Source organism: Prionailurus viverrinus, chromosome D2, assembly GCF_022837055.1.
Source record: "Prionailurus viverrinus isolate Anna chromosome D2, UM_Priviv_1.0, whole genome shotgun sequence".
In the NCBI taxonomy this organism is placed as follows: Eukaryota; Metazoa; Chordata; class Mammalia; order Carnivora; family Felidae; genus Prionailurus; species Prionailurus viverrinus.
Genome location: NC_062571.1, coordinates 44,022,133 through 44,094,221, shown reverse-complemented (window position 1 = coordinate 44,094,221; position 72,089 = coordinate 44,022,133).

Genomic DNA, 72,089 nt, shown 5'->3' with positions numbered 1-72,089 from the left:
ATTTTTCCTTACCTCAAATTTTGAAAACTGTTTTCTGCATGCCTGCTAAGCTTTCCCCATTACTGGGGGGAAATCTCAGGATGGGGTTTCCACAAAAGAAGAAAGCCCATATCAAAAAGAGATGGCTGGAAACCTTTGCTAAATTAACTGTGTCTTTCAATCTCTTCCAGGCCAATCTCGAACACCAAGAAGGAAGGATTTCTCTTGGAAAGATCTTCCATTCCCTGTAGGATGCCTGTGGATCTTGTACAAGAGCCCAGAAGGAGTGCCCCATCCCAGCTGCACGTAATGTGAACCCTCAATGGCAGCTGGAGGGCAGGTTCCAATACTAATAGGCCTATGCCTGAAACTTGTATGCATCTTTCTTTTTTCTGCCTCACACTCCCAGACATGTGCACCATGTCCAGATAGGCAGCCTGATCTGTACTATTGAGTAGCTAATAACTCTTTCACTGTATGATTTTACATTTGACACCAAAGCACTGGCATCTGCTAACCTCAATTAAAATCAGAAGCTCCTTTCTCTTGCTCTCTTTCACCTACACAAGGACAGGTTCATTTCCATATTGGAACTTTTTTGTCTCTCTCTCTGCTCAAAGACTTCCAACATGAGGAAAATAAGATAGAAGGTACTGGAAGGTAAAGCTTTCAACTAAAAAATATTTCCACCTGCCACTGAGAAAAGTGTTCTATGATGCTTGTGGGGTGGCCACATATGTCCCTGGCAGAATTTCTGAAGTCACATGACCTTAGAAACTTTTCCCCAGCATCCATACTTACTCTCATTTGCCATGGCCATTTGTGGTATGGTGGTAATGAAATAAAGAAAGAAGTCATCTTGGCTATCAGAAAGTAGGGTGTAGTAGTGGTAGTTTAAGCCTATCAGCATGGGCAAGCAAGCTCAGGGATGTGCCAGGCTTCGCTGCAACAATAGGAATTAAATTCTTTGTCAAAATGCAGTAAGATTTCCATTCTCCTCCCAATTCTCCCCCCTTACCATCACTGTAACAACTCACATCTCATAATAAGCAATCAGCACCCCCCGTGTCTCAATCTACTTACTGCACCACCAATCAGTGTGTGAATGGCCCAGGTGCCTCTGGAGGTTTCCTAAGATTTCAACTTGTGTTTTTATCCCCAAAGATCAGCACACTTTTATTTGCAAAGACTGCCTGAGCAGAGAAAGGGAGAGAAAAGCTAAAACATTTGGTGTGGGTGGTGTGGTGGGGGAGAGAACCTAATCTGATGTGACCTAATCTGGTGTGATACTTACAGGCTTCTCCATGCAATGGCACTCAGTATTTATTTCTTCCATTTGGTTTCTATTTCTCCCCTGAGTATTATTTAAACATTGGTCTTCACTAAATTGAGCAATGTAACAGTGACTTATTTCGCAACTCAAAAAGTGATTTCATGAATTATCATATATCAAGCAGTTACATATTTTTCCCCTCTTTTTTTTTTTTTAATTTTTTTTCAACGTTTATTTATTTTTGGGACAGAGAGAGACAGAGCATGAACGGGGAAGGGGCAGAGAGAGAGGGAGACACAGGATCGGAAACAGGCTCCAGGCTCCGAGCCATCAGCCCAGAGCCCGACGCGGGGCTCGAACTCACAGACCGCGAGATCGTGACCTGGCTGAAGTCAGACGCTTAACCGACTGCGCCACCCAGGCGCCCCTGTTTTTCCCCTCTTGAACAACAGGATAAAGAAATTATGTTGGGATATTTTAGGGGGGATCATGTCCCTCTCTGTCTTTTTCTTCTTTTCCCATGCTATGTTCCTCCCCTTAAGTTAATGAATTCTGAAGGCCTCTATTGAAATACACAATGGGGGTGTTGTCACTCAAAGTTCAAAGTGAGATCATGGTGTCTCTTAGACCTTGAAGAAAGTCTTACTTATTTTAAGGCTGTTATCTTTTTCAAAAAAAGAAAGACCTGAAAAATCTTTCAAAAATCTTTTCCCTTTCATTCTAGCTACACAAGGCAATTCATTTTAATTCTGATTGTGCACTTTACTTTGCTCTCCCTTAACAAATTTTAGAAAGGTGAATGTTCAGCTCCCTTGGAGAGTCTTTGTCTGGCTCTGCAGAGCTTGGGCACCATAGCCTGACTTCTCCCCTTCTTATAAAAAGCAGCATGCCTGGGTCACTGAGGGAGAGCTGGCATAGGTAGTAAGGGCACACCAGCCCCTCTTCTAGCCAGAAGGAGTCAGTGTGAGTATTTGTCCCTAGAAAAGTGTGGGAAGTCTCCCCAAAAAAGATAAACCATGACCATAAAGTCTTCTACCTGCAAAGAAAACAATCTTCACACTAATTTTCATCTTTGCAATTGGACAAGACTATGATTTTTCTCCATGGATGCAAGTCTGGACTCAGTATAAGGAGATCATACGGGGTGATGGGGGTAAGAATGGGTGAGAGACCAAAGAACATTAAGATTAGATGAAGGGGATGAGGAGAACTGTTGGCAAACTGATTTTTGCTGTGTCTGCTCAGTTCTTCAGCAAACAACACCCTTCAGATGATGTTCTGTGTCATGATAAAAGGAGAGTCTTTGAAGTCTCAGAGTGAAGACTTGGGATCCCAGATAGAATCTGGGTGACCCGGTCCAGGATCTATCCTTTTGTCTGGAATGGGAGCTTCCTGGAAACATGTAGTTTTCATAAACCAAGTCAATACTCAGATCACAACCTCATAAAATAAAACTTTTTTTGGCCAAAGTAGTCCACTCAGGTTTAAAGGCAATCCTCACTAATTCTTCTCTGTGGTGTTTTTCCAGTTGTTATTTGTTGAGTCCTAGAGGCCAAGCCTCTGCAAACACAGTTTTAAAACTCAGAAAACAGAATGTTTTTTGGAGTAAGGCTGATCTAGCACAGGGTCAGCAAGTTGAAAACAGGTCCCAGTGTGGTTCTTGTTGAAGTGGTTTCCTTCTTTTCACATGAAACTTTCTGACTTTTCACCTTTTATCAGCCTCAGATTCCAGGCAGCTTACTTTTCAATAATCTTCACTCTGACTCTGATTTTTTACTTAAAGAAACAAAGACACCTTTCCAGAATGTCTTGTACATAAAGGAATCAGCATCCTATTTAAGAGAAAGATTAAAATGCCAGCCATGAGGCAACTGAGATCCCTAGATTTGAGTTCATGGGTGCCTCCTTCTTTTTCTTCCATTCACTCTTCTGCCCCACCCCATTCTCCTTAAGGACTCCAGTGATATGTCACTTTTACAGGTCACTTTTAAACTCTGGCCAAATATTGATACAAGTGTTCTAATACTCAACCCCTAAGCATATGAGACAGCACAGAATTTTGAAAAAGACTTGGCAAAACTAAGAAGGAAGAAGAAAATAAATAATCATGGAGAAGACAAAAGCAAAAAAAAAAGTTATTCAACTTTCATGTATTATTCAATCCTTTATTTATTCACTAAGCATTTATTGAGCACCCTCTAAGTGCCAGGAGCTGGAGATGCAAGGGTGAATGGTGAATGGTACTCCTGCCTTCGTGACACTGATGTCTCACAGCAGTTTGGATTTATATTACAGAGGTTTATGGATCTCTCATCAGCCCTTGTTCCCAGAGATCCAAATTCCTCTTCACTTCCATACTCTTTTCCAAGAAAAACAAAGTCCAGGAGGAAAATGCTATCCCATGACTCGGAACCTAATCCTAAATATCCAAGAGTTTCTAACACTGATTTGCCTCCAGCCTCTTCCTATTCAGTCCTCACCAGTTTTCACTGTGTGAGCTGCCAAATGCTGGAGCTTTACACATGGCAGGGGGTGGAGGGGTGAAGGGGGCGGGGAGGACTGTTCTACATGTCAGCTACAAATTTGGAACTCTATCATCTACTCAATGGATACTTAGAAGCAGGGCCTCTAGCAGTGAGTAAAAATGTTTAGGTTCACAAAAAGGAGGATTTGAGGTTGGAAAGAATAGGAGATAATTCAGCCTGGAGAGGAAATGAGCAAAAGTAGACTTCAAAACCAAATCTTCCTTGCTTTCACTATGTGTGTGTGCACATGTATGTGTTAAGGTAGCTAAGGCACTAATAGAGACCATATACATTTTCCTATTATATATTATAGACTGACATTATAGAGAATCCATTTAGGATTGTATGAACGATGCTTTATGGATGAAATCTGGAAAACTACTTCTGCATTGGGAGTGCCCATCTTCCGTGACCATACAGGCTACGTAAGCTTTTCTTTCTAAATATCCAAGATATTCTTGGTAATAAATGCCACGAAAAGACTGGGAACTGGGAGCTAGGAGATGACTGAACTTGGAATTTTAAGCACTGGGACAAGTAAAGAAGTAATGATTTTAGTTCACACTTGAACAAGACAATTCCTGGGGTACCAAAAAGAAGTTCTAGAGGGAAGATTGTAATGAGAAATGGCAGCTGGAGGAACTGACATTACAGAACAGGCTATGATTCCTACCACCCAAGATTTGGGGAGTGGGTGTTGTTCTTGGCCAAATTACAGCTTCCATCTAATTCCTTGAAGTCTCTGGGCAAGCAATCTCCCTTTGTACAAATATGATGAAAGTACAACGAATTTGTAATTTGAGATAATGGTAGTACCAAATGAGGCAGATTAATGAGGTATCTGCATCTTCTACAGGGTTCAGCACTACTTTCTTCATCCATTTCTCAATTATCTCTAATGAGCAACTTAAGAAGATTTATATTTTGTCACCTAATTTCAGGCCAAGAGAGCTGTATCAAGATGGTACCAGCGGCATGTGCCAGATTACTCATGGTAGCAAAGGAATGAAGATCCCCAGGGTAGACTGTGCAAGAGGAAACACTGCCTTAGAAGTCATTATTTTCATTTTATTAAGTCCATATGTTTTTCCTTTTTTTATAGTGAACATTTGCTTCTTGGGAAATAAGAAAAATTGAAAAGAGAAATTGACGAATGTCACTATCAAAGGACTGAGAAGTGAAAGAATCCACAGGCTTCACGATTGAGAGATGGCGGGAGTAACTACAGGTGTTTACTTTGGAAAGAAAAAAAATAGGAGGTCATGAGCATTATCTTTATAATGTGAAAAGTCCAGCAATGTGAAAAAAGGATTGAACTTAGTCTATGTCAACTCAGAGAACGGACCTCAGGCAAGCATTTTATTATAAAAAGCCAAGTCTAATCATCAGGGATGTTCTGTAATGGACCAGAAGAACTTCCAGGGAAGAGTTGAGGCCCCTGTTACTGGAGGAATCCACGATGATGGATGGCCTTTTGGAGGGGAATATAACAGAAGAAGAGAAGACTAGGAATAGTCCTAACTTGGAATCTATTCTGTGCTAAGACTTTTCATATCTTGTATCATTTAACACTTGCCTCAGTGAGGTGGATATTATTTTCCCAGTTTATAGATGAGGACGCTGAGGCTCAGAGAGATGAAGTCACTTGCCTAAGGTGACATGGCTAAAAGTGATAAGCCAGCTCCATTGGTCTTTTTGAAATATTTGCCTTGAGAAAGAAGAAATAGATGAGGAGTGAGTCCAGATGTTTATGCTGCTCACTAAGTCACGCTCTAAGTCAAAATGTTGAAGCCTTGTAATCATTAAGAGCTGACTCAGATTTCATGCTGACCCTGATGTTTGCTGGTTAGCAGAAATTTTTCAATTTATTTATCCCCTCTGTGCCTATTGTGCCTATCTGTTCATCTCTAAACTGGAGTAAGAGCCATACTTTTCTCATAATTTAGTTGTAAAAAACAAAATAGCACAATGACTGGCACATGATATATGCTCAACACATTTCAGCTATTATTATTATTAATATTATCAGTTGGAACTAAGAAGACTATTCCCAATACATTTGAACATCTACTATCAAATTGGAAATACCTAATCACATATCTACATCTGCTCTATTTGATCAAAATTTGTGTGTCTTCTCCTAAAGGCTCTGAAACCATGCCTTCTCACTCCACCACTACTCACTAATCAAGGACATCAGGGCCAGGAAAATTGACCCACATTTCTGGGCTGTCAACTCTGTGCTCTACCATTCCAGCTATCAAGGCTAGCCATGATGCTCCCAGCCCCATTTAGGCCCTAGTACTCTGCATAGCTCTTTTCATCTCCTTCCCATGTATGTTGGACCCCATCTTCTATGCTGTCCAATATAAGCTAAGAAGGCTCCTGAGGTAGGTTGACTACCTAGGACCATGCAATGCCTCCTGTCTGATGCCGAGCAGCTGAGGTGCATGGAAGAGTGTGGCTAGCATCTATTCCATGCTTACTCTATGCAAGGAACTGAGCTAAGTATGCTACCAAATTCATTTGGTAGAATTCTACCAATTCATTCTACCAGTATTCATTTCTCACAGCAATACTCCAAGGTAAATACTAAGAGTATCCCCAGTTATAGATGAGAAAATTCAGGTTCAGAGAGGCCAAGTAACTTAACTAAGGTTAAGTCATATAACTACTACATGATGGAGACTGTGTTTGAGTGTAACTCTGTTTGGCTCTAAAGTCCAAGCTTTAGGCCACCATGCAGTAATTGTTCTTAATTAACGTAACTGCTTAGAGTCAGGGTGGGCAACTTTTGGACACAAGGGCCATTTGGAGGGAAAAAGGAGGGGCTTATGAGAAGCATTATTTCATAATTAAAAATAAAGAAAACTTTCTTGAATCCTACAGGGGAAATACATATGTTTAGCATCATGAAAACATTTTTAGCTTAGTATGTATGAGTGGTAGAGGCTCACTTCCAGTCTGTTGTCCTGAAAGCAGATGGCCGTCGGAAGCAGTTCTCACTTGCTTGGGTCTCAGTCCCAGCCTGGGTCATGCTCAAGTTCACCATGTGCTTCTGGACACTATGACTTGGATTTCTCCCACCACACTCCAGCTGAGACCATTCCCCTCAGTCATCCCAGCTTCCTCTCCATATCCCTACACACTGCTGAGCTCTTACAATGCTTTGTGGCCAAGCATTTCCAACTTGTGACTACGTCATCCCAGTCAATACAGCTGATTTTTCTGGGAAGTTATGTGCCTGTAAATTGACTCAAGGAGAATAAACAAGAATGGAAATTTGGCCTAGTGATGCATTTTGTATCAGTCAGTGCCTCTGTATGAAACAAATAGCATATTTCAGGATACTTTGCAGATTTATTAACAAATAACCTTGGAAAAACAGACTATTTACAAATGCATCCACTGGGTTTAAAGAAACCACAAGAGATAGTGCAGTGACCCAGGTTTAGTAGCAGGGACTCTGTGGTAACAAAAGGATGAGAGGAGAAAGTAGTTCTTAGATGCAAGGTGGAAAGATCCATGTAGAAAAAACTTCTTTGAGAAGAGCAGAACCCTTCTGTTGAAGAATACAGGCAGCCTTAGTAAACCTTGCTGCAAGGTAGCTGCAAGTATTAATTTTCCCACCTTCTTTTTTCCAGCTATGACTTCCAAACCATACAGGAACAAGAGAATTGCACCTGACAACTTCCCAAGGCAGAAAATAGAGTAGAGAAGAAAGAATAATACATCTGGAAAGTAACAGAAAACAACCAGAAGACCATATGTATGAAAACAATTATGCATATAATTACACATCACAACTGCCTAGCTTATTAAGGCTTATAAAAAGTGCTGTAAGAGGTTTGAATAAAATGTTATTAGAGCAGAAGCATGCTGTCCCTTTATTAAGATCCTTCTTAGAATGTCTTCTTTCTAGAGAATTGGTTCCCCTGCAGTGCAAGAGAATTAGAGTAAGACCAGTTTCCAACTTGGCCAACCAAAAACTGACTAATATGCAGGTGAGCCAATGATACACAATGTTATGGATTGACTTATATTCCCCCAAATCCATATGTTGAAGCCCTAGGCTCCAAAGTGACTATATTTGGAGATAGGGTCTTTAGGAGGTAATTATAGCTAATGAGGTCATAAGGGTGGGACCCTAATCTGATAGGACTGGTGTCCTTATATGAAGAAGGGACACCAAATCTCTCTCTCTCTCTTTCTCCATAAGAGCACAGAGAAAAGACCATGTGAGGATATAGCAAATCAGAAATAGAGATCTCACCATTACCCAAACCTCTAACACCTTATCTTGGACTTCTAGCCTCCAGAACTGTGACAAAGAAAGTGTCTGCTGGTTAAGCCCCCCAGCCTGTGATATCTTGTTAAGGCAACCCGAGATTAACACACACGGATTCTGAGATTTGTCATTATAATTTTAAAAAATTAAGTTTATTTATTTAGTTTGAGAGAGAGAGAGAGAGAGAGAGAGAAACAAGTAGGGAAAGAGCAGAGAGAAGGAGAGACAGAATTCCAAGCGGGCTCCACACCATCAGCGCAGAGCCCGATGCAGAGCTTGAACTCACAAACGCGAGATCTGTCATTACAATTTTTGTCAGCCTTTGCCTGTTCCATTCAGCCCAGATCTGTAAGACTCTTGTCAGTGTGTTACACAGGTCCTCCATTGAAATAGCAAGTAACTTCACCCCTGATGCTCACCCCCGATTGCTTCTCTACTTTCATCCACAAACCAGAAAATGTAGAGGGCAATACCTTTCAGTCCTTGAGCACTGCACTGTCAGCAGCTGGCCAAGAAGTAGGCCATAGAAAGAATGGATTTTGTTAGTCACAGCCTAACACATTATAATGTACAGTTTCTGTGTATCTTCTTGATCACCACAATATGGCCTTTTGGCTTCTATCCTCTGAAATTATCATTTGACTCCTTTAAACATACCCTGTAGATTATAATGTTATTAAGATCATAACTTTGGAATTTATAATGTAGTCTCATGATCCACTCTCCCTACCTTGCCATGACATTACAATCTGGAAATTGGCCTCTGACTGCTGCTTTGAACATGAAAATGAGGTCTCATGACCATTCTCCTTGGACATTATAATGCAGCCTCTAGGCCAGTGTCTTAGGACATTATGTTATGGCTTTCTGGTCACCAACTTGGACATTTTAATTCAGTCTACTGGTCATGGTCCCTGAAATTTAATTTTAATAAACAGATGAATACCTGGGGTTTAATTTTGCCTATTTCTGGCTTGCTCTCCTCTCTCTGTGCTCCCCCTTCTTGTCATTCCAGCAGACCTTGTGGCACAGCCTGTGTGAATTATGATAAGCTGCAAAATCTGAGACTTGAGCATGCTGGCAAGTTTGATTATGTTTTCTACAATTCCAACAAATGAGTAGAATAACAGAGTTATCTATCTGCAGGATATAGTTAGGAAATGTATTTCCTTAAAAAAAATCAAAATGTCAGTGCAAGATAAAGCTTCTAGACTTTGTTCAATTCATCAAAATTCTCTTATTCTTTTAATTTAGAGGATGAAAATGCCAGTTGTGACCAGTGCCTCCTAGATCAATATTACACTTCAGAGCTCTATGAAGAGACGTACAGAGGCAAAATGTGACAATCCAGGGCACCTCCTTATTCTTGCACATGAGTCTCTGGTGCTGATGATCAAATCAGCAATGGCTAATAAGGAGAAGCCCATGGTGTTGCCACAAGGAGAGGACTCTACCTGGCTCCCAGGGTCTCTCCAGCCTTCACAACAACCAGGGGATGGGGAGAAAGCAGACACAACTGATCACCACTGCTCTATACCTTCAGTTAGAATTTCAGGCTTGACCGAGAAGTCTTAAAGCATAATGTCTCTGACCTTGAAGCTTCAATAAATGTCCAGGTTTTTATTTTCTAATTTCCCCATTCCAAGCATTAATTCAGGTGTCCTTGTTGAGATACAGTGGATGTCACAGAAAGGGAGCAAATCTGCATGCCCACTGCTGAAATTCAAGTATGCCTGAACATGCCATGTCATGCTCTGCTCAGGTGCTGGACTGGTTCATATAAATGGTATTTACCCTCCTTGTGAGAAAGCTATAAAAGAGCAGCTGAAGACTTGTCCTCATCCTGGGACTCTTGGACAAAAGGGATGAGACTAACCACCTTTCTCTGAACTGGAGACACTAAAGTAAACAAGAAACTACTCTCACCCCCTAACTTCCCTCCCCGGGGAGCAAGTCTTAGAAATAACAGTTTTGTCCATGATCAGTAATTTGGGGCATTTTCTTTCATAGTGTCCTCAGTATTAAAGGAAGAGATTCCAGTGTTCCAGGGATAAACTGAAAGATTGAATCAGACACTAATAATTCCTGGGTTTTCACTCTACCTTGTGGCCCAATAACAAAGCTTACCTTGTGGCCCAATAACAGAGGTGTATTCCTGGTGGAAGAGAGTATTGCTGGCCATCTCAGAAGGACAACAGACTAACCCTTGGTAACAGAGAACAAAAGGAGAGAGAGGGAGAGCAAGAGAGTAGGATGCTGTAGAAGAGCAATAAAAATCTCTCTAGGATAGCTGTGTGACATCAGCACAGAGTATGTGGAAGCCCCACCTGGAGTGAGAGACAGGGGTCTTTTCTTCTTGAACTTTAACCCAATTAGAAATGTGATATCAGGGGCCCCTGGGTGGCTCAGTCGGTTAAGCGTCCGACTTCGGCTCAGGTCATGATCTCGTAGTTCATGAGTCCGAGCCCCACGTCGGGCTCTGTGCTGACAGTTCAGAGCCCGGAGCCTGCTTCAGATTCTGTGTCTCTCCATCTCTCGGCCCCTCCCCTGCTCATGCTCTGTGTCTGTCTCTCAATAATAAATAAATGTTAAAAAAAATTTTTTTAATGTGATATCAGATCACATCAATTTATTAGTGGCACAGAATCTATTGAAGGCCCATAGCAAATAATGCTGTATAGTAAGTGACCTTGTACTGAAACACCTTCAGGACTACAGTACAGCAGGAAGATACTAATTACCTCAATTAGAAACCATAACTGTGCTAGATCACCTGTTAGAAACAGCACCGTTTGCCTTCTTCTCTGCTCTCTCCTACATCACAAGGACCGCAAGGCTGGGGGCTGCATTTCCTAACCAGCCAGGTTCTGGTTTAGATTCTGTCCGTGAGAGGCAGTCATGTGAGAGACAGAAGGTAGAAGAGAAGCTGAAGTCATATTGTTTTTGTGGCGAATACAGGAGACACCTGGGTTTCAGCTGATGGTAGAGGTGTGCCAGGGCTTTGGAATACATTTTAGCGAAACACCCACATTGGTGCTACATGCGGGTGAGGTAATTTGTGGTGGTTTCTGATTATTCTATCGTGTATTGATTTCCTAGAAGCCACTAGAAACTTTCCCTATCACTCCCCCAGTCTATCTAATGGTATAGTAATTTTCTATATGAAGTATTTCCCTGCCTGGAATCTCACAGTGCTTTCTGTTTTCCTGGCCAAAATCCCATGTGAGAAAAGGAGACTACTGGAATGAGGGTGAGGGGAATGTTCAGGAAGAAGCCGTCAAGAGGAGGAAAAAACATATTTGGGGATTTTATCAACTCTTCTGGGGACATAAATATGGAATCTTGTTGATACCCTACCTTTTCCACATATGACTTTGTGCTACTTGTCTGGGAAACTATCACTGTATTCTTGTAAAAATAATTGGTTCAACTGGTTTACATTTCTCCTCCCACCCCCTCCACCCCCCCATCCCTACTTTGTTCTTTATAGAAAGAAAGAAAGAAAGAAAGAAAGAAAGAGGAAGGAAGGAAAAAAGAAAGAAAGGGAAGGAGGGAGGGAACAAAGGAAAAAAGGAAGGAATGAAGGAGCGAAGGAGCAAAGGAACAAAGGAAGGAAGAAAACATCATTCTAGCAAAGAATCATTGTACCTTATTATCTTATAAATTAGTCCCTGCTCCTCTTTCCACCTTCACCTTTCTAAGGAATTATAATTACTTATATATCCCATCTTCATTTGGTTGTTTCCATTGATTATACTAGTTTTTTTTTTTTTTTCTGGAGGTTTCCAACTCTCTGGATCTATTGTAAATTATAGTAAACAGACAGGTATCATCCCAACATGAAGACACATAATAGGTATTCAATCAACGATTTGCTGAATTTAGATTTAATGACAGAAGTTGTTGGGAACCCCCCTCTTGACAATATTTCACATTTTACTGGCCTCTATGGCTAAATCAGCACATCAAACTAGTGTTGCCACAAAGCACTCTATAATTCTGAGCTCCATAGCTCACTCTTGATTAAAACTAAAAGCTTTGAGCTCACTGTTTCATGCAGTTTAATCTGGGTGGTTGTGAGACACAACACCTTCTACTCATCTACAATGAAGCTAATTATTCCCTCTTCTCCCAACCAGAAGAGTCTCTAGAGAAGATAACATGTCCTGAAAACATCACAACTTCACTGAGGCCTCTCTCCTCCAGAGCACATATGGAAAAGTCCAGCTGGTCCACCTTGATGGAAGTTCCTACACACTATAAAATATACCCATTTCTCTTAGTATGGAAGGAGAGCAGATTTGTCATCAGTGAGTGGTGAATAAAGTCCTGTGGCAAACATAATCCAATGTACCAAAACATCATAATGAGTCCACACTTTCCACTTGAAGAACAGGAATTTTCTCAACTATGAAGTCTCATTTTTGTAATACTTTATGAAGGAAGTGATTTAAGTAATCTCTCTCGCCTCACTTCATGATACAATGACAGAGTGGTGGACTAACTAACAAGAATCCACAACTCATTGACATTGGGATGTTTTGTCTTCTGATTATCATAATTTCCTAGAGTAATGTGTTCATAATGCTCTCCATCAGTAAAATTATTTGAGCATTTTCCCAACATGTGTATGTGTGTATTTTAACATTTATGTATATCATGCATTTCTATACTAGTATGTTATGACTATTATAAAACATACACAAAAATGTAAATTTTAAAAGGTTAAGATGAAATAAATCGTATTTTTATTTTTTTAATGTTTATTTATTTATTTTGAGAGAGAGAGAGTGCACACGTACAGGGGTGGGGCACAGAGAGAGAAGGAGAGAGAAAACCCCAAGCAGGTTCCTCACTGTCAGCAAAGAGTCTGACACGGGGTTCGATCCCACAGGGGTTGATCCCACAAACTGTGAGATGATGACCTAAGCCAAAATCAAGAGTCAGACACTTAACTGACTGAGCCACCCAGGTACCCTGAAAGAAACCATATTTTTAAATATTTTGTTTATCATGTAGGCTTTGTGCTGTCATTAGCTAATATGTAGCCAAAATATAGGCTTAGGGTAAAATTTCTCCATATCTTATCATTTTTAAAGATATTTAAGGGGTGCCTGGGTGGCTTGGTCAGTTAAGCATCTGATTCTAGGTTTTGGCTCAGGTCATGGTTTCACGGTTTGTGAGTTCAAACCCTGTAGACACTGATGGTGCAGAACCTGCTTGGGATCCTCTCTTTCCCTCTGTCTCTGCCTCTCTCACTCAAAATAAATAAACAAACTTAAAAATAATAAGTAAATATATTTAAAATAACCTCCAAGATAATTTTTGATGTTTTTGCTTTGGCTGATTCTTCTCAGATCTTATATCATCACTGCTCTTGCCTTTTAATGTTGGTAACCAAGAGCCCATTCTTCAAGCGGCAATGTCCACACTGTCATCTTATCACCGTTGTCTTTTGCTTGCATGCAAGGTACTACCTTCATCTTTACTCAACCTGCAGTTTCTTTGCAGGAATTTTTAAAGCCCTTTGTCCTTTATGGAAAGCTAGTTTGGTTAAAACTAGGTAAGTGGCAAATCCACTTAATTAGGCGCACAGAAACTGCAAAATATCACCGTATACCAAAGGTGAACAAAGGGTAAAGCTCGACTGTCAACTCTTTCCTATTTTGGAAGCCGAATAGTTCATTAGCTAAACTTGAGGTAGGATCATCTGACATGTGGACCTAGGAAAGACATCAGTGTCAGTCCATATATCAAATATTATTAAAGCTTCAGGTTTGTTTCTTGTTGATGAAATATGTAGTATAATCCATTTTGGACACCACTGGTCAAGAACACTGCTTCTTACCAGGTGGTTCGTAGACCGACAAGACAATATTGTTTTGTCTTCCACCAATGGCTGGCTTGGCTCACTGCCCCTTTCTGGCTCTTAAACAATGGCTGCATTTCCTCCATTCTTCCATGATATCCATTTTGAAATGTGTTCTGGCCTGAAAAATATGTTTGTAATGCACCTATGAGCCAGCACTCTATCTAGAAAATTTGTCTTTTCTTCTAAGTAGTATCTTTGAAAAATCCGAACCCAAAGGACTGTTTTGACTTCTGTGCTCAGAGGTCATTACTATGCGCCTTAGCAGAGTATGACAAAGAGAAGGTAAAAATGTGTCTTTGGGGTCAGCTGACCAACAGTGAGGAAACAGAGACAAGAGTACAAGATGGATGGCCAGCCTTGTTCTCAGAGCAGAGCCGGAGGGAGGGAATGCACACGCTTGATTCCAGGTTCCCTGGGACACTCAGACCCTCATGCTAACTGCCACAGAGTATCTGGAACTCCTCACAGGCCACTCTAATGAGCCAACCATAAGGACTTCACTCATTATGGCAGGTGAATAACACTCCTCTTCAGAACTCTCTCTTATAGTCACCAACCCTTCCATTTCCAGCTTCAGCTTTACATGGAGATCTTAAAGACCCAGAGAAGGTTAAGGGGAAATTGACACTGATACTTAACTCCCCTGTCTAGGGTGCTTAGAATTAACTCTGAATGCATGAGTTTCACTAACATAAAAAAGAGATTTAAAACTTTATATTAAAGTCAATGAGCAGTTAAAGAAGGTTTGTGCACATGAGCATGACATAATCAGACCTATGTTTTAGAAACAACTCTGGCAGTGGCTTTCTTGAGAGAATGCCAAATGGTTAAAGTTCATTCTCTTGAAACACCCATATTTTCTGAGTCTTGCATCCCTGAGTTTAACTAAGTACCCCTTTGAAAGTACAAGCTCTCTGGTCAGCAGTTTTAGTCTTCTGTATAGCATTTGGTTTTATCTGTTGCCCATCTGTAAGGCCTTGGAGAATCACACAGTCCTATACCATGGGCCCATATAGAGGCCCCAAGGAAAATAAGAGCTCGGGTCAAGACTCTGTGACTACATATTGAGTTCCCAGGCCTCTGGAGACTTCCCTACCACATGCCTCCTTTTATTTCCACAGGAAAGAGCCTGTGCCTGTTTTTCTACATTGACATCAGGCCTCCCAGTAATAGACTTAGAAATAGGTTCTCACAACAAATAAGGGCCTCCATGTGTGACAAGGAGGGGAAATGTGGTCAGGAAACATATTGCAGTTCCAAGAGCTTACCGTCAACAATCACAAGGGTGAAAATGAGCTGAAAAAATTTTGAAAGAGCCTGTCACTGTTATTTCAATGCATGAGTTTTGGTAGATAAAAATTCAACAGCTTGCTTGTGAAAACTCCTATCTAGATGGATATCTCTCTCAGCCATCAAAATAATCAAGGAAAGAAGAATCAAAAAGGAAGAAAGGAAGGAGAGAAGGGGAGAAAAGGAAGCATATTTTTCTGATTCCATATTATGCACCAGGTCCTGTACTGGGCACTTTCTCATATGTAATTTACTTATTCCCTACAATAACCCAGTGGAGTCAATATTCATACCTTACCAATTTTGGATAAATGTGATCATGTTAATCAAAATTGAAGAAGCTGAACATAATATGATCCAGAAAGGTAAAATTCCATTTTCCCTTTTAAGTCTTCATTGAAAAACTCTCTCCTTGCCTTATAATAGCCCAGATGATATATTCCTTCTATTTAGAAGTTGCTTCTGTTGTCTACCTCAAAATGTACCTTGATCCACTTAATGCTACAGTTCTGAAAACTGCAATCCTGAGCTACCTTCTCTCAAATAAGGCAAGACCCCCCTCTCCAGCAGTCTCTTTAGCTACACCAGGATTTCTGGGGATATGTACTTCATTTCCCACACTCGTCTACCTTGTCTTCATGGTAAGATGCATGTTTTGATCCAAGGAGTACTGACAAAGTAACCAAAACTGGAGAATGAAACACAGAAGGCTTTCTGATAGTCCACCCCCCCAGACACACACATATACACACACACACACACACACAGACATACTATTCAGGCATTACCTCCTGCTCTCCCTACACACAAATCTTAACTTCCAACTGCACTGAGCACCATGTCAGCCTTCATGCTTCCAGACTTTTCTCACAATGTTCGTGCCAGCTGAGATCCCTTACCTCATTTTTCCCTCTATCATTACAACAGCTCACACATGACTTCCCCTGGAAGCCCTCCTTAATTCCCCAGGATAGTCACACAGTACACTTCGATTGTGTTCTCACTGCATTTTTGTTGCTTTGTTCAGTAATTATTTATGTCCATGCTCATGAACAATGAGCTACTAAAGGACAGGGTACTTACTTATTTGTCTCCAGATCGTAAGGTGGCAGGACTTAGTAATATCCTCTCAATGCCTGAGGGAATGGAAAGCCACTGGGATCTCCACAGAAAGTATAGTACTGTGTACGTGAAACTGCATCCCGGGATCCAGAGCTTTTGGACACTCTCAGAGGAAGGTTTGCATTTGGTGACCTGGCTGTTGCTAAGGGAACTTCTGTCTCCCTATTATTATTCTCTGGGTAGCAATGGCAAATGGACATAAAATCCATTTCGTGGAACAGCAAACAGCAATAGGTACCTTGAGGGTCTGGTACCTCAGACCCATGACATAAATCTGACATTTTACACAACTATGTCACTGCCACAAACACCCCAACTGCCCACTTCTTTTTGAAACTCACTTCCTATTCCAAATTGTTCTCCATGATTAAGCTGACATGAAGGTTTGAATTCTAATAAATGCTCCTAAACTTAGAGAGGCCAGTAAGACTTAAAACATTTAATTTAAGAAGAAATGATGGAGAATTACCCTTTAGACTAATGACCTTCTAATAACTATGGTAAAAAAGATTAAGCAGTGCAAACTATACATAGCAGGTGGTCAATAAATTCCCATTATTCTTCTCTTATCCCCAAGAGTTTGTGGATAGTAGAAGCCATACCTGGCTGTTCTAACAGGTGTCAATGCAGTTACCACAGCGACAGCAAAAAGTTGTTGATGGAATCTTAGGAGTTCCAGAAATTTCCAGTGTACTCTCTGGAGAAGGGTATTTTCACTCCAGAGTAAGTGATTCAATTGTTTAAAAAATGAGAAGTCAATGTCGTTCACTTTATGATTTATAGCTCGTTTCACCATGAGCACATCCATCGATGGAAGCAAACCCTTGTCAGAAAGAAAAGAACCCCAGAACAATGGTTTTCTGGAAGGTTTTTATGGACACTGACATCAGGAATTGGGGTCTTTCTCTCAATCAGGTGTCCTGGCACCAGGCCCATGTGCATCCTGACTGCCCTCTGACTAGGTCATTAGGAAGGGAAAGGAGCGAACACTGAATATTCCACAGCTTGCATTGTGACAAGTGTTCCCTATTATTTCTTTAAAAACTTTAACGTTTTTATTATTTTAATTTTTGAGAGAGAGAGAGAGAGAGAGAGACAGAGAGGGGGAGGAGGAGAGGGGGAGACACAGAATCTGAAGCAGGCTCCAGGCTCCGAGCTGTCAGCACAGAGCCTGACATGGGGCTCAAACTCACAAAGCACAAGATAATGACCGAGCTGAAGTCAGACACGCAACTGACTAAGTCACCCAGGTGCCCCCTCTATGCTTTTTCTCATCCAGGAACCCACAGCTTTGGAAATAGAAGCCCCTAAGCCATGTGTGTTTTCACTCTGGCCAATCCACCGGCTCCAGCCCAAAGGTATTTTCCCTTCTTGTGAGCACTCTAAAGTTGTTTGTGGTTCTTGTTTTGTAGAAGAAGGCCACCCTCTCATTTGGACTTCGTGTAACGACGCGCTGACCTGCTCCTGCCTACACCTGAGGACTAGACAAAAGACCTCTGCGCTTATTTCTATCTCTTTGTAGTCCTGCTGTCTGCCTGTAATGGTGAGAAAGTCCTCTTGGAGGCGCTATTTGTGCAGGCCACCATCCTAAACTACCCCAGGAGCCACCACTCACACTAAAACTTCTATGAATGGTGTCCCCACTCTCTGCAGGGCTGTCACGGCAGTTCTATATTTGGGTCCCAGGACGTATAGCGATGCCTGATATTTGGACAGCACAGAGCACTAGATGCTCCTGTGCCCTCTGAAATATATCCGCCCTGAATTGTGAACAAGAATCGGGAATCAAGACTCAATAAAGACAACTGTCCCCGAGCAAGGTCTCCCTGAAAATCTCCCTCAGTTTCCTGTACCCATGTGCTCTAGAGCTATGTCATCAATCAAATCAATGTTTCCTTATTGTTATATCATACATGTCACATCATACGGATGAGGAAGAAGGCAGCATGGAGGCCTGGGAGAGGCACATGGATTGATCTTGGGAATCATCAACCCTATGGATGTTATACAAGCTGTTTTGCCTGTATGAATATATCTGAATTTTTTAAGAAAAGAAATTTCCACAGTTTTTATCAATTTCTCAGTGGGTTGTGAAACACAAAATGGTTAGTAACTAGGAGTCTAAAGGTAATTCAACTCTCATAAGCACATTTGGACATTACAACTCATCACTGTTTGGTAGTTTATGGGGATTACCAGCTGCTTTTGTCCTCACAGGTTAGGAAGCCCCAACTATTTTTTTTTTTGTCTTTCTTTTACTACACTTGAATTTCTCTTTCCCCACTTCCTGTGTCCCTCTCCAGGCTTTCTATTTATCTATGTGCAAACACAGCTGCTGGCCCAAATTATCACGCAAACGAAACATTTCATTTCTCATTCTGGGAGTATTAATGGCAATAGAGTCTGTAAGCTTATCTTGTCTGTGTCCCAGGAATGTGAGACGCCTCCAACAAGGCAGGTTTTCTTTTTAAATAAAGCAACCGCACACTTGTCATATCCTTCCCTGACAGAACGGTTTATCTTCCCCAGCCTGTGTGCCCTTCATCCTCTGGAAGGCATTTGCAGCCAGGAGAAGATGCCCACAGCAGGGCCAGCCGTTGGAGTCCATGCTTCACACTGGTCTCTTTGTCACCCTTAGTAATTTACTGCAGTTTTCTGAGTACAGTAAGTGTCTAAATGGGAAGGCAAAGCCTTTACCAAGTCTCCTCACAAATGTGCACAGAATACTCTCCTGTAATAAATTTCCCAATCTGGGGCATAAAATAGTAGTATCGATAGGTGGTTTTCTTTTTTCAATTTTTTCTGCAGTCTAATTTTTTTGTGCAGTGAGAATAGAGTAACAACTGTGGGCTACCAGTATAAACATTTCCCCATCAAGGCAGCAAAACCCACAAGTGATTAATTATGTAAAAAGGTTGATTAGTAAAGAATTACTAGCCTGACACTGTGATATTGCTGTATAGTTTTTAGGTTTGCATAAATATTTTCAGTTGTTGATCTTCATAACAACCCAATCAGGGTGGCAGAGAATAGGAAGTTAGTATCATATTATATAGGCAAAGACATCTTCAATGATGTGAAATTTACCTCCTATGCTGATAGCTAAGATTGGATTTTCTTAAATAAAATTCCAGTGTTTATTCCATGATATGGCACTGTGTCTCAAATTTAAGAGTGTACAAATTCAACATTAGTGGACCTACGATCACACTCTGACAAGAAGACTCAATTTAGTCTGCACATTTCAAAGATAAGAATGTAGGATTTGCAAGGGGCACTGGGTGGTATAATTTTAGGATAGTTATATCATCCTAACAATCATCAGAATCTTATAAGATCTTTTTCTGAAATCATGAATAATCAAAGTAGTTACACAAGTGAATCCATAGTCTCCTTTGCTTCTCTCAAAAGAACACAGAGAGGGGTCCAAGTAATATTTCACAGCGTTTCCTCTGATGACACTAGGGGACTCTGCACAGAAATCCCAGAACCCACAGCTACTCCACAGCAGCATCCACGTCAGGCTCCCAACATCCCTCCCTGAACTCAAGAGATGGCTCTCTTTACTTCCCTCCTTTAGACACCCTGCTTCCCCATTTTTTCTTGTGTCCACTGACATAGACTTTCTGACTAAACACTTCTGACTTCTCTACTAAATATCAACCCAAAGGCAACATAGAAGTAAATGGAGTGAGAAAAATAAACAAGAGAATTTTGCATTCTTTCTGGTGGCCTGTGCCACCCTGCAGGCCTGTGTACCCTGCAGATACAGGTACGTTGCAGGGACACTAAAACAAGAAAAAGAAGTATCTTTGCATGCTAATTAAAGCATTTCACTTCTCCCTCTTCTTCGACCCAAATATTCCTCAGTTCTCTATTACATATGTTATGAAATCATCTGATTCAACCAACGTTATTTAGATTGTGGTGGAAAAGAACTCTGTTTATTGAAACTAAAGTCATTTCATGGTTAATCATTCCATGTTTCATGGGTCCTTGTCCCTTCTCTATTCTAATATAAATGGCAGCACTAGTCAGTCCTCAGCACCCCTAGGACTTCAGTTCCCTCGTCTTTCTCACCCTCCAATTCCTTTGGTAATGAGTGTAAGAGAAGCTTCAACTGCCAGGACAAAGATTCTGCTGCCCTGGGTATTGATAGGCTTTAGGCTTCTGTGCAAATGCAGATGGAGAGGGAACTTGAGGGTACAGAGAGGGACAAAAAGCTACTATTCTTAGCGATTTGTAGAAAAGAACATTGAAATGGCCAAGAAACATACAAAAGATGCCCAATCTCACTGGTAATTAGAGAAATTACAATTTGAGCCACATACCACATACACACCAGCAAATCAGCAAAAATTTTGAAGTATTACAATTCCAAGTAAATGATGAAGGTGCAGAGATGTGGAGACATGAATTACACTGTGGACGGGAATGCGAACAGGTGCCACCACTTTAGAAACTACCGGGAAACGTTTAAGAAAGGTGAAAAGTTAGATACCCTACCACCTAGCAACCCAGCCAGCATATATATTCTATAGTTCATCTTAAAATGGTGTCATTAGGAGCTGTATGTAAAAATGTTCACAGCATAATAGATAAGTAAATTGTAACATATTCACATAACAAAATACCATGTAGTACTGGAAGTAAATGACAGAGCCAGGAACATCAACATGAATAAATAAGAAGTCTTAAAAACAGAGTGTTGAAGAAAACAACAAGGCAAATTGTAAAAGAATGTTTTCAGTATAATACAATTCACATGAAGTTGGAAAACATGCAAATTAATACCACATATTCTTTATGGATACCCAGATGGGTAGTAACAGCATAAAGAAATGTATGAGTGTGACAACAGCAAATCAGTATACTGAGCACATTTTGGGGGGAAGACCTCCAAATAGTGCCAACTGGTTAGGGGTATGCAGGAGCCCCAACTATGTATAAAGTTTCTCATGATTTGTTATTTTAAAACTCCCAGTGCCTTGACTGTGCGTTGGACCTGACCACATTAATCACAGCTTGTCTCCTGTCACTCAGTTGGGTTCTGGAACTTGGGTTCGTGGCCCTGCCACTGGTAGGATGGAGGTTGGAGTGGTCACTGCCAGAGGAAGCCAGGTGAAAAGGTCTATTAAGTTGGATATGTTCCGTTGGTCTGCCAAATAGAAGGTCAGCAATTCCTCTTAGAATGAAAAAGTCACGAATGGAAAAGGAAAAGAAGTCAGGACACTCAATGTCCTTCAACATCCTCTCTGGAAGCTTAGTTGCACGTCCCATTAAAGGGGAATTCACTCTGGCATAGAAACTAGTTTTCTGTGCAGATGTTTGGCTTTAATGTGCCACTTAGGCTGCAACAAGGGAGGCCACACCTAGAAGGCACAGCAGGATCCTCCTGGCTAATAGGTCCTACTCTCCATCTTAGGGGACCACAGAGTAGAAGGGGCTGTGACACTAGTTTCCAAGTCAACAATTTAGCAGTGCTTATTTCTCCACCACTACCCTTGGTAAAGAGAACTACAAATTGCATTTCTGGGGTCTTAGTGGCTCTGAAACAAGTACACATGGGCCCGGGACATGTCTCTCATCTCAAACAAGCTGCTCTTCAGCCGAGTATGAGATCCTGATCTGGAGATGAGCTACTACCCGTATAATTCAAGCAAAAGCTAGATGAAGAAAATGCACAGGAGATCACGTCAGCGAAATAGGGTGAAGGCAGAGAGGTGGGGGAAGGTTGGGGAAGCCATAGAGATACTCATCCGGCTGGTGAAACACTTGTAGAGCAAAGTGTGATCATCAAGTGGTACAAGTGGAAAGGATGGCAACAGAGCATTGGAGGACAAGATAAGGAACCCAAGTTTTGACTTACGGGCAGTGGCAAGTATGGGGTATTAAGCTGTGATTAAAAGGTACTACGATGAAATCATACGGTATTTGTCTTTTTCCGTCTGACTTATTTGACTTAGTATAACACCCTCCAGGTCCATCCATGTTGTTGCAAATAGCAAGATCTCATTTCCTTTTTTGATGGCTGAGTAATATTCCTGTGTGTGTGTGTGTGTGTGTGTGTGTGTGTGTGTGTGATTGCGTGTGTGTTCTTTATCCATTCACCTATCAAGGAGTACACTTGGGTTGTTTCTTCCATATCTTGTACATTGATAATGTCACAATAAACAGGGATGCATATGTTTTTTGGTTTTTTTTTTTGATTTGGCATAAAAACAAAGCAAATGAACAAACAAAAAAAACTCTTAAATACAGAGAACAAACTGATGGTTGTCAGAAGGAAGGTGGATGGGGGATGGGTGAAGCAAATAAAGGGGATTAAGGAGTACAAAATTCCAATTATAAAATAAGTAAGTCACAGGCTTTGGGAAAGTACAGCTTTGGGAATATTATTAATAATATTGTAATAACGTTGTATGGTGACAGATGGCAGCTACACTTATTGGGGCAAGCACTGAGTAATGTATAGAATTGATGAGTCAGTATGTTGTACATCTGAAACTAATATAATATTATATGTCAATCTAAAAAATAAAAAATAAATAAAAAGTAAAAAGGCACTACAATGAGCTAGAACTTAGAAAGATCTCCCTATGCTACATCTTTTGCTGTATTTTCCTATGCAGTTCGTTTTCCTTACTTTGCCTTAACACACCTCATTAAACATCAGCATGGAACAAGTGAGCAGGGCCTAGGAATCTGCAGGGACAGCAGTCACTTAACACCCAGCGAGCAGGTCGAGGAAGCAGCCATCAGAGTGGAAAGCAAAGTCACTTCCCTACAGAGGAAGACATCCATCTCCTCAGCCAATGAGTTGGATAAGCTTTGGGCAAATGACTTCCAACCACAGGGGGTTGCTGATCTGAAATGAAATGAGCCACCAAATCACTGGGGCTTTTATGATCCTGGCTAATTGGATAAACTCTCTTTAAAGGCTTTGGAAGATGCCAAGTAGTCTTCTGTTTTGTCACACTTTCAAAGAAGCAAGGACCTTCCAGCTGTTGAGAGTTGATCCCTGCTGCATCAAGCCATGCCATGGTATCCTAGAGAGGTGGAACATTTCCTTCCCTAGGATAAAAGAGAAACCCAAGAGAAAAAGAAAACACAAACACTGAGTCTTCTAAATATTTAACCCAAGTCTTAGTATAAAGATTCTCAAGGGCACATTCAATATCTTCTCATCTCATCTTAGGTATTGAGGAGGGCACCTGTTGGGAGGAACACTGGGTGGTGTATGGAAACCAATTTGACAATAAATTTCATATTTAAAAAAAATAATAAAAATAATAATAAAATAAAATAAAATAAAATAAAATAGAAATAGGGCTCTTATTCATTTGAATTCTGAGGAAAGAGAGAGAAATCTTCACATTCTTAACTGTAAGATTGATGTGAGTGCTTTCCCATGGAAAGCTTCTGGCTTTGAACCTCCCCAACTATAGACTGCTTTGACACAGGAGAGTAGAGAGTTTGGCACAAACTGCACAGGTTCTCAGCATGGTTCTGCCATGCTCCAATTCTATAATCCTGGATACATAACCTCCATATGACTCAGTTCCCTTATCTGTGAAATGGGGAAAGTTAATGATCCTACTTCCTTAGGGCTGAAGTAAAGATGGAATGAGTGCTGAGTGCTCAACAACAGTCTCCAAACAAACCCATTATCCAAATCATCAATGATCAGGGCGTGAGTATTTAAGGTGAAGAAAAGTGGGTTCCATTTCACACCACAAAATAAGCAATTTAATAAACCTAACAGCAGATACGTCTGTTCCCCCTCAAATCCTTCTGTGGCTGCTAATGTTTGGAACCCCAGCGATTTGAAGTCCCAACCTTGCAAATCTAATTCTCATGCAGCTTGGGCCCATGCTGTGGTCTTCACTGTTCCTCCTCAACCCTTTCTTCCTTTGAAAAACTAAGCTCTTTCTAGCCCCCCAATCCCAAGAGTCTACACCCATGGCTTCTGTTAACATCCCCAGAAATAAAGGGAAATTAAACTAACACATTCTTTGTCTTGTTATTTTCCTACCAGGAAGCTGTTGGAATTTGGACGTTGCCCAGCTGCCTCATTTAATGTTTTGCTTTCAACCACCTGTCGCCTATTTATTTTTAAGCACTTGTTGTTTACCATTATTTGATTTTTGGTAAATTAGCTTGTTTTTCATGTTATTGTCATTATCTCATTTCCTTTGTGATTTAATATTTTTGCATGTCACAATACTTCACAATGCTATCGATTTTTAAAGAATTGTTTTCTTTTTCTTAGGCATGTTTCCTTTTTTTCTCCTCTGGTGAGAGTATTGATTATAGCCTGAATCAGGACTTCCAGGATTAGCATAGAAGCAGGCATTGATTTTTGTTGTTTCAGTTTTTATTCTAAAAGTTTTCTCCTTTATATGCATTTTTTGTTTGTTTGTTTGTTTGTAGTTTGGAATAACTGTGACACAGAAAAAAGTGTCCAGATTGAATTCATCCTCACTTATTATCAGTGTGAAAAGCAAACAGCCAGCATGTGTATCATCCAAACATGCACACCCTGGGCATTTGGGGAGCCTGTTCCCTTTCACTTAACTTTAATGATCAATACAAAATGTTATCTTGGACTGTTTTTCTTTTATATTTTCCTTTTAAAATTTTATCTACTTATTTCCTTTTATGCCATTTCATTATTTTAGTACTTTTCTTCAAATTTTTCATTAGCATGTTCTGTATGGACCTAGTCTTTTCTTGAAATTGATTAGTAAATTTTTATTTTTAAGACATTTTCTGTTTAAGTACATTTAATTTTCTCTCTGTGTAAATATGTACTGTATTCTTTGTGTGGATATTTTCCTTTTATTTGTTTTAGCGTATCTTAACTCTAATATTTGAAGTCTCATAATCCTTAGAGTTTCTGTCATGTTTGTCTTACTTGCTCTTATCCTATTTTATAATTTTAATAGATTTTAATTATACATCTGCCTTTATGTGTTATTGTTACATTATATATTTCTGACCTTAGGCCATTTTATTCATTTGTATAGCAGTAACTTAAAAGAGATTTAATATTCCTACACACATAAAATATATTGAATGCTCAAAAATGTTAGTTCTCCAGGGGGCACCTGGGTGGCTCAACTGGTTAAGCATCCGACTTCAGCTCAGGTCATGATGTCATGGTTTGTGAGTTCAAGCCCCACATCGGGCTCTCTGCTGTCAGCACAGAGCCCTCTTCTGAACCTCCGTCCCCATCTCTCTTTACCCCTCCCCCGCTCATACGTGTATGCACTCTCTCTCTCTCTCACTCTCTCTAAAACATGTAAACATTTAAAAAGAAATGTTAGGGGGTTCCCAGGTGGTTCAGTGACTTGAGTGTCCAACTCTTGATTTTGGCTCACAGGTCATGCTCTCACAGTTCGTGAGATGGAGTCCTGCATCGGTTCCATGCTGACACTGAGGAGTCTGCCTGGAATTCTCTCTCTCCCTCTCTCTGCCCATCCCCTGTGTGCATTCTGTCTCTCTCAAAAAAAAAAAAATTAAATTTTTTTAAATATTAGTTTTGTACTCATTCTCTCTAGCCATATAAGATCTATGTCATTGTGTCTACTTTTAACTTTTAAATCTTTAAATACTTGTATTATTTAATTTCAGTTTTATTACCTCATTTTTAAATTATATTCTATATGTACATATATTTCTTTTTCAGAACAGCCAAATCCAAATATGTCCTTTTGGTATATGCAAATATGTTAAATTGTACAAAGAATAAAAAGTTAGCTATGAGCTCTCTGCTCAGATAACCTCTGTTGACAAATAATTCATGCGGTATGAATATCAGAACATTCAAACAGTCTAGAAAACTAGAAAATAAAAAGCAAAATTATCTTCTGTCCATTTACACACCTCTTGTGAGAGCTGACCACACTTGTATCCTCTAAAACCACTTTTAACAGTAGGTTCCTATCACTCCAGACATTTATTTGCACAAATGTAGCTACAAAGACAAAGAATTTCTCTCTTACTTGAATTTAATAGGAAAAAAAACCCCTAATGTGAAATTAAAGGTCTCGCCAAACTTTAAATAAATAGTTCTTCACTAAAAGAATATTACTTTTAAAAGTTTCTTTTTTAGTTTAAGAAGTAATATTATGGGGACGCCTAGATGGCTCAGTTGGTTAAGTGTCCGACTTCACTTCAGGTCACGATCTCACCATTCATGAGTCTGAGCCTCAGGTCAGACTCTGTGCTGACAGCTCAGAATCTGGAGCCCCCTTCAGATTTTGTGTCTCCCTCTCTCTCTCTCTGCTCCACCTCCTCCCTACTGGTGCTCTCTTTCTCTCAAAAATAAATAAACACTAAAAGAAAGAGAAAGAAAGAAAGAAAGAAAGAAAGAAAGAAAGAAAGAATATTATGAAAAAAAAAATGAAGCTGAAGTCATCACTCATTTGTTAATAACACGTTTATGTTTGAGACTGTAGTATTTGTATCCCTAAAGATAAGGAAATTAGGTCCCTATGCTTTTCTCCAAGGTCCTCCCAAGTTCCATGCATTAGATTATTAACCTTATTTTGTAATGATTTATAACACTTATTTCTCTTTTTGGTTCCCGCTTTATTGAGATACAATTGCCAAATACAAACTGTATGTATTTAAGGTATACAATGTGATGCTTTGATATACATACACATTGTGAAATATCATCACAAAGAAACTAATGAACATTTCCATTACCTCAAAGTTACTTTAGTGTATGTGTTGAGACTATTTAGGATCTATTCTCTTCTTAGTGCTCTCAGAAAACATTCCCACAGACAGCTGGCTCTGGACTCCTATTTGAGTCAATGCCCTAGATGCTTTTTTCTGTCAGTTTCTCTGTCCCTTCATTTTGACTCATCGAATAATTCATTAGTGCCCAAGCTTTTGTCTTGATTTCTTTCTTTAAAAGACTATCTTTATTCAAGTTTTTTTTTAACCAAAAGTTTTCTGTTCTACTTGTCTTTAATTTCTTACCGGATTAACACACTGAAAGATTTGACAGAATGTGGAAATAGGTATAGGAATGTTCCAAGTTCTTAGAAAAGCTGGGCAGTTTTTCTGGCTCTTATGGCATTTTTCAGATCCTACTATATGTGACAATAAATGATGTGATCACCCTGTGAGGCAAAACATAACCGTAAAAGTATTTTCCCCTGGACAATCACATATCATGGGTTAAATCAACTACTAAAGTGTTAACATGATTTTCCAGAAGAGTCTCTTATGTCTGCATCTCCTCAATTCCTATTTAGTTGCAAGAGACAAGGAAAACTAGCTAGAACTAGGTCATCTCACAAAGGACATTGAGAGTGATAATAGTGACATTTTGTAAAAATCAGTCTCAACGACAAAAGCAAAAACCTCCTTAGGCAAAACCTGCTTGCTTAGAATACCATATAACCATAGGAATTGGACCCCAACTTCATCCCTGACTCTGATCTCAGTGCCACACTCAGCACTACCTGTTTACAAAAATGACAGATTTTTAATGACAGATTCTTGGATTCTATTTGCCCATATTCCAAAGGGTGAATTTGATCCCATTTGGGTTACAGTGGAGCCCTTTAAAATAAGAGTGACAGAAAAAAAATAAAAGAAACAAAATCACCTCTGATCAAGATTTGTTTAATTCACTTCCACTACGTGCAAGGTATTATGCTACATACTTGAATGTTCTTTATAACCACTAAATAATAAAATTATTTTATTACAATTATATAAGCTGCTGCAATAGATTCAGGATACTAAAAATTAGCTGCTGGGTATTAGTCTGGGGATTCAGTGAATCCCTTAGATTCCTTCCCTTAGAAGGTATTGATTTGAAAGCTGAAGAATAATTAAGGCATTGTTAGCAAAGGGTATGGGGGTGGTGAAGGCATGTGTAGAGGAAAAAACTTATACACAGGGCCCAAGTCACAAAGAACTGTAGCCCTCTCAAATACTTGATTGTTCAAGCCAATTTGACTAGGTAACAGTGAAAAAAAATTAAAAAGTGACGTAGAATATTGCTAGTAAGGTATATAAATCAGATACTCCAGGCTCAGTAACTTGTGTTACTAATCTTGCTTTGTAACCTGAGAGTATCAGGAAGACACTGAAAGGCCACAAGCAGGGGACTGACCTGTTGACCAGTAACCCTGTGCCACACCAGCTGGGACTGAGAGCCTGGAGTGGAAGGGGCAAGAGCAGACACAAAACCATGGTAAGGACACTCATGCAGGTTGAGAGATAATGGTAGCTGGGAGGTTGTAGATGAAGAGCAGCAGAGTGATCTGAAAACCATTTGAGGTATGGAATCAAAAAGATTGAGGACTGATATCCATGAGGATTGAGATTTTAAGACTGATGAGTTTCCTGTTTGAATAACCAGATAAACTAGATGAACAATTCAGTAGATAATTCATTGAGAAGAAGGAAATTCAGCACCAGAAAGAAAATCATCTGTTTCATGCTGGTTAACCACAGATTAATGTTGATCTCATTATCTAAACATCCCACTCATTTCATCTGGTAGACCCTTGGGACTGTTCACCACCAACTGAATCTTCTCAGTTGACAGCTCTTTAATTGAGTTCTTTTCAAATTCTACGTTGTTTCCTGGATATAATTAAAACTAAAAATGTGGATTTAGAGATCATTAGTACAGCTTAAGTTAAAGATTCTTAGTAGTACTAGAGAGGCATATTTATCTCAGAGTTGTATGAGTCCCAGGAAAATAAACTCCACTTATAAATTAGTTACCTCTTCAACCATAAATCTTCAGATCAAATATTTTAAATTAAATAAACCTTTTGGAACATATTCTTCTTATACTGTTATTTAAAAAATGTATTTATGTATTTGTTTGTTTGTTTGTTTATTATTTATATTTCAGCTTGAGGTATAATTAACAAGTAAGATTGTAAGATAAAGTGTACACTGTGGTGATTTGATATATTATGGAAAGATCCTCCCCAACAAGTTCATTTACCCATCTATCACCTTACATATTTATCTTTGGTTTTTGTTGAGAATGTTTAAGTTCTACTATCTTAGCAAATTTCAATTAGGCAATATAGTGATATCAACCAGTGTTACCTTGTTTTACATTAGAACCTTAGACTTGATTCATCTTATAGCTGAAAGTCTGTACCCTCTTACCAGACTGTCCCTATTACCCCCACCCCCAGTCCCTGGCAACCATTTTTCTAGACTGTTTCTAAGAGCTCTTGTCCTATCTCATCTTATCTTATCTTATCTTATCTTATCTTATCAAAGTTCACCTATAAGTGATAAACCAGGTACTATTTGTCTTTCTCTGTATTTCACTTAGCAAAATGTCCTCAAGTTCTATCCATGTTGTCACAAATGGCAGTACATTTTTCATTCTTTCTCATGACTGAATAATATTCATGTATATATTAATTCATACAAGCACTTAAGTTGCTTCCATAGCTTGGTTGTTGTGAATAATGCTGCAATGATCACAGGAGTGCAGATATCTCTTTGATATCCTGTTTTTATTTTCTTTGGATATATCTCCGGAAGTGGATCATGTATCATATGGTAGTTCTATTTTTTCATTTTTTGAGGAACTTCCATACTGGTTTCCACAGAGGCTAAACCAATTTACATTCCCACCAGCATTACACAAAGGTTCCCTTTTCTCCACATCCACACCAGCACTTGTTGTCTTTTGTTTTGTTTGGGTTTTGGTTTTGGTTTATTTTGTTTATGTCAGCCATTCTGTTATAAGGTGATATCTCATTGTGGCTTTCATTTGCACTCCCTGATGATTAGTGATGTTGAGCACCTTTTCATGTACCTGCAGGTCATTTGTATGTCTTCTTTGGAAAAATGTCCATTCAGTTTCCCTCCCCATTTTTTAACCAGACTGAGTAGTTTTGGGTTTTTTTGTTTTGCTTTGTTTTGCTTGTTTTTTGGGTTTTTTGGGGGGGGGGGGTTGCTATTGAGTTACACAAGTCCTTTATATAATTGGATATTAACTCCTTAACATACATATAAAAACTATATGGTATCATATTGAAAACAGACATAGGGACCAATAGAACAGAATAGAGAGCCCAGAAATAAGTTCATGCATATATGGTCAATTAATTTACAACAAAAGAGCCAAGAATATACACTGGGGAAAGGATAGTCTTTTTAATAAATGGTGCTGGGAAAATTGGCCATTCAGATGCAAAAGAATGAAACTGGATCACTATCTTACACTATACACAAAAAATCAACTCAAAATGGATTAAGGACTTGAATGTAAGACCTGAAACAGGAAAACTCCTAGAAGAAAAGTAAGCTCCTTAACATTGGTCTCCCTAACACTGATTTTCTGGATTTGACACCAAAAGCAAAGGCAACAAAAAGCGAAAATAAACAAGTGAGACTATATCAAACTAAAAAGTTTCTGTGTAACAAAGGAAGCCATCAACAAAATGAAAAGGCAGACTATAGAATGGGAGAAAATATTTGCAAATCATATATTTGAAACAGAGTTAACTTCATTGCCATTTTAAAGCCTTTCATGATTTAAATTGCTCTAATCCTTGCAAAATTATTTACATTTACTTACATATATATAGTAAAAAGATTCAGAAGGATATATTTTTCCAAAGGGAGCCTTCTCCTCTCTCAAACCACATATCTGTCAAGTTGTGTCTACTTTTTTAGAAAGTGACATTTCTCCATACAATATTGCACATAGGAAATCACCAAGTATCAAACAAAGATATTTTGCTACAACTTACTTTTATACAATTTATCAATTACCTAGAATTTGTAAAGAGTTTATAAAACTCTCTGAAGTTTTTGTTGACCTCTCAATGGTTACTCATGAACAGGGAGTGGTCAGGGAAAAAAAGTCATAAGTTCAAGACATTTGAGCTGTTGTCAGGTCATTGAAGGATGAGTAAAATTTTTCCAGGGCTACTTTAGGGTTACAGGGGTGCATTGCCTTATGAAGACTAATTTACACCATAAATTGTATTAGCAGTTGCTCAAATAATCAAAATCCAGGTATGAGTGTGTTTCTTTGGAAGGTATTTGTGTTTCTTAAGATAAAGTGTATTGGTCAGCTCAGGCTGAATAACAAAATACTATAGATTAAGTAGCTAAAACAATAGAAATTATTTTTCCAACAATTCTGGAGACTGGAAGCCCAAGATCATGGTGCCAGCATGGTCAGGTTCTGGTGAGGGTTCTCCTCTTGGCTTATAGTTAGTTACATTCTTGCTGTGGGCTCACATGGCCTTTTCTTGGTATGTGCAGAGAGAGAGAGACAGAGAGAAATATTTCTCTCTTGCTCTTCTTATAAGTCTGCCAGTGCTATTGGATTAGAATCCTACACTATGACCTCATTTAACTGTAATTATGTCCTAAATCCCTATCTCCAAATACAGTCACTGTGTGGGGGTTAAGTCTTCAACATACGAATTTTGGGGACACACACACAGTTAAATTCACAGGACAAGATAATATAATGAAAGGAATTCCAATGATGGTTTGAACATCTATAATTATTCAGAATTTCCACTTCCCTTGATGACAACAACAGATATGGATACTATCTAGTAAGAGGTGCTTAATTTGACTACTGACCACTAACTGTTGTTTCTCATGATCATACCATTCCTTAGCACAAGTAAGTGCATTTCTCTAGATTCTTACTAAATCTGGAATTGTTTCTTATTGGCAGTAATGACAATACAAATGAGGTATTCAAATATTCAGAAAATCATCAATTTTTTGGCTCTCTTATGTTTTTCTACCTGTAATGTGTTTAGTATTAAGGGTGACATAAGAACGTAGTTAGTTTCTATCAGCATTTTAAAGCTGCTTTCCTGGCTTATCTTTAAAAAGGGGAGAGAGAGGGTTTAAATTTGGGTGAGAAATCCCACATAATTTTATCATTGTGGTTCACTTATCTGTCCTGAAGCAAAACTTCTATGCAACTATACCACCTTCAAAACCAGTATTATAGGTGTACATGCATATACTAGAAACTATCATGTTCCCTTATCACTTACATTGTATTCAGTAAAATTTGTAAATGTTAGGCCCACATAATGAAGTGGCCAATTCCAGTATGGACTGTTGTGACCCTCCAAAATAGGCAACTATCTTTGATTACTAAAGTGGGTTATTTAAAGTAGAAAGAAGAGAAAATTACTACTAAAATTGAATTTATTCATTAGAATATAAAGAATTTAAAATATGTGCTAGAAACTCTGCATAGGGTAAGGATGGGGTGGTAATGGTATAAAGGTACAGACTTAGGTCTTTCTCAGAGAAATGTACCATTTCTTTTGTTCCTAAACAATCTACTCTGAGGAAGTCATAGGTAGAGTCTATGTACCAAGCTGATAGTTCTATAGAAACACTTTTTTAGGTGGGGAAACTAATGCTTTGACAGAGACAACTTCATTCCTGTCCTCATTCAATTCCAAGTCTAACTCAGAAGCGACTTAAACTCTGCATGTGTAAGGAATGTTTGCTTGTGTTTTTTCCTTTCCACACCAGAAAAATCTTACCTCTGAGGTCACAAAATATTCTATGCATGCCCCCACCAAATTGCTTCCATTTATTTAACTGCCTGACACTTCCTGCCAGATAATGTCTTTGACAACAAGGATTGTATCTTATCATTCTTTGCTATGGTGATAGGAGTCAGGATGTTAAGATACCTTCTGTATTAGTCTAAGCATGCCTAATTTTCTGAAGTTACATAATGGAGTTCAAAATTAGCATGCATTTGATGCCATGAGCACAAGGTCAAAGGAGATAGAGATGTAAGGGGCTGACTTCTCAATTGAGACAAAAGTTTAACACTAGCTAATTCAGCACCCTGGATAGTACCACGGGGGTGGTTCTAACACCATCTGAGATAAGCTTTTATCTGTAAAGAGACCAGAATGATCTTCTGAAGTTCTGTGGTTGGTAAACATATGTTTATAATGAACTTTGTTCTTATGGCTCTTTGGATTTGTCCTCACCACTCCCCCCTCCCCTGCCTCCACCCTACATTACCAGCTTTTAGTAACATCTTTATCAGAAATTAAAGTTCAGATCTTAGTGACCACTCCATTAAGATATCCACACCCTTGAAAGGATACAACTAGTTGAAAGAATGGTCTTTTACCTTTCAAAGAAACATTTTTTCTCCCTTATGAGCTTTTATGTTGCTAATTTAAGAGTAGGGACCTCAGTCCTTACAGACATGAAATGGATAAACAAAGACTGTTTGACTGAATTTCCATCATGCAGTCAGCCCATGAATGATCCTTCTATATGTTTCACAGCAAAGATAGTACTTGTTATTTCAATACTATGTGCTGTCACAACTTTTGGGATTTCTAAATTGATTAAAGGAAATAACTCCAATTTTTTTCTCACTTCAAAACTTCTACTGTCTTTATAGATACTCCTCTTAGTTCCTTTCTGCTTCATAATACAGCTTTATTTCTGGTAAATCATAAGTGAGACATAGTAAATACATCATTAGGAAAGCAACTTGAGCTGAAAATTGGCTATATTTTAAAAATGCTGATGTATGGGATTTGGAGGTCTTACCTTACCTGACAGATGGCAAGGGAAAATTAAAGAAAATAGTCACAGCAGATCCCTTCCTCCACACTTCAGTGCTTTGTTAAATAAGAATAAGCTTATTTAATTAATATTGATTTAACACTGACTGTCCTTGAGATATATTACCCTTTGACACATTTTTACCTTCAAAACTGCCAAAATTGCAAAACGTATAATAACAAAATTCAAATCCATTTTTAAGCTCAGAGTTATTGTGGTTTGTTATCACCAATTTCCAGCTACTCCAGGAAGGAGCTACGTGTCTTAGCAAGTGGCAATGTCTTTATTTATGACCTCCAGTGATTAGTTAAGTTTGCCAGACATTTCTCAGAACATGGCCCAGGTCACCCAGGAGTAGGACTCTAGAGCAGGATAAAAGGTTCTGCTATACTTGGCTTATGATCCTGGCATTTGTTAGAACATGACAACTTCACTTTTATAGAAATATTAGGTAGTTATTTATTTCTAAGTAAATAAAACAAAGGAAGCATTTGTTTATCAATGGAAAGAAGGGGGAACGTTTATTATTCTTGACACCTTCTATCTGGTCATTTGAACAATTGGTAAATAAACAGAAACTCTTGTTCACTTAACGTAAGACCTTTTTATTTGGAAAATTTGCTTATTCAGCTCTCACTTTTTTATTTCATCCAAATTTCAGAGAAAGCCTTGGGCAACAGTCTCTTCTAGTAAAACCCCACCCCTCTGTGAGGGTAGATGCATCATTAGATCCAGGAAGCTCCACTGAGATCCCCTCCCCATTTTCAGTCTCAAGATAGTAGGCCAATCATTCTACACATAAGTTATATTCAAATATCTTAAGTAACCAGCACCTTCCTTTGTGTCATGGTGCAGATCACAACATTTTTCCTAACTCGGACCCACCCCCCCCCCCCCCCACAATGAGTGAATGACAAGCAAGGAGGCCAAATATCCATTGAACATTTCAAGTAGACACTGATTGGAGAAGGAGACAGGAAACCACTAATTTTAGCCCTCACCACCCTGGAAGTCATTTTCCCTTGGAAGTCCTCTGCCCAGGTCTGAGTAAAAGCCTTTGCAGCATGTTTTCAGAATAGCATGATTAGAGGCTCTCTTCCTGGAAAAATGTGCAGCCAAAAGTTAGAGCCCAAAAGTGAAAATCTCAGCTACATTCTCTTTGAATTTTCTTCTACTTTTATCTCTGGTAATAACAGGGTACATTTGTAAATAATGACAGGAAACAGAGAAAAGTTTGGGACTATAGGAAGCCATTGCTTTATCTAGCTTAGAGGAAAATGCATGGTCACTCAGACTGCTAGGGTATTCCTGGTAGAGTTTAGGCTAAGTGATTGGGCATGAGAAGAGGTCAAGACAAAATCAGTTGACAGAAAAGAATGATTCTGAGTTGAAGTACAGAAGTCAGGGCTGGCAAAAATGAAAAGGCCATATCTGGAGCAAGTATCACTAGAAACAGCAGGGACAGTCCCCCTAATTAGTATTGCTGGGAGAGTGGGATTTTGTAGAAACTGCTGCCTTATTTTCCTTTCTGATAGTTTTGCTCTTTTTCTCTGCTTTAGTTTCTAGGGTAAGCCATGGCCCCTTTCTCTTGGTCACAACCCTGTTCTCCCTCTAGGCTTAACATCCATGGCCACAACTTATTTCCACACTCCCATGAAGTAAATTATCACAGAGACCCGGTGTTTTTGGTGTGTTGAGGACAGAGAAATCATGTGAAATACGCCTCTTCCTGAAAACCAATAAATTACTCTAGCACATGGGATATTCATGTAATTATCCTAGGAAGTTACCATTTCCCATTCCAGTCTCTGTCTGTTTGGCACTTTCCTCTAGGAACACAGAAAGCCACACCTCAGAAAAGTCTTCTTCACTGCAGCGATCACAAGGAAGGCTTTAGTGGAGTCTCTCACATGTGCATTGCCATCACCTTCTATCATAAAAAGGTAATTGTTATAATTCCATATGTGGGTATCTTCTAGAGATCCCTTGGGCAAATGCCCGTCAGTTCTAAAACCTCTGACTCTCATCATATCTTTCCAATAAAAAAGGGCAAAATTCGGCTTTGGAAAAAATAGAAATCATGTTATGTCTGTTAACTATCTTCTCAAGTAAATCACCTCAAGATATGTGTGTTTCTTTTTTTTCCAGAAGATGTTTGATATTATTTCTACAAACATAACATGTCATGCTTGCAAAATTCACATTATAAATGTCTGCTTAAAGGTGTGCCAACATCTTGTTTAATATTTCTATGAAAGAACAGAAAGAAGGAGATGCACCTTGAATCTGCCTCAAGTGAATCTTGGAGTTTTGATTTCACATCATTGCTGCCAATCATTTCTGCTCCAGAGAAAACTATTAATGGAGTTGGGAAAATCCCACTGTTGAAGCTTTCTATGCTTATAGCCAAACTTTCTATTTTGACTCTTCCTAAAAGACAAATATTTGAAACAGAGGAACCTTGCAAGTATTGGGAAAACTGAACCTGATGTTGGGTTATCAGAAATGGTAGTAATACTGATTGGATTGAGGAATGTAAAAGAAATCGTATAAGCTCTGAACTAAACTCTAATCTCTTTCTCTCATAAGGCCATCTCACTGTTTATTGCACACAAAGAAAAATTAGACCAAGGCTAAGAACTGGAGCCTTCCCTGATTTGAGCAAATATCTAAAAGAAGGAATAAATTCTAGGTCCTAAAAGAATCATGGGGCTTGGCACTCTGGAACCTGAGGACAAGCCTCATATTTCCCCACCTATTTGACAACCTGCAAATATCTTAGCTTTCTGAGACTTTCTACATATAAATTTTCATACTGGCCCCTTACACAACAAAAAAATGGTAAAATAAGAAACAAATACATGTGAACAATGCTCAGATGAGCTCAAGCATCTCCTGAGAGTTTCATTAGCCATCCCTGTGTTCAGATTGATTTATGGGCCTCAGGTCCATCATTTCCTCACCATTAGCCATCATTAGACCATTATGACTCCCCACAGTCCCTCAGCTTTCTGCTTCCAGGGAGGAGGTGTAATCTTACCCAGCTGTGTTGAGCTAGTTTTCACTACCACTAATTTTCTGACAGAATCTATGAGTAATGTCACATTTCATGCTGTTCCAATAAAAACATTTGCTTCTTGGCAGGGCTAGTAAAGAGCTTGATGGAGAAACTATAGAAAGTCCCCAAGGGGGCAAAAGGTGACTGAGAGACTTTGTCATGAGAAAAACTGAGCAGCTGTCTAGGCTGACACAGCAGATCAAAACAAAGAAAAAAGGAATGAGGTAATCAGGTCATGACCCAAAGACTTCTAGACATTTATTCATTTCCGCAACAATATATTGTGAACACCTACAATGTGCCAGACACTGTGCAAATAGAATTGTCATGTCTCTTGGACACAATCCCTTGGAGCCAGAAGGTCTGGGATCTGCTCCATGTTTCCACTTGAAAGCAATTGAGCCATGCAACCTAATAAAAATTGCTTAACTTTGTGAAGTCCCTGGTTTCTAATCTTCTAATCTACATAATAGTCATTTATTTCATAATATATCTATGTAACCATTATATAGTATAGTCAACATAATAAAAAGTCTTAACTTATTGATAGAAATTCATGGAGAATGGCATTATAATTGGAGACATTTAGAAAAACATATATGGTGGGGGGGTGGAGAGGGAGAAGGAGAAGGAGAGGGAGAGAGGGAGAGAGAGAGAGAGAGAGAGAGAGAGAGAGAGAGAGAAGATGGACTCTTAAGAGGAGAACATTTTCCTAAGTACACACACATCTATCCTCTCTAGGAGAAAGGCAGGTCCTCACAGCATTCAGCTAACAAACCAGTGTCATCTCCACACTTCCATACTCATGAACCAAACACAAAAGTCAACTGGACACTAGTTAGAGTAATGAGATTACCCAGTTCTCTAGGGAGTAATTTTAAGTGTTATACTCAATTGATATTGAGACATCAGGAAATGTGCCTGAAGAATAGCCTCCAGAAGAAGGCACTATCAACAATAGAAGTCTCTTTGACCATCCTGTCAGTTTCTCTCTATTTACAGTCTCTGAGAATATTTGAATATGTTGACGCTTCACTGAAGTAACATTCCCCCTCTCTGCATTAGCCTCCATATGTTAATACTGCTGCTTTGAGACCTCAGACTCCATTTATATGAAAGTTGAAGGAACATCGGATAAAATCACCAGAGTGCTTACCTAGTATACTTCATACAGGTAGCCCCACATTCCTTCATAGACCCCATTAGTTGAGACTCAAGGTAGAAATGGGATGCCTAGAACTCTAATTCCTCAATCCTCAAATGGCTACATGAGGTAATCTACCTTTGGGAAATACCAAGAATACATACCACCGTGTAATGCCCCCTGTAGCCATTGACTAGAGCTCTGTTCCCAAGTCTCCACTTTGCTCTCCCATCATGCTTCTAGATCTATATGACCTTCATTGTCCCTCTAATTCATGGCCTGGCCAAAAACTGTCCAAGGAGCTTGCTTAATGTTCCCTTTTCCCTGAGCCCCGTTCTGGTCATTTCTCAATGTTGGTTGTGGGTTCCTTTTGAGAGGGAGGCATCCCCAGACCTGTTTCTTAGGGATACAAGAATATCCTTGATAAAGAGTAAATAGAAAAATATTTTCAGAATGAGTAGATCTAAAAATTAAGAGAGGAATAGTGGAGTCTCTCCAGCCCAGTTCCCCCAGCCATCTTCCACCAAAGCCCTGTGAGCTCAAGAACTTCATCCTGTTCCTGAGATCATGTTATAACTCTCTTAGGAATGAAGGATAAATGAAGGATGAAATAAAATGAAGAATGAAGGGCAAAATGGGGCGAAGGTGGTCAAATGTACGAACTTGTCGTTATCAGATAAATAATTCCTAGTGATGTAATGTCCAAGGTGGTTACTATAGTTAACAACACTTTATTGTGTATTGGAAAGTTGTTAAGAGAGTAGATCATTAAAGTTCTCATCATAAGAAAAAAAGTTTGTAACTATGTGTGGTGATGGATGCAAACTAAACTTACTGAAGTAATCATTTCGCAATATATACATAGACCAAATTACTGTTTCACACTTAAAATTATTACAATGTTATATGTCAGCTATAATTCAGTTTAAAAAAAAAGAATGAGAGTCGGAAGTGATGATATTTTAATTTTCCCCTTAAAATTTTCTACTGGGGCACCTGGTTGGTTGAGCATCTAACCTTTGATTTCAGCTCAGGTCATGATCTCATGGTCTGTGTGTTCGAGCTGAACTCGAGCAGCAGCACATAGCCTGCTTGGGATCCTCTCTCTCCCTCTTTCTCTGTCCCTCTCCTGCACTCTCTCTCTCTCCCTTTCTCTCTCAGTAAATAAATAAACTTTAAAAAATTCTACTAATATTATCTACCTATGTCTCACCTCAGCATCCCACTTTTGCAAAGGGGAGGACTGATCATCATTTCTCCCCAGGGGATAATTAGAATTTAAAACAGAGAGAATTCAGATTGCTTTGGAACACTCTGTGTAGGGCAGGATATGTGAGCAGTGTTTTTGGTAACAGGCACTCACTGAGCCATCACAGCTGGTTTGGCTAGCTGGGTCCATTTTGATTTGTGAGGGCAAGTGAAGCCAAGGTAGAATTACTTACATATTATCTTGTTCTGTCCAATATTCCTGCCACCCTGCTCTGTACTTCCAATATGCACACACTTGTTTTCCTGACAAGATTTCACTTGTTTTTCAAAAAATCTACTGAGAAATGACCTGAATTTGCAGAGCTTCTGCTTGCTCATGGTTTGCAATTATTAACTTCTTCCCATGGTTCAGCACTGCACACTCAACCTTCACCCCTCCAAATCTCCCACTAACTACCCCCCTCCCAGATCTGTCAGCTTCCTTCCACTTCTCCAGGCCTACAGTGACCTAAACAACATATACCGGTGTGCCAGTCTTTCCTGAGACCCAGTAATGACATGGGTTCTCAGCCTCCTTGATTCCATGACCTTATCATGGCAGTATGATGTTCTTCGTGGCCATGATATTGACAAGGAAACAGTGTTTATAAAAGAAATTATCATTTTTAACCTCCATTTTATGTTCATCTCCAAAGGACCAAAGAACCATCTCCAAAGGACCATGTACTCTTTAGTACATGAGGACCAAAGAATAAGCTAATTATTATCTAGTCAGGAATGAAACCCCACAAAGGACAAAGCCTTAGTTAGCCAAAAGACTGCCACTGGCAACACTGATTTGTTCTCATCCACATTAACTGTAGATTTTTGAGAGTGGTAACAGGTACACAGGTAACTAATGTATAGAGCTTGTTTGATGAATCTTCATACTTGCTACGTTTTCTGGACAACTGCACACTGATATGGTATGGAATATTCTTTATTTCTTTGGCTCAGATAGTTTTGTTGAGCCTGGTGTGAATGCACACATCTGGAGTTCCCATCTCCTTCATGGCAAATCTCCAGATCTCTTTGTGCCTAAGGGGCACACTTCTTTTTTTTTTTTTTTTTTTTTTAATTTTTTTTTTTTTTTTTCAACGTTTATTTATTTTTGGGACAGAGAGAGACAGAGCATGAACAGGGGAGGGGCAGAGAGAGAGGGAGACACAGAATCAGAAACAGGCTCCAGGCTCTGAGCCATCAGCCCAGAGCCCGACGCGGGGCTCGAACTCACAGACAGCGAGATCGTGACCTGGCTGAAGTCGGACGCCCAACCGACTGCGCCACCCAGGCGCCCCAAGGGGCACACTTCTTGAAACTCACTTCATGGATGTGCTTGGGAATATTGATGGTGGATTCTCTGGTCACTACTTCATTGATGGCAGAAGGGCCCTTCTTCTTACCACACTTCTTTGTGGGAACCACTCTGCTGGGCCCTGGTTAGAAAGGAAGAGGGTACATCATTTTATAATGCCTTTCACTGTCTCTGGTGATTTTCTTTGCTTTGAACTCTGCTTTATCTGATACAGTATAGCCACTCCTGCTTTCTTTTGATTTATGTTTGTATGATATATCTTTTTCTATCCTCCGATTTTCAACCTGCCTATATCGCTGTATTTGAAGTGAGTTTCTTTGTAGATAGCATATAGTTGATTCATGTTTTTAATCCACTGTGCAAAATTATGTTTTAATTGGGTATTCACATAATTTGCAGTTAATGTAATTATTGATTTCTTAGGACTTAAATCTACCCTTTTATTTTATTTTAATTTTTTGTTTGTTTGTTTTATTTGTTATCTCTCTGCTTTTCATTTCTGTTTTCTTCTGTGGTCACTTGAACATTTTTAGAATTCTATTTTGATTGGTCTTTAGTGTGCTTGAGTATATATTTTGTTCAATTCCTTTTAGTGATATTCTAGATAATTCTAGTATTACTAATATTACTCTAGTGTGTGTGTGTGTGTGTGTGTGTGTGTGTGTGTGTGTATAGACATATATGTGTGTGGGTTTATACACTTATATTTGGATCAATGATTATTGACCCCAAGTTCTAACTGTTCAGTCTCCTTCCTGGGTTGCCTTCTGATGTGTTGGCTAAGTGTATCTTGTCATTGGAATTTACACCTAGGCTGTGACAGTCTTCCCACCTGCTCCCTCACACACACCTTTGAACAACCCCTCTTCACGAGTAATGCACACATCTCTCCTCTTGACGTTTCACTTCTTGAAAAGTACAATTTGAGGCATTTTAATCTTAGTTCCTTCATGAATATGATTCCAGCAAACTTGATATTTTCATAGGAACCGGTTCCATTCCCCAGTGAAATGAAAGTCTCCTTACTTTGAAGTTGCAGTAAACTTTTTGTCTCCTTAGAAGTCCCCTCACCTCTTTGCTTCTGCATTTGCCTCTGACTTATCAAACTCCAAAGAACTACAAGTAAGTCACAATTGCATACATATTAACTTGGGTAACCCTGAAGCAAAAATAGCACCAAATGCATGAATAATTCTGGTTAGTCAATAAATGGAAAGCCAGGTAGGAAGTAGAGTGGGAGAACTCTAGGTGGTTTAGAGGGAAAAGAGGTTTCAGGTGACATAAGGAGAATTCTAGAAAAGTGATTCAGTGAACACAGAGATTGTATGAATTCATGTTAGAGGTCATTTCATTTCTAAACCAGTACATTTTCACAATTTGACTGTTGATTTTGACTTGAACATAGACAATATTTGGAAAGGCAAATATCAGAGGAATGTGATTTAATTGTTCGTCAGATTAGGCCAGTCTCCAAAATGTCATTTGCTGCTCTATCCTGCCAACTAGATCTAGTTTCACACTCAGAGGACTTTAATGTCAAGGCCTAGGAAGATGGGCATCTCCCAAGATCTGAAGTGGCTCAAAGGGGATTTTCTCCTGGACATATGAACTTCATTAGGTTGCCTGGTTCTCTGTAGTTCTCGAATACAGATACCATGTGGGCTATTTGTCTTTCTGCTTCTTCTAGCCTCAGCCTCAGTGAAAAATCAAACAGATAAATAAATAAAGGTTTGAGTTGAATTTCAGCAGCATTTCCGGAGAAATCTTTCAGAATTTATTTGATACTGGCTGTGTTTATAATGTAACCTGTCATTTTTTTTCCTTCCCCTGTTTAGTTTCCAGGTAATCTTAGAGTTAAGTGTTGTCCTAGGGACTTAAAACCACCCCTACTCTTCATGTATAAATCACAGCCACAAGATCCCTCACTCTTCTGTTCCTCCTGCCCTGTAACAAGCTAAGAATGGGAAGAGATGCAATTTTCAGACTCTTTCATGCTGTGACACATCAGCTGAAAATGACATCCAGAGGAAGGTTGTGTTCTGATCATAATAAATGTGTTAGAAAAGGAAGATGAAGCTGCACTCTCATGTATTGTTTGTGAAGTGTACTGAATAACTTTTCTCTACAATTTTTTAGCTTTCATTTGAATGTTTCTCTTTGATTAGCTCTACTGAGCAAAGAAAGCTGTAACACTTAAAGCCAAGTTAATGCAAAATGTTTAAGCAATGTTGCTAGGGGCCAGTGTCCTGAAGATATTGATCAAGTCATCACCACCAAGTATTCTTCCAGCACTGAGGCAGCAGCTTTGACTTTGGACATTTACAAGAAGCATTTCTGATGTGGCCCCTTCCATCTGATAGGTTAAAGTCCAAGAGTTACAGTACTGGCATTATAACAATAAAATAGCGGAAATGTTAACTTGTTACATATGAATACAAGAGGAAGATAGATAGATAGATAGATAGATAGATAGATAGATAGATAATAGATAGATGATAGATAGGTATGTAGATAGATGATAGATAGATAGATAGATAGATAGATAGATAGATAGATGATAGATAAATAGGCTGAACTTAGGTAGAATACATTCAAGTTAACAAATATATTGTCAGTATACTCAATAAAATCTTGCAGAGTATGCAAAATGCAGGCCCATACTGATAAGTAAGTAAAGAAGCCTTGAGCTGAATTTGCAGACCTAAAAACAGGTATTTTTCATGCTTATCTTGACCAGTTCAGCAAGAATCCATGGAAGAACTATTTCAGGATTTTCTTTCAAGCATTGTAATACCATGGAAGACATGTTTGGGATAAGTTGCCAAGTCAGAAGAGCATTACATGAATTCATTTATGAGATGTCAAAGGGTTGAGCTGAATTGTGGTTTAAGAGACATGCAGGATTAGGTGAAGATCTAACTCTGGGTCATAAAGGTACAGGACTCAATGGATTTCCAGACAATATGGTTAAAAACTTTGGAAAGCAACCCCAAAACAGGCTATTTTATGTCAGAAGAAGTTTTGAGACGTAGCTCATCTAGCTCATGCCATTTAGAATGTCTAATTCTGGCTACTTCCAGAGCCCATCCTTCACAGAATGAAGGCAGAGGAAGCTGAGTCTCTGGTTTACTGAGTTATTCATGATCTGACAAGCTTAGATGGACTTGCTTAGAAGACCAGAATCAGGGTCTAGGACTCTCCAAATCCAGGGGTTAAGCATTGGAATATCATTCAAGTCATCATGGTCAGCTCAGAATCTTTAGAATCACCATGGTGAAGACAAAGGACTTGATGTCTGAAGTCTAAATTCTAATCTCATTTCTGTGATTGTCAGATGCACGGCCTGGGAGAACTCATTCCACATATATGCCTTGGTGTCTTAATCTAGGTAATGTGGAGTTTGTTCTACATTATTAGCATTTCATACACAGTCTTCCAAAAACTGTTCAGTGGCTTGTGGTAGATTACACTCAAAGATGGCCACAACAATTGCTTCTCCCATTCCATGTGCCCTTTTGCAATGCAAGTGTCTGTACTCCCATCAAGAGTGGACATTAATTTATATGGCCCTTGAATATTGCCCAGCCTTGTGACTTGCTTTGTTTAATATTCTACAACAGATGTGATAGTGTTTGTCTTTCAAGTCTAGGCCTTTAGAAGCCTTAGCTCTAGTGAAACATTGCCTGAGCCCACCTTGTAAGAAAGCCTTTAGGGGGACAAAAAACACATTGAAGAGAGTGAGGCACCCCAGATAGCACCAACTGCTGGGCCACCCTGTGCCTGCCAATATGGAAATCCACAGAATTGTAAAAAATAACCCAAAATTGTTTTAAGCCACTAAATTTTGGAGGGATTCATCATGCAGCAATAGATAACTGAAATGGTATTCAATAGAAATGTGATTTTTACTATCAAATAAGTTTAGGTGAAGATCAACTGAACAATGTAAATAGGTTTCTCAGGCTGGGATGTCAGAGCTTTTAATATGCTAACATTGATTTAAAATGCCAAATTCTGAGAGAGATTTGTATGCCGTGTCTGCCAGACTTATTTAATCACAGAATATTGTTTTTTCCTAGAAAACTGTTTAATCACTTGTGAATCAGTTTGAGAAACGCTGATGTAGTTGAATTCCAAAGGCCCTGCCAGCTCTAACATTCTAAAAAATCTGCAAATGAAGCAAGGAGTGTTTGGATCACTATTTCTTCTTGATTATCTTGATGACAAGAAAACTCACTCTATAGTTGGTTGCTACCAAATTTCATTATTCACTTCTACTGAAACCATTTTTTAATCAATTAACAGAAGAAAGCAGTATCGGAATTATTAATGAGCAATTAAATAGAGATTAAAGAGCTATTAACCTGCAGCTTGGTGGTGGAGACTTGGCTGTCAGGTGGTGTGGGAGCCTGATGGATGTAGACCCATGAGAGACTGTCACAATGATGAAACAAGCAAAGAGCAGGCTAATAGATTTATCTATTTCTTCTTGGCAGATTGTAATAGGATATGAAATTGTCCTGCTGATCTAGGGATCTATAGAAAGCTCTTCATAAAAAGAATGTGATTAGAACAAGAAGAACTGTACTCTGTAAACTGCATATGCTCACAGACCAGTCACTTGATTAAAGTATGTGGATCTGATGCTTGTGTGCACATATGTGTGACAGCAGGTATATGGGTGAGTGTGTTTGTAAGGAATGTCTTTCATAATGATTAAATGTGGCCTCTCTGTGTATAGTTATGTTTATCAGGGTGTTTCTGACTTGGTCTATGTATGTTTGTATGGATGTCTGTCTATGCATTTTCTTGTGCATTCATGTGGTTTTGTCTGTGGAGACAAACATGCATGCACACACATATGCCTGGGCAGGATGTAACTGACAATGACCAATGGTTTTCCGCACCTAGAGGACATAATGCAAGGTGGCAGAAATATTCCATGGCCAGAGGGAAGGGAAATGGGCCATCATGGTACATAGATTTGTTGAGGCCAGTATACTGCTTAAGTGGCTCCACTGAGGGGAAGCATTGCCTTTGTCTGGGGGCAAGTGAACTGGTCCCCTGTTTTGGCCAGTTTATCCTCCATCGTGGTGAGGAAGATCATAGCGACAGCAAATACAAATGGACCAATAAGGAAATGCAGGCCTGGGAATCAGATCAGCAAATTCAATCAACTCCTGGCTCTGACTGGTCCAATATCTCCTTTGAGATAGAAAATTGAGAACTATACATAAAGCGTTTTTATAGCTTAAATGGAAAGACAAAATTCATCCATTTTCTCCCTGCTTAATATTTGCCCCAGGAAAACTATTACTCATTTGGTTTCTTGTTGTTGTTGTTGTTGTTGTTGTTGTTGTTGTTGTTTGATAAGTCAACCCAGTCCAAACTCATTGGGGTTGCTTTCATTCAGTAATTTCGAAACTCTGGAATTTACAATGTGGCATGGAGGTTCTCACTCCTAAGTAGTTTGCGGAATTTATTGAGTAGTGTTAAACCCTCCATTTACATTTTACATGCACTGTCTTACTTAATTTTTATAACTGAATTAGTTATAAATTTTTATAATTGAATTAGTAGTATTTTTAAGCCCATTACATAGGGGGCAAGTAGAATATGGAATAGTTTGGAAGCTTAGCCATGGCCACATATCTGTGCAAACTTCAACTCATAGCTATGATGGCTTGACCCCAAAACTCTGCTTATGATAACTGTATGACACTGGTTCTTTTAAAAGGAAAAGGGTCCAAGTGTTTTACCCATCATATCCAACCCTTAGGTCATGGGCATGGAAGAACTTTAGTTTTGTTCCCTGGGGCTAGTGAAAAATCTTCTTGCTTCATTCCATCATTCCTGTTTCCCAAGAGCATTTTGAGAAAAACTGTGGGTACCTAATATGCACTCCTGGAGGTAAGGAGAGGTGGTCTCCCTGGCCTGAGTGGCTCCCTGAACCCTGCTTCAAGCCCATCTACCAGGGAAAGAGAAGACGCCTTGCTCCACGAGTAATGACTAGGATGAGTCTGGAAAAGAGCAACAGGGAGCAGGTCATTATCATTGTTCCATGACCCCAAGCAACAGTGTGTTGAGTCCTCTGGTAGCAAGGACAGTAGGTCATGACAATGACAATGACTCCATTTTAACCAAAAAAAAATCACAGAAACATTCCTGCTAAGTAAACAATGTCCATGACTTTCCATGAGGCAAAGATCACCCTCTATGATCTGAGGAACATGGAACAGGTACTACTGCATTTATCTGAGAGCCTTGCCCTTGTCAAATAGGTAAGTAGACTAGAAAGGCTCCATGAGCACTGTGGGATTATCAAAAATTCACTTCTGCAGAAAGTTTGGAATTAGCCTTTAATTATCCTTTCCCTTTTGGTTACAGAAAGTGATGAGGGGCACCTGGCTGGCTCAGTCAGTAGAGCATGCAACTCCTGATCTCAGGGTCATGAGTTCAAGTCCCACATGTGGCATAGAGTTTATTTAAAATAAAATTGAAAAAAATTGAAAACAAAAGTGATGAGATAATAAAATTTGCCTAAGCCTGTGTTTTGAGTTCCTAGGATTCCTTCACATGAAACTGAACTCATAGCCAAATGGGGAAGTGCATTATTGGGTTAACTTTCAAGGGAGAAAAGAAAGGTGCCAGTGTGTATCAAACACCTATTTCATGCTAATTACTATGATTTGATCTCCATACATGTTACCTTACTTAATGCTCATAACAGACCTAGGTGGTAGATATGATCACCTCTAATGTACAATTGAAGCTCCAAGGCATTAAGAAAACTTCCCAGTGCATTACAGCTGGTCTGAGGCAAAACCTGACACCAACATCAGATTATTCTTTTTTTCCCATTCTACATCTGCCTAATCTAAGTTATTGTTCAAATAAATGCTTTGTAAAGAGGAGATTTCCCCCAAACACATATATGCCCACTACCTCACTACCAATTTGAAATTGGTAGAAGGCATGCTCAGGAGTAAGAGTTAGTCAAACAGGCTGGTCCAGTTTTCCTACTTTTGTGGGAAAAGCGAAATGACCCAAACCAGAACCAGGCTGCAGAAAATCTTCCTGTTTTTGTAAGGGTAAGGTCTTATCTTCTGCATCTGGTGAGTAAGATAAGATTCATGACTACTTTCAGCCATTGCTTTGGTATAGCCAAGGAGGAGCCAGGAAGGATCTTCAGAGAAAGTGTGTCTATGCAGCAAGCCTCTGAAGTATGCCTTCAAATGTCGATTCTTGAACTGAGACAACAGCTACTCTGGTTTACCCACATAAGGGACAATCAGGTCATGAAAGTAGGAGCCATGGGGCATTGGGAATTAGAGCTTCAGCTGGACATCAAGACTGTTGTCTCTGGCATTTCCCTATACATACATTCTGCCCCTATGATGGGGGCAGCGTCAGGACAGTGATCAAGTACTCAGACATCTAGATTCTAGCATCTCTTTCACCACAGATCTATAATCCTGCTTTACACAGGAAGAAATTGAGGGTTCTGAGAGTAAGTAAAACATGAAACCACTAAGTGATTGCACCAGCATTTTGCCCAGTCCGAATCCAAAGTCCATCATCTTTCTCACCACCCCCTCCACTTCAGTACAGGAAGCTGTTTGAGAAGGGCCTGTCAACAGGTTACCATTACTACTCTAAGACATGAACTGAACCATTATGTTCAGGGCTGACCCTGTGTTTGCACAGGGCAGGATACAAAATTAAGTATTGTCTCTGCCCTCCAGCAGCTCCCTATCTATTCCTACCGCTAGAGTAAAAAGCAAACCATGAGAAGGGGTATAATAAAGACTACTGCAGAGATTTATGAGCATGAAATGTATATTCTCCTGGGAAGCATAAAAGAACATTTTACTGTTAAAGCTGGTCTCTGAAGGCAGGGAAACTTCAGGAAATGGCAACATGTGGGACCTTTCAAGCAGGGAGAACAATATGAACCATGAAAGGGCTGGAAACCTGAAGGACACATTCAAGGATGAACAAGTTTTGGGGGGCCACAGCAGCAGAGGAAAAATAATGAGAATGGAGAGGAGTTGAGACAAGAAAAATAGCTTTGAATTTGAAATCACCATTAGCTGACTGTAGAGAGGCTTACATTCCAAGTAGTCTTAGAGTGTATTCTTTGCTTCGGACTATGATATTTGCATAAAAGGGAGTCTCAAAAGTTCCTCAGGGAGGTTTGGAAATCTTCTCTGGTGTCCACATACAGGATGGAGGACCAGAGCCTGGGAGTTCAGGCAGAAGTGCTCACTTGCTTGAGGGTGAGAATAATGGGTCTGCTTCTAATTATCTTGCTCTGATCTTTATGTTTTTCTGACACCTTGTGAGATAGAAGCCCAAAGCCCCAGTGTGTGTCTTTTACAGGCAATGGTCCACAGCTGGGAGGTAGTGAATTTGCTAACCATCCCAATTAAATATTTAGGACAGGATTATTGGGAAATGTGTCAGAATTTAAAATATACAGTTGCACAAAGATATCTCTATGCATTCCAAGCCACAGTGAGGAATCAACAGAGGGCTCCTAAGGTAATGACTCTAGCAAAGCAAAAAGGACTGATTCTCTCCTCTCTCAGAATCCTAGAGAGAGAATCTTGATCATGGAATTCATTTTGAAGAAAGGAACACAACCATCAGGGCAGTGCCCAACTGGGGAAAAGCTCCGAAAAGAAAAGAAGCTCTGGGATCTATCTCACGGAGGTTCATGTACTGGCACTCATGGTCTACACAACCCATTCCAATGCCAGGAGAGCAGTTTTGAGTTTCAGATCTAACTGGTTCTGGTTAATTCCTAGGCAGGGCTGGTTGTCTGTTCAGAGACTCCTTCCCACTAGGAGGTAGACCAGGAATGGGTTGACTGTGGACCCAGAAGACAGGCAGTCTTCAAACCAGACACTCCTAGTGTGCCCAAGCCTGATTTGTGCCTAGTATTGGCTGAGCCTGGACACCTGCCGTGCACATTTGTACAAGTCTCCTGGTCCTGGCGTCTACTGTTCTCCCCATCCCTCCAACCTACATGGAAGACATTCTGGGTCCATTTGCCCCCGACAGAAGCAGATTTAGTGGAGCCATGTTTTATACTTTTTTACCTATTACCCTCATACTCTTAGGATCCTGATATTTTGCCATAAGTGCCAGGTTAGACCCCTTGCTCACCACCATCAACCCATGCTAGGCCAATGGATCATAAGCTTTTAAAAATAATGTATATTAGGCTACAGTCTTTCCCATCGGGTCTTGTTCTACCTTAGGATTTCATCCTACTCCTAACCCATTAGACCATTCATCATGCCACACCACCCCCAAACTTAAAGTCATTTGGAGGCAGTGTGATCTTGGGTAAGTTAATAAACTGCTCCCTGTCCTAGTTTATGGATAAGTATGGATAAATTATAACTCCTTCAGAGAACTGTCAGGATAATAGTATCAAGTCTATGAAACCGTTGAACACAATGCTGACCTACCACCAGCCATCCTCAGATAATGAAGGATAGCATGGAGAATGGCACTTCTGGGGGAGATGATGAGAATGTGTGGAAGAGAGTGGAAAATATGAGGGCTATTTTTTTTTCTTTTCAATATCTACCTCTTTACAAAATACTGAGCTTCAAGACTCCAGGGTGTGACCCACTATAGAGACTGTAGCCCAAGGTGGACCACACCAGCTCAGCAGCTCACCTAACTCTGGACGGAGGGTGATAGTCTCTTTTACAGCTGCTTTTCATCCTTCCTGACACTACCTATCTCTGGAGAAAACCTGCTAAAAGTTAGGGTAGGAACTGTGCTCGTAAACCCAGGTGTCTTAATAATTTAGGCTGTGTCAGGTGTCCCTTATATCTGCTCCCATAATGCCCTACATTTGCTTCATCATAGGATTTGCACTGCTACACGAGATTCTTATGGTCTGTATCCCTGCAAGACTGGGATCTCCACGAGGGCAGAGAACATGTTGTCTGCCCTGCTGCACTATGTGGGAGAGAGCCTGGCACACAGTGGGGCTCACTGATCCCTTGTAGAAATGAATGCATGACTGAATTAAAGCAAAGGGCCCAAGGGATTCCACAGGCAGGAGAATCAAAAACAGATGGAGGACAGAGTAACTACAAAGGCAATAATACAGCATCTGATGTCTTACCTCCAAGTTCCCAGAGAGCTGGTTAGGGTTTAGAGTAGACATGTTTTCTCAGTGTTTTCCACCAGGAAACTCTGAAGCCTTATTTTTACCCTCCCACAGTACCTGGGGAGCTACACGGGTCTTGCCCAAATAACCTCAGGTCTGCCTCTGCTCCATTTCTTTGCTCTGGATAAGCATTAGCAAGATATTTTAACCTCAGCCTCATTCCTGTGAAATGCAGCTAAGGGCACTCCTGTGTGCAGCCCCATGACCCTTGGGGGTAAAATTATGTAAGGCCTGGTGTGCAGATGAAGATAGAGACAGATAACAAGTAGTACTAAGAAGAGAGCACACATTGTATTCTTCTCCATCTGCCTGAATTCATTTTTAATAAAGCAAACAATGAATGTTTGAGTTTCCTCCTAAAATATTTTGACTAGCAATTGCATGAGTGGGAAGGTTTTAACCAGGCTGTCTCCCAAAGAGTAAGTAAAGAAAACGAAGTGAAACACGCTAATTTTGGAGAAAATTAAATTACAACATGGCTGACATCAAGCAATCGGGTAACATGTTATCGTGTAAGAGAGGGGAAACAGTTTCCCAAACTTGTACTATAAGGAGCCTACTCTACTACCCTAGGATTTGGCCCTATGTGATAGTCTGGGGTGCTAGATTGTACCCTGTAGAATAAGAGGTGTTTCGTTGACATCTTCACATAGCAAGACCAAGTGACTCCAAACCCAGAAAGCTCTGAACACACTGGACCTCAGCCTTAGTTTCTCCCTCACTCAGCTGATCTGCACTGAACTTCTTCATTCCAAAAAGTCCTCAAATTCATTAGCAGTCCTCTGTGTCTGCTTCTATGCTCATTCCAGTCCTTTCCTTGTTCCTCATTGTATAAGGTACAAGATAGAGCTTTTTCTTTACCCCAAGCCTAGAGCTTAAAGAATCTGAGGACCCCTGTGGGTTCTGACTGCTGGAGGGAACATACTGCTTTTGATGTTCACATTTCCTCTCTTCAAGCTTGAAGGGCCATGCTTATGCCACATGTGGTTCAATGCATTCCATGCTCTTCCTGAGCAAAGCAGGATATTGTCCTTTAAAGTTCTTTTGTTCTGTGTGAAGGTTTCAGTTAATATATGTATATAGAGGCAAGGATGCTGATCTTACAATTAATTTTTCCTCAGCTTCTCTCTGAGAATTAAAATATTAAAATTTAAACTCTTACAACAGTGTATATAACACTGCACAACTGTAAGCTTCCTCTCCCTCCAATAAGCCTTGTGTTTCCACGCACTTTCCAGAAACCCTAGCACTGCTGAGTGGACAATCCCAGACCAGCATTCTGGAAAACAGATAGGTGACCCAATTGTCCCCACACTTCACCCAACAGACAGCTAACCATCAGAAATGAGCATGAGGTGGGGCATCTGGGTGGTTCAGTCCGTTAAATGTCTGACTCTTCATCTTGACTCACGTCATGATCTCATGGTTCGTGAGACCAAGCCCGGTGTCACGGGCTCTGCATTGGCAGCATGGAGCCTGCTTGGGATTCTCTCTCCCCTTCCTTCTGCCCTTCTTTCTCTTTCTCTCTCTCTCTCTCTCTCTCTCTCAATAAATAAACATTAAAAAAAATGAAATGAGCATGAAGGCATCCTAGACCAGCCAATCTTTTGCCAGTCCACCCTGATGAAGGCACCTAAGGCAGATCAACAAGCATCAGGGGAGCCCAGTCCAGATCAAAAGAGGTGCTCATGCATAGGTCTGTGCTCAATACCAAACACACTGTTTTAAGCCACTAAGTGCCATGGTGGCTTGTTATGCAGCAACAGATAAACAATACACTAACATTTATGACCATCTCATCTCTTGTCCTGCATCTGTGTCTGCCTCAGTTGTTCAGAGAATTCATGAGTGTGTTATCTCCAGCATGGAAGAGCCTGGGTGAACAGCTCTGCAAGTTCAGAGAGACCACTTCGGAACACAAATGGTACTATAACACAGATTTGTTTGTTTTTTGGTCACTCTCTGTGCCCCCAAATACTTGTTGAGGTTGTCATGAATACCACGTACAATCCCCTTCTCCATTTTCTTAATAAATGTGATCATTTATAATGTGTTTTTTTTTTCCATCTATAATGTTTAGTTTCAGGAAATGTAATAGCCAGGCTGGACAAGAATAATCAGAAAGGCTTCTTGGAGAATGTGGAAAAGTACCTAAGTTCTGAAAATGGGTTAGACTTAGTTAGACATTGAAAGGAAATTTCCTGTCCAGGGAAGGGAGAATCGTGCAAAGAAAGGCATTGATTGATTCACCCAACATGATTGAGCAGCTACTCAGGGTCAAGTCCTATTCTAAGGAATATAGATAAATCAGTGAACAAAACAGACAAAAGTCCTTTAGGGGGACAGGTAGTGAGTAAATAAGTAAAATATTGTCAGATGGTGATAAGAGCTGGAGAAAAATAAAAATAGGGATTTCTAGGGGTTGGAGAGTGGGTTGCAATTTTAAATAGGGTGGTTAGAGAAGGGCTCACTCAGATGACATTTGATTTATGTCCTAAAGGAGATGAGATTGTAAGTTTTGCAGATATACAAGGAAATAGCATTCCAGGCAGAGAAAAGAGCATATGCACAGGCCCCAGTAGATGAGCACATCTGGGGTTTTCAGGGAAAAGCAAGGAAGTGAGTATAGCTGAAAAAGGTTGGTTTGGGGGTGCGGGGGTGGAAGGCAGTAGAAGATGAGGTCAGAGAGGAAATGGGAGGAGGGCTTTGAGCAAAGGATGGTATACTATAAGCTTGGTTTCAGAATAATAACACTGGCTGCTGTGTTGAGCATAGACCTTTGGGGCGCAAGGGTGGAAAATGAGAACCCCATCAGGAGATCATTAGCATAATCTAAAAGAGAAGTGACGGTGGCCTGTGCTACAATGCTAGCTGTAAAAGTGATACAGAATACAGCACTGGGAACTAAGGTAAATTTTGAAGGTAATGCTGAAAGAATCTGCTTATGTATCGGATGTACTCTGTGACATCAATAGAGGAATGGGAACAGGTCTATTGTTTCTTAATTTGCTATTTAGAAGGAGGCACAATCAGATTTAGATGAAAAGATGAGGAGTTTGGATCAGGACAGGAAAACATGGCTTGTGATGCAGTCTGGGTACTACAATTTGGTCAGTGTGCCTGGGCAATGTGTCATGGGCATGAAAGCAGGGGGATGAGAGTCTAGGGAGTTTGGGTCAAGGTAATGGAAGGCTCCTGAAGGTCTGAAATAATAGAGTCAAGAATTTGAACGCTTTCCTGACTCTGGGAATGGGGTCATAGAGAACCAGGAAAATTCTTGGAAACCAGTTGTCTACTAGTGCCATTGAGACGATGGTTGTGGAGGGAGCAGATGATAAAAATCAGGGGCTACCCACTCCAATACTCACGGCAGCTGGTAAGGAAATAAATGAGGGAAGCAGGATATCAGAAAAGCAAAAGCAAAAGGTCTCTGGTAAATGCAGACTCTCAAACTCCGTGGCCAGGGAACAACAGCTCAGGTGGTGACTGAGATTGCCAGCAAAGGAAGTCCGGGCCCTCTCCGTGGAGGGGAGTCACTATGTACCTCCTAGGTATTGTGGCCACATATGAAAGCCGCCCCCGCATCGCCAGATCTTCCAGTAATTTTTTTTTTCATGGAAGCTAGAACTCTGGATTCTTATGTGAACTCTCTATAAATTTGGAAACCAATTTATGTAAACACAAGCACAGACGCTGTGGGCAAGCAAAATGCACCTCGAGGAAGAAGCAGCCCACAGGCCGCTTGGTTGCAGCTTCTGACACGGACGGACATTGTAGCATCCCTGCTTTCCGGGAAATCTGATTCGGAGTTCTAGTTCCGTAGCCAGGCCCCTTGGGGCATCGTGCTCCTCCTTACCTTTCCTTTTCCATTAATCACCCTCAGATAATAAACAGTTGGCCCATTCCTGGGCCAAGGTCCTTGTAACTCTGATGAGATGATATGGCCCCGAGGTCCAATGACATCACCAGATCTTTCTCTTCTCCTCTCATCAGAATTAGAGCTCCTGGCAATAAGGTTGGTAGCCTTTCCACTGACCCTCTTCACACACTATTTCCTACTGCAAGCACTGTACTTTTCTGTTGCAAAGCTTCCTGTGTGCGCAAAAGGGTGCATGGCTAGAAGTCCAGAGAATCTGAACCCCTGGGAACAGGGCTCCCTGTGTCAATGAGTATATCAGGTTCGGTGCTTTTGGGGTAGGACAACTTGGAGGCACGTTCTACACCATCCCTAGAGGTCCCAGCCAGAGTGAGCCCCAACTGCCAACAGTGGCAGCATACTCACTAACACACCCTACATTGACTTCCTGCCCTTCCTTATCTTATTTTCTCACTCCCTTACTGGTATATCCTGGCACAAGTACTCACACTGAAGTCCTTGTCCCGGGGTCTGTGGGACAAAGCAGCCTGTGCTTCCCTTCCCTGGGTGGCCAGAGCAGGAGTGGTATTAGGATGAGTCCCACCGACATTTGAAAGCTCCTCAGCTGGGATTGGACCCTTAAGCATGTGGGGACTCTGTGACAAACAAGCTGATTTTTGCCCTTTCCAAGCCCGGTTTTATTGACAAATGCATAAAACTCTGCTTGAAACAAAATGTTTTTAACTCCGTTGTAAACAAGCTAATCCTTGAACAAAGCACTCCCTCTGTTTCCTCTCCCCTCAACCCCCCACACACAATTTGTTCAGGATCCTTGGTTGACCTTTTAATTGTATTTCAGGGGTGGATGGAGAGAAAAAAAATCAAAAGTCACACATCTGCATTCATACAAGCAAACGGCTATAGCTTAGGACAAAATCTGTGATCAAGAAAGGGACAGGGCTCTACCAGCTGTCTAGATAAGCCAGCAACCTTTCGAGCCCAACAGAAGCCAACCTCTGCTCCCCAAGCATGCTCCCCAAGCACAGAGCTTTTTGGGGAATCCCTTTGGCTGGCCTAATTGAAGACTGCTTGCATCCGTTCAGCTGACTTAAGGAAAAAGAAATAGGAGACAGACAGCTTAGACAAGCAATGGACTCAACACAGCCCCGGTCCTGATGTCTGGGGCTTTGTGTGTCTTTCCCCCACAGAACCAAATTTCTCCTTCATCTTTCCCTGTCTCTCTTATTATTTTTTTTAAATGTTTATTTATTTTTGAGAGCACAGGTGGAGAAGGGGCAAAAGGAGAGGGGGACAGAGGATCCAAAGCAGGTTCTGTGCTGACAGCAGAGAGCCTGATGTAGGGCTCTCATGCAGGAACTGCCAGATCATGACCTGAGTTGAAGTCTGACACTTAACCAACAGAGCCACCCAGGCGCCCCTATCTTATTCTTTCCCTGATGTTTAGATGTTGAATTTCTCCTAATAGTGTAGCAGGTGCAGTCAAAAGAAGGTTAGATTATTATCTAGATTGTGATGGCAAAGAATGTGTGTCTTCTGTTTTCTGATGTGTCCTCAGTGCCTCACACAAGGTCTGCACATAGGAGGCACCTAATCACTAAGTGGGGAATAAGTAAGCAAGGAAATAAATAAGTCCTACGGAGTTTCAATATAAAAAGAAAAATATTATTTATAATAGCAAAACAAACTAATTGTTATAACCTTAATCATTAATACATTTAAACCAACAACACACACACACACACACACACACACACACACACACACACACCAGTTCCTGGTGCAGAAAACACACAGCAATGTTCCAGATTCCGAAGGAAGGTTTAGGCAATGTGTGTTCAGTGTAGCAGGGATGTTGTTGCTCTGCACCTTTTTTTCAGCTTATTCTCCGCAGTTGTAAACAAGTTCCCAGCATTTAAAACCCATGGTAAAACCATTTTTCTCTTTGTTAACTTGTTAAGCCCCATTTGCCTCAGATTTGCTGGCTCAGTGATTGCTTAAGGCTTCTCTCATTCAGTTTTCTCACCCATAAAAGTAGTTATAATCATAATACCCACCTTACCAGGTTCTTATGAGGGTTACGCGAATTATTCCAGGAAAAATACAGAGAACGGTATGTGGCACATGGTAAACCCTTGAAACCGTTAGCCATTGGATTGATCTGACTTCCGAACAATGGTAGCGTGAACAAGATAACAGGAAGCTTTGTCTGCTCTAAATCCCCTCAAATTCTTTATGCCTTCCCCCAAAATGTCATTTCCCAGCATTAGGTATGACTAAAACTGGTGACAACTTTACACATTTCATAGAAACCAAACTAATAAGCATCTCTCCTCTTCTTCACTGTCCTACCCATGCTTGACCAGCACCACCTCGCCAGTTTCTATCTCAGAAATAAACTCTCTGAGAGTAAGACTGAAAGAAAAGCCAGCCCTGACACCAGCCCCCTTTGCTGTCCCTTGTGGGTCTGACAGGCTCCAGCCCTCATCCCCCGTAGCACTGGGAGAAAGCTGTTTCAAGCACCACCCTCTCAGACATATCCCTTGGCCTCAGAAGTTCAAATCTTGGGCTTGGAGGGCAGGCCTCTGCAAAGCAAGAGAGCTGTGAAGGAATAGATGGAAGGAAGGATGTCCAAGGCCCAAGATTCCCAATCAGTCCTTGAGAATGTACTTTCAGCCCCTATGCACACAACTGTGTGCTTCAAATGTATTGAAGCCCAGAAACAAGACTTAGGAGGCAGGTAGATTTAACACAGACCAAAGAAGTCCACTCAGTCCCTCACAGAGGATACAAATGCTTGAGTTTTGGCTTTGAGGAAACATATAGATGGGTGGGAAATGGAGAGATGTAATGAAAAGCTTTCTAAGGCTGCAACGTGGCTTTTGTGACCTGATTGTCAGACGGGCTATGCTCTAACTGAAGTTTCACTTATGGCCCATACGGATGGACTCTTGTTAAAAGCAATCCCGTCTCTGCCATGTTCTGCCATGACTTTCTTGTTACAGTTCTCCGAGAGAGAAAGAGAGGGAGAGAGAAGGAGAGAGAGACATGAAATGGCAGAGAGAAAGACAGACAGAGACAAAGAAACATAAAGACAGAGAAAGAGACGTTTAGACACGTTAGCAAGGCAGCCTGCCAAATTAAACATGGGAATAGCTACTCGGGAATTCATGCATTTAAAATTTAAATATAAACAAAAATCCAGACAGAACGAAACTTGATTCAAACTAATTCCAAAGGGAAGACTTGGCATTAGCCTTTAGGAGGAATGACTAAGAGGACCTGAGAGTGTAGCTGCCCATGATACGGTTCGGTGAAACAGCCATGATAAATAAATCCTCACTGATACCTGTGTATTCATTTCCCACGGCCGACCAAACCAAGTCACAAGCTCAGCGGCCTGAACAACAGAAGTGCATTGTCTCAAAGTTCTGAAGGCTGGAAATCTGAGATCAAAGTGTCAATGGAATTGATTTTTTCTAAGGACTGCAAGGAAGAATCTGTTGCCTGTGCCTCTCCTTGCTTCTGGTGTTTTGTTGGCAGGCTTTTGTGTCCTTGGCCACTGCGGCATAACCATGGTCTCGGCCTCCATCTTCACATGCATTATCCTTCATGTTCACGTCTGCCTCTGTATCCAAATTCCCCCTTCTTACGAGGACACCAGTCCTACTGGATTTGAAAGCCCCCTTTATGACCCCATCTTAGCCTAATCATCCGTAATGACCCTGTTTCCAAATATGGTCCCATTCACAGGTCCTGTGGGTTAGGACTTCAACATCGTTTTGGTAGACACGATTCAACCCATAAGAAGGTGAAGGCTTCCGTTCTTATTTTTCAACACAAAAAACTTCCTCAAGTGAGCAGAACTTTAGTTCACTCAGTTTTATTTTGCTTAGACACATTTAGTTATTCCAAGAACTCATTTAATTGGGTACTGCACACTGAGCAAAATTTTGTGATGATTTTTTGGCAGGACAGAGTAGTCCAATCTATAGGTCAATTTAGAAACTCACCAACTTCCTCAGGTACTAGTTGCGTAGGCTGCTGTAAAAAATTACCATAAACTTGGTGGCTTAAAACAACATAAACGTATTCTCTTACAGCTCTGAAGACTGGATGTGTCAAATAGGTTTCACTAAGACTGAGATCAGGGTATCAGCAGGGTGGCATGCTCTCTAGAGGGTGTAGGGAAGAATCTGTTTCCTTGCCTTTCACAGCTTCTGGTAGCCACCTGTATTCCTTGTCTAACCTTCTTCCATATTCAAATCGCATTGCTCCAATCCCTGCTTCATTCATCAATTGCCTCCTTCTCGTCTGTAGTAAGTAATTATATATCCACTTCTGCCTTCCTTTCCTGAGGACACTTGGAATTTCATTTAGGGCACACCCAGATAATCCAGGACAATCTCCCCATCTTAAAAGCCTTCATTTAATCATATCTGTAAAGTCCTTTTGCTAACTAAGATAACATCCTCAGGTTCCAGGGATAAGGATCTAAATATATTTGGGGAATATTCTGCAGCTTACCACACCAACCGTCCTAGATTGACTCATCCTAGTACACCTTATTTTCACAACCATAAATCTTTCCCATAAAAGAGCACTAGTTTGCTAGATATTTCCTCAATTTCCAGTTTTCTTCTCAGATGAAGTTTCTTCTATTCAACATCTTATCAAAGAAGAGACTGATTTCAAGCACTATGACACCCCATTGATCAGAGCATGAAGGGATCTGAACTATAAGAATATTTATAACTGTTATTAACCTTCAATCCTACAGACACACCATAATTTCTCATGCATTACCATGTTGACAAAATCTGCACTATATGTTTTCTTCAGGATGCTAGGAATGCAGCAGAATCTTTCTGGCAAATCAAATAATTTCAAGTGTTATAAATTGGGGATGTTTAGTATCTCTTCCTTTAAATTTACTCCCTAATAATTTTAAGCCATTATTTTACATGAACTCAGAGCATGCTCCTGTCAAAATGAATACAAGGACAAATGTGCCACATTTGCCACTTGTAGAGATAAGACTACTGTTCAGAAAATATTCTCTCTTCCTCTCCCCATCCCAGCCTCTATGGAGAAAGTCTACTTTCTATCTATTGATGTTGAACTTAACTCTGTCACCTGTTTTCAATATGGATATGGGCACAAGTGAGAATGTTTATCAGTTTTGAGTTTCAGCCTTTAAATGTTTGTTGCAAACCCCTGAGTATGTGTTTGCACAGCATTTCATAGCAATGGTAGAGAGACATGGCCACTGTTTTATTTAATCATCGTAAACCAAAAGTAGCTTCAAAAAGCAATTGACCTGATATTTGATTTTTAATTAATGTATGGATAAGAAATATAACATCAAAACACCCACCTTTAATTTCAATCAGCAGATTTATTATTCCTCAAATTATGTTTTTATTAATATCAGTTATTCTTAAGTTAAACTATCAAGTAAACAGCAGGATATGAAATTATACATACAGTGTGATCTTAAGTGTGTCAAAGAATCCACAAAAATATGATAGTGTATTATTTGGGGTAAAGTTTATTTATTATTTGACCACACTGTTGCTCACCAAATATGACTTACCCTAAAGGATTTATATATTTGCCACATAGTATTCTATATTATGTTTGTGATGTAGCTGAAATACATAACAATTCTTGTTCTTGGGGAAAAGAAGCCAGAAATTCATTTAGGAAGTTGAACCATGGATAAAATTATGAAGTTATGATAAGGATGATTATGGACAGCAAAGAGGTATGTGTCCATGATGAGTATTAATTTTGAATGGACATTTCAGGTGAAGTTTCTAATGTCCTTCTCTGCAATATGTTAGTTGGAACATTGTGTTTTTCTTTCTTAAAATCAAATGTTATATTTTTTCTTTCTCAGCTAAAAGATGATGGTGTGCAATACATTTTCAAATAATGGAAATAAAAGCTTCAGAGATATTGTCCTCCCATATTGTACTATGACTTAGCTTATATTTTTAAATAACTATTTTTTTAACATTTATGATATCATACCCACAAAAGGTTTGAACATAAAAAAGAGATGACTCTTAAATCATGATGAATTATATGAATTTTCCCTTTTCTTGCTTAGAAGCCGGGAGTAAAAAAATCCCCACTAACTTATACAAAGAAGATGAAGGCATCTGAAGTTGTCATGTCATATATTTTCCAAATTCATAAAAGAAGGGTTTATATTTTCTGAATATTGAGGAGCAGGAGACCATTAAGGGAGTCGGGAGATAAATGATGTCAAACCACAACTTTCTAAAATTATCTCATTAAATAATAATTTTCATTTATTAAGGTGTATATGTATTCATTCAGCAAGACTGAGTTGTACCACACATTGTTTTAAACAGGGAAGACCAGAGATAAACAAGAAATTAGGGTCCCTACCCTTGTAAAGTTTAATTGTTCAGTGATTTAAAAACTGTTTGAGGTGTGCCTGGGTGGCTCAGTCGGTTAGACTTCCAACTCTTGATTTGGGCTCAGATCGTTATCTTACTTTTCCTGGGATCCAGCCCCTCCTCTCCCTCTGTGCCAACAGTGGGGAACCTGCTTGGGATTCTCTGCCCCTTGCAGCTGGTGCTCTTTCTCTCCTCTCTCTTTCTCAAAATAAATACATAAGCTTTAAAGAAAAATAAAAAATAAAATGCTGCTTGACTTTTTGAAGAAGGAGAAGGCAAAGCAGAATTCTGATTCTAATGTTGCTGAGGATTTTTTCCCATTTATTTTTTTTTTTTAATTTTTTTTTCAACGTTTATTTATTTTTGGGACAGAGAGAGACAGAGCATGAACGGGGGAGGGGCAGAGAGAGAGGGAGACACAGAATCGGAAACAGGCTCCAGGCTCCGAGCCATCAGCCCAGAGCCTGAGGCGGGGCTCGAACTCACCGACCGTGAGATCGTGACCTGGCTGAAGTCGGACGCTTAACTGACTGCGCCACCCAGGAGCCCCTGATTTTTTCCCATTTAAAAAAAAAAAAAAAAAAAAAAAAAACACTAGTAAAAATAAACAAACAAAAAACCCACAAAAACGAAACAAAACAAAAAGCAACAGCTGAAATATTCAGAAGCCATTTAAAAGTGAAAATTTTCTAAGCATGGACATTTACTTAAAATCCATACTTTATGACATTTTGTTAAAACTGTAGATTCCTAGGGCCCACTCAGGGCAACTAAACTAGAATCTCAGAGAGGAGAGGCCAGGAATTTCCATTCCTAGCAAGCTCATCAATGAGTATAACATCACGCCAATGTTTGAGAATTTTCAAATGTAAAACTTGGCATTCCACTAAAAGGTTAAATCTAAATTCACGAATTGCAGATTGATTTTGGTGAATCTTAAAAACATAAACGTTTAGGGGCGCCTGGGTGGCGCAGTCGGTTAAGCGTCCAACTTCAGCCAGGTCACGATCTCGCGGTCCGTGAGTTCGAGCCCCGGGTCGGGCTCTGGGCTGATGGCTCAGAGCCTGGAGCCTGCTTCCGATTCTGTGTCTCCCTCTCTCTCTGCCCCTCCCCCGTTCATGCTCTGTCTCTCTCTGTCCCAAAAATAAATAAACGTTGAAAAAAAAATTAAAAAAAAAAAAAAAACATAAACGTTTAAAACTAACACCCCTTCCGGTTTGGGGAAAAGAAAAGTGTTCAGGAGCTATAAGAAAAAATCTGCACAGGGGCGCCTGGGTGGCGCAGTCGGTTAAGTGTCCGACTTCAGCCAGGTCACGATCTCGCGGTCCGGGAGTTCGAGCCCCGCGTCGGGCTCTGGGCTGATGATGGCTGGGAGCCTGGAGCCTGTTTCCGATTCTGTGTCTCCCTCTCTCTCTGCCCCTCCCCCGTTCATGCTCTGTCTCTCTCTGTCCCAAAAATAAATAAACGTTGAAAAAAAAAATTTTGAAAAAAAAAAAAAAGAAAAAATCTGCACAACTGCACAGAAAGAAAAGTAATAAGACAAATAAATAGTGACATGTTCCTCCATAGAAACATTCAATACTGTAAAAAATGCAATTCTGCCCTGATTAATCTGCACCTTTAGTGTACTTCCAGTCCAATCAAAATATACTTGTAATTCTATCTGTATGTGCTTTGAATTTCCTAGATCTATCCCACATCCTGCACCCCTTATCTTTAAATTTCTACCTTTTTCTCTTATTCTGAAGTTTAGAGTGATTATCAAGTTTTCTGAATAAGTGCTCTTAGGCTCAGTTTTATCAAGATAACAATTCCAGGGGCACCTGGGTGGCTCAGTCCATTGACAGTCTGACTTTGGCTCAGGTCATGATCTCACTGTTTATGAGTTTGAGCCCCATAATGGCTCCCTGCTCTCAGGAGTGGAGCCACTTCGGATCCTCTGTCTCCTTCTCTCTCTGACCCTCCCCCACTCCTGCATTTTCTCTATCAGAAATAAAGACATATTTTTTAAAAATTACCAATCCCAATACTTTAGAGTTTATAACAAGAAAGGATTCGTTTTCTCATTCTTTTTGGGCATCACAGTTAGGCTGAGACTGTGCTCCAACTTATCTTTAGGAAAGGACCAGGGCTGAAGGGACAGCCCCACCTAGGACATCTCCATCTTGAGACAGAAGGTAAGACAGGATGGTGAGCCACATTACGTTCTGGAAGCACTGGTTCAGGAGTGACAATTCTTCACATTTCACTACCCAAAGAAAATCAAATGTCCAAGCCTCATGACAGAGGGTTGAAGCATAATCTAGTTGCAAGAAATGTCATCCTCAGGGGGCCCCACAGACAGGGAAAGAGGTTTTTTTCTGGGGGGGGGGGGGGGAGTTGGGGGTGGGTAGGAAAGTTGTAACATATTATCTTAGACTTGTAGCTATCAGATTTATGTCTTTGTTTTGTTATGCAATATCTACTACCTCTGCTGAAATTTTAGTTTCATTTAATGATTGTTTTTAAATTTTTTAACATTTATTTATTTTTGAGAGATAGAGACAGAGCATGAGCTTGGGAGGGGCAAAGAGAGGGGAGACACAGAATCCGAAGCAAGCTCCAGGCTCTGAGCTGTCAGCACAGAGCCCATCGCAGGGCTTGAACTCAAAACCGTGAGATCATGACCTGAGCCGGACCCTTAACTGACTGAGCCACCCAGGCGCCCCTTTAATGATTGTTTTTAACCTATAAGATATTATTTTCTTGTTCTAAGTTTTTTTTATGGTGCTCTGATCTTTAAAACGTTCTAATACCATTTTTTAAAATTCTATTTTCTTAAGGGTTATTCATTGCAGAAACTGATAGTCGATGTGATCCATTGACAGCTTAAATACACTCATTCAGAAAACATTTATGTTATGGTTTAATTAATTCACACTCTGACCCGTATTAGTGGAGGTGAAATGGGACAGAATAGAATTCTTTTCCTTACTCTCTACTGGGCTTTTCTACCCACCTACCCAACTCCCCACTTCCCTCCCTTGCCAAAGAATCCCTTTACTGTAATATACCCAATTTATTGCTGAATTTCTTACATATTTTCAGGTGTGTTAACTATTATTCTTTTTGTATTTTATTGACCATTTAGGATTTTACCCTGTTACATTGATAAGGTCATTTTAGCAGGACACTGGAAGTAGGAGGGAGACAAAAGTGTGAGCCGTGGTCACAACAATGACCATCATCTTACAGAATCAGTGAAGTGAATATTCAATCCAAGAAGCCAAAAATAAAAGTCCTCAAAGTGAAACAAAGGAAGTAGGAGAAAACATTACAATTGATACATAATATTGGCTTTTAATTTGAAAAGACCAACAAAATGTATAAAGTCAAACAAGTCTGATCAAGGAGAAATAAAAGGAAACAGAAATACACATTTTCTTAATAATAAAATAAGCATATTCTCAGATATGGAGAAAAACTCTATGCTATTTAAAATAAAATTAAAAATTTTAGAAAAAAATTTTTAAAAAATTTTGACTTGATTTATTAAAGCAAATTTGTCAAACAGAGCTCTAAGAAATAATCAACAGACCAATCATTCCACTAAATATAGAGACACATAAAATGATTAAAACTGTAGGCTTGGGAGATAAATAAACCTACAATTAAATACTTGCTATTTTAAAGAAATATTTTGTGACTTGGACACTTAATTATTCTTTATTTTTAAGTGTATTTTATTTTATTTTATTTCATTTTATTTGAGGGGGAGAGAGAGAATGAACAGGAGAGAGGCAGAGAGAGGGAGAGAGAGAGAAACCCAAGCAGGTTCCACACTGTCCACCCAGTGAGCCCACGAACCATGTGATCATGACGTGAGCCAAAATCAAGAGGCAGACACTTACCCAACTGAGCCACCCAGGTGCCCCATGGACACTTAATTATTCTATATGCTTTCTCTAAGGTGGCATTATAATACCTACCTTAAGAATAACTGTGAGGGTTGTACACTTTACATATTTTAGAATTTTACTTGCCATTTATACCCCCCAATAAAGCTGAAAAAATAAATTAAAAAAAAGAATAATCATGAAGAATGAAAAGTGACTAAAATAAGTTAGAAAATATTGTATGCATTCAGTTTATGGCTGATAATGCCTGCTAATGCATGGCAATGAAAATGGTGGTGGCAGTCGTGGTGGTAGTCATGGTGTGGTGGCCAAGGCAGTGGCCGAGGCGGTGGAATTGCTGAGACATCAAAATTAAAATACAGGAAACTGAATCCTGGCGTATGTTATGTGATAGATTCAAAGAAATGTATGTAGTTTATTCTAGGAATGTAAAGCGAGTTCAACATTAGAAGTACATTTATTTAATTCACTGCATTATAGGTAAAAGGAGAAAAAAATCCATAAACATCACAATAAATGCTGGAAAGCATTTGATAAATTTCAACATTTGCTTCTAATTAAAAAAAAAACTAGAAAAATTCTGAATAGAATGCTACCTTACCATGACTTAAAAATAGCTCTCTGAAATCAATGGAAAATATTGCCCAGACCTTGAAGCATTTTCACTAAAATCAGTGGGGTGCAGGGCGGGGGGAGGGGGGAGAGGAAACCTAGTATCACTGTAATTATTTTATATTTTTCTACAGCTTGTAGTTAATGCCACAAAGTAAAAAAATGTACTAATAAAATGGAAGGGTCAAAACCATCATGGTTTTCAAATATGATTGCTTATATAGAAGAAGTTGAGGGGCGCCTGGGTGGCGCAGTCGGTTGAGCGTCCGACTTCAGCCAGGTCAGGATCTCGCGGTCCGTGAGTTCGAGCCCCGCGTCGGGCTCTGGGCTGATGGCTCGGAGCCTGGAGCCTGTTTCCGATTCTGTGTCTCCCTCTCTCTCTGCCCCTCCCCCGTTCATGCTCTGTCTCTCTCTGTCCCAAAAATAAATAAACGTTGAAAAAAAAAAATTTGAAAATATCAGATTGGGAGGTATTAGAATAGATAAGGATATTATATTAGGAAGTATTTGGACAAATTCACAAAGATACATGTATATGTTTAAGAGACTCATTGTAAAATTTAGCAAGTAACAAAATAAGATTTCCGACCTAAAAGCCTACTAATAAAGGACTGGCCAAATAAAATACAGCCATACCATTAATGCTAGCATGCCTTAAAAATAATGGTGCAGAGGGGCACCTGGGTGACTCAGTCGTTTAAAAGCAACTGACCTCGCTCAGGTCATGAGTTTGAGGCCCCCAAGGGCTCTGTGCTGACAGCCTGCAGCCTGGAGCCTGCTTCAAATTCTGTGTCTGCCCCTCTCCCCTGCTCACACATTCTCTCTCTCTCAAAAATAAACATTTAAAATGTTTTAAATAATAATGGCGCAAAGCTAATTTTGTCAAAAAAACATACTTGCTTTTTCAGAATTTCCAGATGATTTTGCAATAAACATGTATATATTACTTTTAGAATCATAAAACCAGAACTTAGTCATTTATTTTTACTAATTTTGGCAAAAACATAGGAAAGTATATCATCTCACTAAAGGGTAAATTTGTTAAATCATTCTGAGGGGCAGCTTCATCAAAAGTCTTAAAAATGTCCACACATAAAAAGATAATTGCACCTCTAAGAAATTTTCTTAAGGAAACAATAAGAGATATTTAAAAACTACATCAGAGATGTTCAGTATTTACTGAGAGAAGAATTGGAAATACGGAGACTAGCTTACATGCCCTGAGCTCTTACCTCTAGGAGGCGCTGTGCCAGGCACGGCTAGGCAGTGTGCCCTGCTCTGGTAAGAGCTGGACTGTTTCCCTGTAGTCCGGAGCCTGTCTTTTTGTCTACCACCAGCCCTCTGGGAGTACAGGACCTGGGCGATCGTGAGTGTTCCTGTCTGCCGAACAGAATGTCGTTCACACTGGATGGATTACAGAGCATGGGTGCTGCTGGGGAGGAGGCGGTCTCAGGCTCAAAGAGACAAGTAGACTCAAGGCCTGTGAGTGCTTTGTTGTGCATCATTATTTGCTTATCCTCACTTTACAGCCATGCAGAAAACAGGTGGTCCCTGAGGCTACTCTGCCAAGGTGACTGGTGCTGGATGGCTCCTCCCCTCCTTTTCCTTTTTAACCCAAGTTATGTTTCACCCAGTTTGGAGGCAGGGGCAATTATTTTGCAAGTATATATACAGATTTGTCTTTCTTTTACTTAGACTGGGAACTGAGACTTTAATTTCCACGTATTTGCGATCTTTCTTTTCTGGTTCCAATGTGACTGAAGTGTGTCAATCACTCTGAGGTGGGAGGGACCACTGTGGAATGACAGCCAGGACACTCAATGAGAGCAGGGGACAGAATGGAGGGTAGGCTTATGATTATGACTCGAAATACTACCCTGCTGCACAACCGTTATTTTATCTTCACAAAAGCCCTAAATAGACAGTAGACAGTTTTCTTTTCTTATCAACCAGATATAGACAGTGTAGATTTCACTTCCATTTTGCAGACCAGGAAAATGAAGCATAAGGAAGTCATGATACCCTCGTCTGGAGTCACACACTCAGTAAATAATAGATACAGCATTTCAAACTCAGGCTTTCAAATCTCAAAGCCTATGAATTTAACCCCTAACCCATACTGAAAGATTATAAAGGTCAAAACATAGGTTATTGGAGATATTGTTTATAAATAAAAATTATTTAGGTTATTAAATCTCACCTAGCCACTACAGAGGACTGCTTGGAAGATAATTTAATTGCATAGGGGTATGTCATAATAAATAAAATTTAAAATTAGATCAATATTAAAAAAATAAATTACAATATATATATGCACTGTAAAAATAGTGGTAACATACTGGGGGAGAAAAGCTAATACTAATGGGATTTGGGGTGATTTTTATGTGCTTTCCTCTATATTTTTAAATGTCTACAATACACAGTAATATTTGTGTAAGTGGAAGACAATTATAAAAGATCTGCCCACATTACTTCTGTGCTAGCGACTATAAAAATGTCAGTATAAGGCAGAGTTAAGTTAGACCTTTCACTTCAGAGCATGCATTTTCAAGTGGTAAAGAGCTGAGCTGTAAGAATAAGATCAGAATTACTATAAGTGAGATCTTGAAGGAACCCCTGCTTCGGTCTCTTCATTTCTCAGATGAGGACACTGAGAGGGAAGTTTAGGAGAACAAAGTCAGCATTCTTGACCCAATAAATCACCCTCTTAACAGAATTGAGAATGGACATTAATTCCCTAAAAGGTTTTCTATCTCTTGCCCTCCAAAAAGAATCAATGTCTGATAAAAATGTGATCTTTAGCCTCTGCCCTGGGTGCAAAATTTAACTAGCACAGAAGAAATGGGTGTTTTGCAGCATTCTCCTTCCCTTTAAAAGGGATTAAAAAAAAAAAAAAAAAAAGCTCTCCCATCCCCTCCATCAATGCTGTGTTGTGCTTGCTTCCCTGAACTGAAGAAAAAGACTCCTTCCATGGAGGACATTTTATTTCTTTCATGCATGTGTGTGTGTGTGTGTGATTTCTTATTGTGAAAACATTAGATATCCATTGTAGAAAGCATGGAAAATGCTGAAAATGATACAGAAAATCCTAATCACATATTTTGTATTGTCACTCCAAAACAGTGATAGTTCCAGATAGTTCCAGACAGTTCTAGATTTCTCCCTTTCTCTTTCCCCTTTTTTCTCTTCCCTTTCAACAGTTTGTTATTGTTGCTGGTTTTAATCAGTTGTTAGCCCAGTAAAAAAGAAGCCATTCCCTAATACACCTGCCTAAATCTGACCAATCTGGTTATCACCCTGTACACCCAGGCAAGATCTTGTAGGAACTGAGGTGATTTCACCTGTTCAAAAACATCCACTTCCTGGTCCCAACACAAAACCTACAGGAGTGTGAACCCCCTCATGTGCAGCTCAGCACATGACTTCCTTTGACTAATGAGGTGTTAGCAGATGTGATGCAAACAAAGACTCAAGAGGTGCCTGCACAGGTAGGCTTGTCCTCCCCAAAGAGAACAGAGATGAAGAGTTCCCACAGCAGAACCTGAGAGAAACAGTTAATAATTGGTGCTCTAAGCCACTGAGCATTGGCATTGAGGGACCACACACAGAAAGGTACCTCAAGGCAGAGTGCTGGTTACAGATGCTAACCAGTGTCTGTACTGGTAGGTAACTTCAAGACAAGAAGAAAGTTTTCTTCTCTTAAAGTCTCCCTGACTTCTTTTCAATGGGTGGAATTCATCTCAACAGACAACGTGCTCCCTGCTGGAGTGGACTAGTTAGGGCTATTTTCTTCCACCAGTCATATTCCTGTTTTCCCTGGAACACCATGGTAGTCTAAGAAAGTTTAATTCTTCATGGTAGGAACTTATTTTAGCTTGACTTTCCTCAGGTCATTTATCCCTTCTGCTGAGACAGTTTATAATGCATCTTCATCTTTTTACTCTGCTTTGATTTATTACTGTCTCATGTGTCCATTTAGAGACGTGCACTTGAATTCTAACAGGCAAGACTGGTGTGCAGGAAACGTAGTGGCAGAGACCATGAGCCCTGAAGGAAAAGGAGTCCCGTGAACAGACAGGGCAAAGAGGAAAGCAGGCTGAGCCCCTAGTGCCCAAGGGAAGGAAGAAAAAGTCAAATGTATATAGACCGAGCAGTTGGTGTCCCATCAGAGCATCCAGGCCTTAGCAGACTCTTAGCCTTCATGAGCCTGTGCATGGACGTTTGGTGTTTTTTTGTTTTTTTGTTTTTTTTTAACTTTCCAGACTGTCTACCCCTTTCTTTTAGTCAATGCACCGCAATCTCTTTTAGGGAGCGATCCCCCTTCCCTATCACATTGAATCTTGGCAGGACTGAACAAAGTCCAGCCTCCTCTGGACAAGTGTTGAGCCTGTGACCCAAAGTTGGACAGATGGACAATCCCACTTAAGACTTTGAATCTTGCCCACGGTGACCCAAGAAAGAAAACTCTCAGAGATGATTCATCCTCAGGCGCTGGGAAATTGTTCATTAATTTCCATTTCCTAGACTTTCAGAGCTGTGATGCCCTTATTCTTCCCAACAACTAATGTAAAGATTTCCCCCTGCAACTCAGAATATCCTAATTAATTCTCTGGTTTTTCTTGTTAGCCTTCCAGTTTCTGGTGTTTCTCATCAAAGAAATTTAACCAACATAGCACAGATTTGCAAAAGGCCTGTGCTGATACTTGAGCTGGAATTACTCTATTGTATTTTCCTTTTTCTTTTTTTTTTTTAATTTGTCATGAAAAGGAAATTATCCTGTCTTTTTATGATCATATGACATATTCTGAATTTTGCATAATTTGTAGGATGTAAAAGTGAAAATGAAGTCTTTTGAAATCTTGCCCAACATCAAGGGTACCAGTGACATTGCTTTGGCCATCGCTTCATGCATCTCTTTACACAGCTCTGTGCAATTTACCATGAATGGGATTGTGTTGTATGTGCTGTTTCTATGGTGAATAACATCCAAATGCAGTCTTTCTCGTTTGTTTTTGCCTATCTCTCCTTTTCCTCTCATCTACCACTGCCAATATAACCCAATTGATATCTTTTCATAGTTTCCCTCTATCTAGATAATCATGTACATGTAAATTGTACATACAACTGCATACGGAGGCTTTTTCTGTTGTTTTAGAAAATGAGATCACATTACTGTGTTCTGCTTTTCTCACTTCACCCTTCATAGTTGAAATCTATCCAAGTTAAGTTATTTCCACAGTCAGTGAGCATTCAATTTTGTGAACAAACCGACGTTTACTCAACCATTCCCATACCGATAGGTATTTTTTTTATACTTGTTGTTTGGCTGCTATATTAATGAAGTAATAAACATCAGTTTGAAATTTAGGAGAAAATTATAAAATTATTTTTTCATCATTTAGAAAAGCATTTTAATTTTAGAGGAAAAGAATAAAAATTGTTTCTGCTGATAATATGCTTGTATGCCTGGAAAATCTAGGAGATTTAGCAAAAAATTAATGAAATGAATAAGGGTAGCTGATCAGGCGACTGGGTGCAAGTCAGATATACAGTCAAGTGTCTTTCTGTGCTAGACATATATGGAGGAAAAGTAATAAGTTCAAAGAAGGAACTAGGTGAAATAGATTTCTTAGGAAAAAATTGATAATAAAAAGTATTATATCTATAATACAAAAACTATTAAATCTTAAAGGACATAAAATATTATAGAAATAAATGAAACACTGTATATTTTTTGATGTAAGACTTGATATCATAAAAGCATGGTTTCCCCATAATTAATGTAAAATATATAAGTATATTTAATTCACCTCCAGTTAAGATTCCAAATTTTTTTGTTGTTGTTCTTTTGAAATAAGATAAAACGATATTTGGGAAAACATGGGGGGAAAGGCTAGTAGTATTCAAGAAATGTATAGAGGACTAAACAGAGGGACCTTGCTTAGAAGATGTCAGAAGGCATCATAAAGCTGATGTACACAAAGCAAGACACTTACATATGTTCCCCAATCCTTTGCCAAGTACCGCTAAAAATGGTGGCCATTATAAACAAAACAAACATAAGAAGGCTCTGAAAGGAGAAAAGAAGCCAGGCAGATTAGGGGATCGCAGCATCCAAAGAATAATACATTAGAGTTTTCTGTATTTTCTTTTTGCTTCACATACCCCAGATGTAGGGTTGAAAGAGCCAGTAATCCCGAAATTCCAAAAAGCACAGACAAGTGCATCTGCCCCCTCCCCCACCTGCTCTTTCTAGCCAAAGGAGAGGGAAAGGGGAAGCCTGGCAAAGCAAAAGGTATTAGACAATAACAGCTCTACTCCCACCAAACACTACAGAGAAAACACAACCCTTGCCAAGGAAAGTAG